The 72,089-nt window shown below is 45.1% G+C and overlaps 1 protein-coding gene across 4 annotated transcripts; it reads right to left on the reverse strand.

Annotated features, from left to right (window-relative positions):
• Nucleotides 1–14,415: 14,415 nt before the first annotated feature.
• LOC123062132 (protein TSS) lies at nt 14,416–40,079 on the reverse strand. 4 transcript variants are annotated; one of them, XM_044485487.1, is made up of 26 exons: nt 39,799–40,079; nt 37,912–38,014; nt 37,702–37,763; nt 37,516–37,608; nt 37,355–37,427; nt 36,293–36,655; nt 34,727–34,794; nt 34,491–34,622; nt 33,721–33,762; nt 32,795–33,319; nt 32,561–32,715; nt 31,912–32,464; nt 26,143–26,205; nt 25,951–26,052; nt 25,541–25,858; nt 25,377–25,469; nt 25,118–25,219; nt 24,920–25,024; nt 23,363–23,496; nt 22,035–22,218; nt 19,093–19,224; nt 18,555–18,667; nt 18,289–18,379; nt 15,286–17,669; nt 15,133–15,190; nt 14,416–14,719 (listed from the first exon to the last, which is right to left on the reverse strand). In XM_044485487.1, the coding sequence occupies exons 2-24, from the start codon at nt 37,970–37,972 to the stop codon at nt 15,432–15,434; spliced, it is 5,802 nt and encodes a 1,933-aa protein (XP_044341422.1). In that variant the 5' UTR covers nt 37,973–38,014; nt 39,799–40,079; the 3' UTR covers nt 14,416–14,719; nt 15,133–15,190; nt 15,286–15,431. The 4 variants fall into 4 exon arrangements, with proteins under 4 accessions (XP_044341422.1, XP_044341418.1, XP_044341423.1 ...); XM_044485483.1 differs by lacking the exon at nt 39,799–40,079 and adding an exon at nt 39,003–39,265; XM_044485488.1 differs by lacking the exon at nt 39,799–40,079 and adding an exon at nt 38,651–38,675.
• Between the last annotated feature and the right edge of the window lie 32,010 nt (nt 40,080–72,089).

Here is a 72,089-nt window from a genome sequence, read left to right on the forward strand (position 1 = left end):
GGCAGTGTCCGGGTCAGGCACGGCCCGCTAGGTCGGTGCGTGTTTTTTTTAACAGAAGGAGTAAAATAAATAAAAGAAATACCAAACAAAGTCCAAAAATCCTGAAATAAATTTTCACGATCCTCTAATAATATTTTGGACAAAGTGAACATTTATTTGGGCTAATAATGCAATTTTGAAAAATGCATATTTTTCTAATTCAAATAAAATAGCAATAAAATCTGTATAAAATTATTTATTTGATTTTAACAGTTTTCCTCCAATATTTCATTTAGTTTGAGAAGTCACATTATCTCCTCTCATATATTTTTATTATGAAATATTTTTGGATAGAAAAATAATAAAACCAAAATGATCCTTGTTTCGATATTTGATGAAATTCAAATATAAAAACGGTGAAATCCCCAACTCTCTCCGTGGGTCCTTGAGTTGCTTAGAATTTTCGAGGATCACAAAACAAAATGCAATAAAATATGATATGCATGAATGACCTATGTATAACATTCCAAATTGAAGATTTGTGATGTTACAAACCTACCCCCCCTTAAAATGAATCTCGTCCTCGAGATTCGGGTTGGCTAGAAAATAGGTGTGGGTGGTCTTTCCGTAGATCATCCTCTCGTTCCTAGGTGGCTTCATCCTCGGTATGGTGGCTCCACTGAACTTTGCAAAACTTGATAACCTTAGTGTGTGTGACTCGGCTGGCAAACTCAAGAATCTTGACTGGTTTCTCCTCGTAAGTCAAATCACTATCCAGCTGAATCGCTTCCAGGGGCACTGTATCTTTCAGAGGAATATCGGCCATCTCTGCATGGCATTTCTTCAACTAGGAAACGTGAAACACATCATGAACTCCTGACAGTCCTTCGGGTAACTCCAACTTGTAAGCTACTTCTCCCATACGTTCCCAAACTCGGTATGGTCCTACAAATCTTGGGGCTAACTTTCTCTTAACTCCAAAACGTTTAACTCCTTGCAGAGGTGACACACGAGATAGGCTCTATCCCTAATTTCATAGACTACCTCCTTGCGTTTCGAGTCTGCATAACTCTTCTGCCTAGACTGAGCTACCTTCAGTCTGTCTCGAATCAGCTTAACCTTCTCTTCTGACTCTTTAATTAAATCTGGTCCAAACAACTGATGGTCTCCAACTTCATACCACATCAACGGTGTCCTGCACCTCCGTCCATATAAAGCTTCGAAAGGTGCCATCTTCAAACTGGTCTGGTAGTTATTGTTGTATGAGAACTCCGCATAGGGCAAATTGTCATCCCAATTAGATCCATAATCGAGCGCACAAGCTCTCAACATGTCTTCCAGAATTTGATTGACTCTCTCGGTCTGTCCATCTGCCTGCAGATGAAAGGTTGTACTAAACTCTAGTCTAGTTCCCAAACTGTGCTCCTCTATCTGATACAATGGTCCTCGGAACTCCATGCAGACATATGATTCTAGTCATGTATATCTTGGCCAGCTTTGCACTCGTATAGGTGGTTTTCACTGGGATAAAGTGAGCCATTTTGGTCAACCGATCAACTACTACCCAGATAGAGTCAAATCCCGATCGGGTCCTGGGTAATCCAGTGATAAAATCCATGCCAAGCTTATCCCACTTCCATTCAGGTATCAGCATAGGCTACAGTAATCCTGCTGGCTTCTGATGTTCTGCCTTCACTCTCTGACATACATCACATACCTCTACATACTCGGCAATATCTTTCTTCATTCCTATCCACCAGAAATGCCCCTTCAAATCCAAACACATCTTGGTGTTTCCGGGGTGTATCGAGTATGGCGAGTCATGAGCCTCATGTAGTATCAACTTCCTGATCTTTGCATTATTAGGTACATAAACACGGTCCTCAAACCACAAGGTGCCGTGCTCATCCTCACGAAAACCTTTGGCCTTTCCCTTGCTCATTTTCTCCTTTATCTCGGTAATTTCTTTGTCATCCTTTTGAGCTTCTCGAATCTTTCCCAATAATGTTGACTGAACATCCAATGCTGCAACATAACCTCTAGGAACTATCTCCAAACGAAGTTCCCGGAGATCCTCGGCTAACTCCTTTGGTAACCCTCTCGTTAAGAGAGTATTAACATAACTCTTCCGGCTCAAAGCATCTGCTACGATATTAGGCTTTCCTGGATGATAATGTAACTTCATATCATAATCCTTTATAAGCTCCAACCATCTCCTTTGCCTGAGATTCAACTCCTTCTGTGTAAAAATGTACTTCAAACTCTTATGGTCCGTGTACACATCACAATGGTTTCCAATAAGAAAATGTCTCCAAGTCTTGAGTGCATGTACTACGGCTGCTAACTCCAAATCATGCGTGGCATAATTCAACTCATCGGTCGAAGCTGATGTGAGGCATACAAAACAACTCTTTCGTCTTGCATAAGTACACCTCCAAGTCCTAAGCGAGATGCGTCGCAATACACTTGGAAATCCTTGCATATATCTGGCAGAATCAACACTGGGGCTGTAACCAAACATTTCTTTAGCTCCTGAAAACTTTCCTCACATTCATATGTCCATTTTGAACTTGGTGTCCTTTTTCAACAACTCTGCCATGGGCTTCGCAATCTTAGAGAAATTCTTGATGAATCTCCAATAATATCCCGCGAGTCCAAGAAAACTGCGGATCTCTCCAACTGAGGTGGGTGCCAACCACTCAGTGACTGACTGAACCTTGGTAGGGTCTACTGCTATACCTTCTCCTGATATAACATGTCCAAGGAATCCAACTTCCTTCGACCAAAACTCACATTTGCTGAACTTGGCATATAACTGATGTTCCCTGAGCTTCTCGAGAACTAATCGCAAATGCTCCTTGTGCTCCTCTTCATTCTTCGAGTATACCAAGATATCATCAATGAACACCACGAAAAACTTATACAAGAACTCCATGAACACCTTATTCATCATACTCATGAAATAGGCAGGGGCGTTAGTCAACCCAAATGACATAATCGTATACTCATATAACTCGTACCTTGTGGTGAAAGTTGTCTTAGGTATATCATGTTCTCGGATCATCAGCTAGTGGTACCCTGATCATAGATCGATCCTGGAGAATACTTTAGCTCCTTGTAGCTATTCAAACAAATCATTGATCATCAGCAATGCGTACTTGTTCTTGATTGTCACTTCATTCAATGCACGATAGTCAACCACCATTCTCAGAGATTTATCCTTCTTCTCAACCAAGAGCACTGGGGCTCCCCATGGTGACGAGCTTCGTCGAATGTAACCTTTCTCCAATAACTCCTTAATTTGTTTCTTAATCTCCTCTAGATCATTTGCAGGCATCTGGTATGGTCTCTTCGATATTGGTCTGGTGCCTGGCAATAACTCTATCAAAAACTCAATGTATCGATCTGGCGGCATGCCTGGTAACTCTTCTGGGAATACATCCGGGTAATCCTTCACTACAGTCACTTCCTCCTGAACAATGCCCGTGAGGGAGTTTACATGAGTCCTCTTTGGTGTATGCATGGATACATACTTAATCCTTTTTCCCTCCGGGGTGGTGAGCAGAATTGACCTACTAGCACAATCAATGTTTCCTCCATACTTCGATAGCCAATCCATACCCAGTATCATGTCCAATCCTTGTGACTCCAGAATTATTAGGTCTGAGGGGAAAACATGGCTGCCAATGTTTAAGGGTAACCGTTCACACCATCTGTTGGCCATATACTCTGCACCTGGTGAGCTTACTAGTAAGGGTGTCCTAAGGCTACGGTGGGTAACTTAAAATTTTCCACAAATCCCCTTGAAATGTATGAATGTGATGCACCAGTATCAAAAAGAACAAGAGTGGTAAATGACTTAACCAAAAACTTACCGATAACTGCATCTGGCTGCTCTTCAACCTCCTCCACATTTACGTGGTTCACTTGTCCCTTGTTGAAAGGGTTGGGCTTCTTCCCAGAGCTTCCATTGCCATTTCCATTCTTTGCTTCAGGACATTCGGTGGCGTAATGTCCAGTCTTCCCGCACTTGAAGCAAGTAACATGACTTAGATCCCTCTTAGCGGGTGTGGCTGGGTTAGAGCGGTTCTGATTACTGCCCGCTCCATTCCCATTTTCATTCTTGGGGCCACTGTGATTATGCGAACTTCCTCCATTGTGGTTATGTCCTTCATGGTTATGGGTATATCCTCCAGGGTTTGGGGTGAAACGAGGTTTCTGCTGAGCTCCTGAATTGTACTTCCCTTGACCATTCTTCCTTTTGCGTCTCTCAATCTGCTGCTGCTTCCCTTCAATCATAAGAGCCTTATCTACCAACTCCTGGTAGTTGTTAAATGTTGCCACCATTAACTGCATACTCATCTCATCATTCAGCCCTTCCATAAACTTCTCCTGTTTCGCGGCATCTGTGGCCACATCATCTGGGGCATAACGAGCTAACTTGCTAAACTCATCCACGTACCGCCCCACAGTACGGTTGCCCTGGCGTAAGTTGTGAAACTCACACTTCTTCATGCTCATAGCTCCGGTTAAAACATGAGCAGTGCGGAACGCTTGCTGAAACTGTTCCCAAGTGACATTGGCTATAGGAAAAGTGATTGTGTAATTCTCCCACCATGAGGCTGCAGGTCCATCCAATTGGTGTGTGGCAAAACACACCTTCTCCGCATCTGTGCAACCTGCGGTGGTCAACTCCCTTCCTATCCTGCGTAGCCAGGCATCAGCAACTATTGGCTCGGTGCTACTGGAAAACACCGGCGGCTGCAACCTCAGAAAACGGGCTAAGTTGTCAACTTGAGGGGGTGGCGGTGGGTTGTTGTTATTGTTGTTGTTGTTGCCTTGGTTCCGGACTGGCAACTGCATCAGTGTATTGTTGGAAATATGCCCTAGAGGCAATAATAAAAGTATTATTATATTTCAATGTTCATGATAAATGTCTTTTATTCATGCTATAACTGTATTATCCGGAATCGTAATACACGTGTGAATACTTAGACCACAATATGTCCCTGGTGAGCCTCTAGTTGACTAGCTCGTTGTGATCAACAGATAGTCATGGTTTCCTGACTATGGACATTGGATGTCGTTGACAATGGGATCACATCATTAGGAGAATGATGTGATGGACAAGACCCAATCCTAAGCATAGCATAAAAGATCGTGTAGTTCGTTTTGCTAGAGCTTTGCCAATGTCAAGTATCTCTTCCTTCGACCATGAGATCGTGTAACTCCCGGATACCGTAAGAGTGCCTTGGGTGTATCAAACGTCACAACGTAACTGGGTGACTATAAAGGTGCATTACAGGTATCTCCGAAAGTATCTGTTGGGTTGACACGGACCGAGACTGGGATTTGTCACTCCGTATGACGGAGAGGTATCTCTGGGCCCACTCGGTAATGCATCATCACAATGAGCTCAATGTGACCAAGGTGTTGGACACGGGATCATGCATTACGGTACGAGTAAAGTGACTTGCCGGTAACGAGACTGAACAAGGTATTGGGATACCGACGATCGAGTCTCGGGCAAGTAACGTACCGATTGACAAAGGGAATAGCATACAGGGTTTGATCGAATCCTCGACATCGTGGTTCATCCGATGACAACATCGAGGAGCATGTGGGAGCCATCATGGGTATCCAGATCCCGCTATTGGTTATTGACCTGAGAGCATCTAGGTCATGTCTGCATGTCTCCCGAACCCGTAGGGTCTACACACTTAAGGTTCGGTGACGCTAGGGTTATTAGGAAGACTAGTATGTGACTACCGAATGTTGTTCGGAGTCCCGGATGGGATCCTGGACATCACGAGGAGCTCCGGAAGGGTCCGGAGGTAAAGATTTATATATGGGAAGTTGTCAAACGGACACCGGGAAGTTTCGGGGTCATACCGGTATTGTACCGGGGCCATCGGAAGGGTTCCGGGGGTCCACCGGGAGGGGCCACCCCTCCCGGGGGGCCACATGGGCTGCGTGGGGCAGGGAGCCAGCCCCTGGTGGGCTGGCCGCACCCCCTCCCTTGGGCCCTTGCGCCTAGGGTTGAGGGGGGAACCCTAGAGGGGGCGCCCCCCTTGGCTTGGGGGGCAAGCCACCCTCTTCCCCTCTCCCCTTGGCCGCCGCACCCCCCCTAGATGGGTTCTAGGGGGCCGGCCCCCTTCTTCCTTCCCCCTATAAATAGAGGGGTGAGGGGAGGGCAGCCGGACCACCCTCCAAGGCGCAGCCCTCCCTTCCCCAACACCTCTCCTCCTCCGTCGTGTGCTTGGCGAAGCCCTGTCGGAGTACTGCCTCTCCACCATCACCACGCTGTCGTGCTGCCGGTGGAGCTGTCTTCCTCAACCTCTCCTTCCCCCTTGCTGGATCAAGAAGGAGGAGACGTCTCCCGTCTCGTACGTGTGTTGAACGCGGAGGTGCTGTCCGTTCAGCACTTGGTCATCGGTGATTCGAATCACGTTCGAGTACGACTCCATCATCACCTTGCAAGCTTCCGCACGCGATCTACAAGTGGTATGTAGATGCAAACTCACTCCCTTGACTCGTTGCTTAGATGAACTCATAGATGGATCTTGGTGAAACCGTAGGAAAAATTTTAATTTTCTGCAACGTTCCCCAACATGTATTCTGCTGTTGGATCAACTGAGTGAGCTCCGGTGGGAAGACAAATCCGGGGTCACGTCTCGGAGGCATCTGATGGGTTTAGAGGGGACAGATTAGAATAGAAAGAGGTCTAATGATAAAGCACTACCCATATGCACATGAGTCAAACACAATCATATCACACCAAATCAATTTCAAGCAAGGGAATACAATCGATCTAACTACCGTTACAGTGCTCGGACTATACTATTTACATGGGGAAATACTACTGATCATATGGTGGTCATCTAGAAATTTTGATCGGTGGAAGACTCCATGATATCCGCTCCAGCTTCATCTTCATAATCATCATCACTGCTGTCGGGGTCGGGGTCGGTGTCGTCGATGATGATGTAGTCCTTGGGATGGTCGTCATCTCCCCCTGGCGCAGGGTCTCCCATGAATACTCCTAGCTTCCTTGTCAGGTCGTCATTCTTCTCCACTAGTATTGCGATTTCTTCCTCATATCTGTCGCGTGTAGACTTGAGTTCCTCTTCTAGCTCTGTGTTCCTGGTCATCGCCTTCTTCAAATCTATCATGCTTGCGCACATCTGGTTCTCCTGTCGACGAATGTGCTGGTTTAACTCCTGGATGAAAGCTGAAATGGACCTATCCCTCCTGGTGCTGATCATCTCCCATTGCTCATCTCGGCGCCCACATATCTGGTAGATAGTGTCCTTAAGATCCTTGTGATAAACTTCATCGATGCGTCCCATGGCGATGTGGGCTGCCATGCTTTTTCCTAGACTCTAGGTTGGTGCATCAAAGGAAAACTCTATGGGCTCAGTTACTGGCATGAATGTCCTTCCGGGAACTTGAACTCGAATCATCCAACACTCCTCTTCTGGTAAAGTGGCGGTGTAGGTCCCGATAAAGCTTGGTATTCCAATGTTTAGGTACCTAGTGACTTCCTTCAAGTGTCGTCCAAAAGGTGTGTCTTCATCCGGTTGTGTAAACTTATTCCTTGTGCCCGCCATCCTATAGAGTAGAAGATGGAGAGAAGTCAGAAATGAGTAGAGAAGAGTGACCTATGGTTCATCTTAGTGGTCGTGTCCTACATTCAGCGTGTGCTCTAATACCATCTTGTAGCAACCCGACCTCAGATGGTCAAGTCTTTGTGCATAAGTGTCATCCCTGGATCGGTAATGCTGACACACACAGTACTCGAAGGATTTATAATAGAGTAGCAATCACACACTTATTACATCGATAGTCTCAAAGAGAACTTATTACAATAATATGGCTTAAGGACATCTAAATACGATAACAGCGGAAGGCTTGGAAGATAAAGTGAGTCCATCAACTCCAACGGCATAGCTGAGTGCACGACAACGACCTAGCGCACCTTACTCTTCGTCTGAAAAGTCTGCAACATGATATGTTGCGCCCGAAAACGGGTCAGCACATGGAATATGCTGGCAATATAACACAGTAGAGCAATGAATAGGTAAATGCTATTACTACATGCATATATTGTTGGTGGAGGCTCTATGGTTATAATGTTTTTGTGAAAAGCCAATTTTTTCCTACAGCAAAGGAATATATTTTATTTAACTATCATGGTAGTTGTTAAACATTGAGAAGGTTCCTCCAACTCAATCCCAATTAGAAAGTAATTAACAACCCAACAAATTATGATTAGAGTGATGAGATCAATATGATAATCCAAGATCCAGATACTCAAGATGTCCATAACCGGGGACACGGCTAACCATGATTAGTTTGTACACTCTGCAGAGGTTTGCGCACTTTTCCCCACAAGACTCGATCTCCTCCGTTGGATTTCTCGCACTACATGGTGTTTGAGAAACGGATGACCGAGACACAGTTTTTTAGAAGCATTAACTCTAATCTCGGGTAGACCGTACCAACCTACATCCCCTACATCTGCTAGCCTACCACTAGAAGAGGTCATGCAACTTACTCCACTATGCTAGAGCCCATAATAGCTTGTGGCTGCACACGGAAGTTTCTAGCATGAATAATATTATGATCCCTTTGAGCCTAGGTGGCGAACCATAGGATGATCACACGGGTACTCCAGGATATCCTAGGACAACACTGGATTCTCTAGGTGCCCGCAACCAATCCACCCAGATGTGTGTTTAAGTAGCCACCTTAAGTTAACCATTAATTAACAATCTCACATCTATCATAGATACTCTCAAACCCAATCCACGTCTACGAGCATAGCATGGCGATATAAGCATAACGTAGAAGTAACTCCCAAGGGTTTGATAATAAAAGGGCAATAGGTTCTACCTCATCATCTACTTCCCAAAACCCACATGTTAAGAGATCCTACTCATGCAATGTTTGAAGGTTGCAACTAATGCATAAAACTGGGTGAGAAAAGAGTATGATCGAAGTGTTACTTGCCTTGCTGATGATCCGCAAAACCTAGTGACTCGTAGTAGCACGCTGCGCACTCCGGGAATTCTATCGCAAAAAAACAATAGCATACATAAGCAATCAAGCAAAGATGCACGGGTAAAACTCAAGTAAGAAGATCGAATCTGAAAACTCAACTAAAGAGATTCGATCTGTAAAAAGAATCAATCGAATCGGAGCTACAGAATTTAAAATACGGTCAAAAGAACTTCGAAATCAAATCTGCTAGAAACCAAATTTTAAATTATCAAAACCTTGTTCAAGTTGATTAAACAGAAAGAGGGACTCGAGACGAAAATTTTGGCGTTGGTTTCACTGGATTTGGACAAATGGTTGAAAAGTTACGATGGTTTGAAGATCAGGGGCTAATCTGCAATAAAAATAATCACAGATAGGTCCCTGGCTGAAAATAAAATAAAAAGAAAAGACTAACGAATGAATGTTCGCTGTCTGAACCTAACCGGCGAACAACGTTCGTTTAAAGGAATGATCGGACGAACGTCCGCTAAGCAAATAAACCAACGAAAAACCGATCTAAGAAAATAAACCGGAAACCTAAAAGACGAGGGTTAACTGAGAGAAAAAACCGACCGGTCAACACGGTCAACTGCGGTGGCTCCGGCGAGATCCGGCGAGGCGGCGGCGGGCGGCAGCGGCGGCGGCGGCACGTGCGGCGCTAGGGTTTGGGCGGCGGGCGGCTGGGTGGGCTGGGGCGGCCTCGGCCTCGGCCTCGCCTTATAAAGGCCTGGCGGCAGTGTCTGGGTCGGGCACGGCCTGCTAGGTCGGTGCGCGTTTTTTTAAAACAGACGAAGTAAAATAAATAAAAGAAATACCAAACGAAGTCCAAAAATCCTGAAATAAATTTTCACGGTCCTCTAATAATATTTCGGACAAAGTGAACATTTACTTGGGCTAAGAATGCAATTTTGAAAAATGCATATTTTTCTAATTCAAATAAAATAGCAATAAAATCCGAATAAAATTATTTATTTGATTTTAACATTTTTCCTCCAATATTTCATTTAGTTTGAAGAAGTCGTATTATCTCCTCCCATATATTTTTATTATGAAATATTTTTGGAGAGAAAAATAATAAAACCAAAATGATCTTTGTTTCGATATTTGATGAAATTCAAATATGAAAATGGTGAAATCCCCAACTCTCTCCGTGGGTCCTTAAGTTGGTTAGAATTTTCGAGGATCACAAAATAAAATGCAATAAAATATGATATGATATGCATGAATGACCTATGTATAACATTCCAAATTGAAAATTTAGGATGTTACATTAACTTCATCTCTAGGTAAACCTGCAGGCTTAAATAATCCACAAATTTCATCCATATAGATTAGGTGCTTATCAGGTGTAATGTGTCATCTCCTACATAAGGATTAGCTAGCAGTTTCTCACCCCAAGGAATTTCATAATAAATATTTTCAGTAGGTGCAGTAGGTTGAGGAACTACTCTTTGTGCTTCCGGTCGACGTGAAGATACCCTGAACAACCCCCTCAAAGGATTATTTTCCATAGTGACAAATGACAAGAAATTTCAGCACGTAATATAAATGTTTCCTTACCAAATTTCACTCACCAAAGACGCTTCACTCCCCGGCAACGGCGCCAGAAAAGAGTCTTGATGACCCACAAGTATAGGGGATCAATCGTAGTCCTTTTGATAAATAAGAGTGCTGAACCCAACGAGGAGCAGAGGGAAATAACAAGCGGTTTTCAGCAAGGTATTTTCTGGAGGCACTGAAATTATCGGTAATAGATAGTCTGGTGGCAAAGTAATTTGTAATGAGGAACAAGTAACGAGTGTAGTAAAGGTGCAACAAAGTGGCCCAATCCTTTTTATAGCAAAGGACAAGCCTGGACGAGCTCTTATATAAAGCAAAGCGCTCCCGATGACACATGGGAATTATCGTCACGTTAGCATCATGCTCATATGATTCGCGTTCGCTACTTTGATAATTTGGTGTGGGTGGACCGGTGCTTGGGTGCTGTCCTTACTTGGACAAGCCTCCCACTTATGATTAACCCCTCTCGCAAGCATCCGCAACTATGAAAGAAGAATTAAGATAAATCTAACCATAGCATGAAACATGTGGATCCAAATCAGCACCTTACAAAGCAACGCATAAACTAGTGTTTAAACTTTTGTCACTCTAGCAACCCATCATCTACTTATTACTTCCCAATGCCTTCTCCTAGGCCCAAACCATGGTGAGGTGTCATGTAGTCGACATTCACATAACATCACTAGAGGAAAGACAACATACATCTCATCAAAATATCGAAGGAACCAAATTCAAATGATTACTTATGACAAGACTTCTCACATATCCTCAGAAACAAAAGTAACTACTCACAAAGCATGTTCATGTTCATGATCAGAGGGGTAATAAATATCATTAAGGATCTGAACATATGATCTTCCACCAAATAAACCAACTAGCATCAACTACGAAGAGTAATCAACACTACTAGCAACTTACAGGTACCAATCTATGGTTTTGAGGCAAAGATTGAATACAAGAGATGAACTAAGGTTTGAGAGGAGATGGTGTTGGTGAAGACGTTGATGAAGAATGGTCCTCCCACGATGAGAGGATCGTTGGTGATGACGATGGTTTCGATTTCCCCCTCCCGGAGGGAAGTTTCCCCGGCAGAATCGCTCCGCCGGAGCCCTAGATTGCCTCTGCCCAAGTTCCGCCTCGAGACGGCGGCGCTTCGTCCCGAAAGCCTTCTTTTTGATTTTTTTTTTCTAGGTCAAAACCCTTCATATAGCAGAAGATGTACACCGGGGGCTGGCCAGGGGGCCTACAAGCTCAAGGGCGCCCCCCCCAGGCTTGTGGCCACCTGGTGGGTCCCCTTCTGATCTTTCTTCATCCAATATTTTTTATATATTCCAAAGAAATTCTCCGTAAAGTTTCAGGACATTTGGAGTTGTGCAGAATAGATATCTCAGATTTGCTCATTTCCAGTCCAGAATTCCAGCTGTCGGCATTCTCCCTCTTCATGTAAATTTTATAAAATAAGAGAAAAAAGGCATAAGAATTGTATCTTAAAATGTAATAACATCCCATAATGCAATAAATGTCAACATAAAAGCATGATGCAAAATGGACGTATCACCCCTTGGCAACGGGGAGGTCGAGCTAGAGGAGCGCTGACGAGCAGTGGAGGGAGCCTTGACGAGCTCCTCCATCCTTCCCGAGCAGCATGCCCTTCTCGGCACTGCTTTGAACCAGTTTCGGTCCGCCGAGGCTGGTGTCATGGAGGTGTTCCTTGACCTAGCTAAAGGCTTCGAGGTATGTTTAATATGCAATTTGTGTTTGCTTACGGTTTAAACGCTAAGTACTCAAGTATACCCAGTATCCCTCTCGGAGGATGTAAAGACATCGTCCGAGGACCTCAGGAAAATACTTTGCTCCTAAAAAATTGCATTACCTAGCTAGTTGCTACCTCCTGCTCCTCACATCCGCCCCGACGCTCCTCGTCCTGCTCCACGGTGGCGCCGTCACCGGCAAGACGCGTGCACTCCTCCTCTGCTGCGGCACCTCCGCCCCAGCCCACGCCTCGTCTACGAAGGACCCAATTACAATATTTATTTTGCTTGTAGGGGGCTTTATGCTATTTTGCATGGACATGAAATGATTTATTCAGGGCCTGTTCTGCCAACACACATGTCATCACGTAAAAACGTTTTATAGTCTATATCTATACCTACTATTAAAGGGAATAGGTATTCTTGGTTTGGTTTAGTCCTTTACGTTTGGTTTACACACGTTAAGCGATCTGAGCCAGTTACATGTATGTTGATGGGCCTTTTATGAGCTTTCCTAGAGAGACCGCGAAAAATAATTGGGTTAAAATAAATCAACATTGTGGGAATTGAACACAAAACCTCCTGTCTGTCTCTTAGATGTAACAATCAAAGACTTATGCACCTTTCATATTTACTAATCTCAACTCACTCTAAATAGACGAGTGGCAGTCATCATGTTTATTTATTTATTTTGCGAGAAAAGGAGTTGATATTAAAATGGCCAAATTACTGAAAGGTCCACACAGAAAAGGAAATTACAACCAAGCCCCTCTGCAACCCGACTACGCCGGCGCCGTGGACGAGCCGGTGACGCGCCGTTCACCGCTGCTCGCTGATGCCATGGATCGAAGCAGCCCCCGGGCGAAATGGGAAGTCTCCGATCAACGGTCCCTGAGGACCTACACCCATGGCCGTCGTCATCGTCGCACCGCTCAACATCGCCTTCCTTCTCCAGATCTTCAACCGCCGGAATCGCCATCCCTCGATCTCCGGCACGGGGGAACCGTGCACGGCCTCTCCACCGAGCAGCGAGCACGAAGAAAGGAGCTGGTCCACCGCGGAGCTCCACCGGAACTTCGCTGTCGAAGGGGAGACCAACACCTGCAAAAAGCCGATCCAGTCACACCGCCGCCTTCACGACGCCACCGGCTGGCTCCCTAGGCACTCCTACACTATGTACACGCTACAAATCGGGCCTCCCCCATCCTCCCTTCGCCGGAGCGTCTGGAGAAGGGCGGGGGAGCCGCCGATTTGGGAACGGCGAGGTGGAGAGCCCGGGGTTTGCATAGATCGCCCTTCGTTCCTGTAGATGGGGAAGGGTGAGGTCCAAGGCTCATGTTTAGGGAGAGCTAATTAAGCGAATGAGCTAATAAAGGAAGGATTGTGGGCTTAAATATAATATTTAAACAAATGTGACTAATTAAAGAAAGGATTATGAGTAAATCAGAGGAATAACTATTAGAAAGATTGTGGTCTTAATTAATTCTACATGAAGGATTTGAGGTAAAAAGATAGGATAATTAAAAGAAAGGATCTATAGGCCTTAATGTGTTGGGGCTACTAAATTAGAAAAGGAAGGATTTGATTCTCGACTAAAACGGGTAAGGACTTCATGGTAATTAATGAAAGGATCATACTTAAATGCTATTAAAAAGGATTGTATTTAAATGAAATCAGTGGGACATTACGCTCCGCAAAGAAAATATGAAAACGACTAAATTGCGACTTATTTTTTTATGTTCATTTTGTAGAAGGACGATGCTGCATTGCAACATGTTCTTCATAATGAATCCGATGCTGTGGGACATTATGCTTGTGCAAAACATCAATTTTCCCCGTTGTAACGCACGGGCATATGTGCTAGTATCTTCTAAAACGATTTTACAGGGCGAAGGTTTACGGGATCTGCTAGAGATGATCTTAGCTATCTGTCTGTCGACAAGGCCGCAGTGAGTACATTGCGAAGGCAATGGTGGGACTCTTTTTGATGATCACAAAGATAATTTATTGAAGGGGAGCTGCTAGAGTACGTTTTTTTGGTTCAAATCTTCTATCGCAGAAAATTTATTGGGGAGAACGGGGCTGCCGGAGATGCTCTTATTACTAATTCTCATCATCAAAAGAATAACATTAGTTTCTCTCACAAAAGACACGAGAGATTATTTCAGGATGCAGGAGCAAACAAATTTCTAAGTTTCTAGAAGTTAAGTTCCATACGACCAAAATTTAGCCCAAATTTTGGAGGAAAATATTCTACTTAGTCTATCAAAATTGTAGTAAAGAATCAGTCTGCCATGTATTTTTTGCTAACACTTCCACCTTTTATTGGTTCCGGATCTCGCAAAACTCTCGGCAATCTGCTACACTCCACACGGAATTGTCGACACCTGAGAGCAGCGTGTGAACAGAGAACAGTTAGCTACACATCAATACAAGAAAAGGTAGCGTGGAAGCTGCAAATAAAACAGCAAGAAAACATGCTATGGTATGCTACTATTAATACATAGATGAAAGATATAACATGAAAACTTTGTACTTTAACATTGGCTGAACTGAGAAAATAAGGTAAGTTTTCTCCTACCCATCCTTTTATTGGAGCAGTGAGTAACTAACCCCCTCTTTACATGTGTGATGACTGTGTAGGTTCCAAAGGTGCTTCAAAGAACACTAATCTTTTTATAAATGCTTATAGCAAAATGTAATCATTACCAAGAACTACACCCAAAACTGATCCGTATATGGGGTACAAACAAATTCAACATGTAACAGGCTAAAATGATAACTGAGAAGGGAGCCATACCTTATTTGAAGTCGGAAAAGAAAACACATTTATCTTTTCAGAGTAGCTTGGATCAGATCTAGAAAATTTGAAATCAACACCTACTATATTAGATGATTGAGATCTATAATAGGGGAGCAAAAAGTTCTTAAAATATCTGTTAAGAATGATTACCTGGAACACTGAAGGAGCATTGTTGCTGCCTTCCAAATGCTCAGATAAAAATAAGAGTCACATTTCAGTATTTTTCAAATGGAGATCCATCGAATTCTCTTTGGGTAATAATGTCATAGGTAAATATTTGACTGGTGGAATATTCCTCAGTCGCCAGAAGAAACTACTTCAGCAGAAGAAACGCCCGATGGCCTGAAGATATCACTCTCTCTGACTACTCTGTTGAAGTCAAGCTTGAAGGAACGTGCGCTATATGTCTTGTTAAGCAAACTTATCGGGATCCTCAGAGTTTGCTTTCGCCTGCTTTTCCCCTTTACAAATATCCTAAAGCTACCCTCATCTTCATTCTTCATGTTGCCTCCCAGTTTCGTTCCACCAATATCAAATATGCTGTCTCCTGGCATGTGAGGATTAAGTGCAGCATTAACAGCATCCTTTAACTCTTTATCATGTTCCTCTCCCAAAATATTATTGCGGATCAAATTACCAGTGTCTACCTCCAGAGGGACCTCCATTTCCTCCTTTACTGCAACCATATTGCTGTCCAGTGAAGGTCCTATACTAACAACAGCTGCATCAGATAGGACGTGTGAATCTGCTATTGACTGAGAAATAGTGTCAGCAACATTTGGGCTGGGGGTGTAAGCGACTGGATGATTGTTTGACCATGCTGGTCCAGGCACAAACTCAGATGCAGCTGGGCTCATATAAGGTTGCCATCCATAATGGTTAGGGCGAAATATAGTAGTGTTCATGGGAAATGTGCTGCTTGGAACCATCTGCGATTGACTATATGGTGGATAAATAAATGGCACAGGATGCAAGAGATTAGGAGACCGAGGAGCGGGCGGGTACGAATGATGTGGGGATGTGCACAGAGGAGGACCGTTTGGCACCATATTTGAATGTCCAGGATGCATGGAGATATTCATAGGCCAAGGGCCGCTTGGAACGGCACCTGGTGGTGGGAGACCGACACTTACAGCAATTGGGCTAAGGATAGCTGGAGGAGACGGATTGAATGGAGGTGCAGCAGCAGATAGCTTCTTATTAGATATCTCTCTTATATCAATATTACTTAGAAGCAAGTCAGGCTTTGACTTCTCACTTTCAACACCTCCAACGCCTCCCTGCATACTTATTGTATGCTCTGAGACTGTAATAGGTTCACTATTAGTAGGTAGAGATTCTTCAAGAAATTGTATGCCAGTTTTCCCACTCTTTTCAGCTTCTGTGGGTACTGCCAAATCTGAGAACTCAGTGGCAGCACCAAAATTGTCACTACTTGTTGGTTCTTGATCTTTGTTACTGAATAAGGACGTGTCTGTTTTACTATCTGCAGGGCCAATGCCAGAAGGTTTCTCATTATCTGCTGTTACCTTATCTGGTAAACTATCTTTCTCGGTGTTGTCAATCTCATGTTCCCTATGTGACTCTTCTCTTTTTTCTGAATGCTGCATTTCTGCTGGCACAATGTGTACCTCTTTGGAATTATTGGTACTTGAGGAGACGGACCTCTGGTCCACTTGAACTGCATCTACCAAGGAATCCTTCATTTCTTGTGCGATAATTTGACCAAGTGATGGTTGCAGTACATCATCTCTAGGTTTTTGTATTTGAGTCTTGGCTATTGTACCTGGACGTGCCAATGCAACATCTTTGTATGATGGTGCGTTTCCAGTACTTTCAACCCAAGGTCCATGTGGCTCACTTCCTTTCAGATCTGCTGAACGATTGTGTACATGTGAATAAGATATTTGGGATTCTTCTTTACCACTCATCTGCTCTGTGATCCTAGAAGTATCTTGCACTTCCGTGGATGCTGTCCCTGGCTTAACCCGGTAGGTAGCCTTGTATGTCTTACGACCAAACCTGACACTTGATGTCTGGACTTTCATATGCTGCTGAGGATCTGTGTATGCTGCAGGTACGACAGTTCTCTTCTTTAAGAAGTAATAACGGTTATTTGAATAGGAATTCCTTGGCTTATATTGGGAAGCATCTGTTGGAGCATGATTCTCAGGGTCATATCTTCTGATGGCAGCACTGTAATGCTTTATCTGTTTACCTAAAACTGCCGCTGATTTAGGTCTTTGAACAGGCTGCCAGCCATCATCCTGTTCTAGTATTCCACCTTCAAAAACTTCCTCAGGTGAACTGATGTTCACCTCAGATCTCTCTACCAGCTGTTCAGAAGGTGGTGAAGCCTTCAAGGGTAAAGGACTCTCTTTAACCTCAGTTTCAGGAATATCCATGATATTAGCACTATCATCTTGCAACGGCTCTTTAATTTGTTTTTCCTCATCTTTGAATGCAATAGCAGAATCTCTTGGAGATATATCAGGACTTGCTACGTTTGAATTCTCACTCGAATGTGATAAAACCTGACAGGATGAGTATACAATGAATAAATTCTAAAGTGCCATTTACAGTATTGCTAAAATACCAAAGGTCAAGTTATTCCAGTGGTAACATGAATGTTTTCACAGAAGGAAAATGTAGTGTAACTTTAAGCATCATGAAAAAAAAGGAAACCAGGTTAATTGAATTCCAGATACACAGGAAGGGCCGAATTGTGTGGTTTGAACACTGTCTGAATTGGTACAACTGAAACTGTATAGACAGAAATCATATTAGAACACTACAGAATAAATGTGAGCCACCGGCACAGGCTCAATCCATGAAAGATAAAAAAATTGGTTGCCCAATTAAGGAGAGTTTAATACACTCTGGGGTAGAAAAACTATTTCTTCATAGAACTATGTAAACAGAAATATACTATTTTGCTGCCTGTCAGCAATACTAACAAGAACTGACTTTGTAGTGAACAATTGTAAGTCTCCCTTTTTCTCTTTAAGACACTGACCAATTGCATTATGAGTTTAATTATTCATTTAACACTACTACACCATGGTAACCATTTCACGGCTCTGATTTCTCTCTGTCTTAATTAACCTTGTTCCTTAATGATGGCATAATCCAAAGTAAAAGTTAGCAACTAACCTTTATGCTTGAGTACCTCCTCTTGCCTGATTCAGAATCTCTTCCTTTGTTTTCTTCGTTGGGATTGATGTAATCAAGAAGATCAGATACACTGCAAGTGCAAACAAATACAGTCAATACAGCATCTGTATAGTCCAAAAAAATGCACAGCATCTAAATATCTATGATAACTGATACCAGCTTATGTGCTGTGCACTAGCTAGCACAACACAATAGAAGTTTCTCTAAGGATTAACTGTGATTTCATTGGCAGAACTAAATCGCACCTTAGGTGTCCTTTACTAGCTATTGATGCATCAGGTTTTCGAGTTCCATTGCGGGCAGCTTCTTGTTGCTCAATTACTTTCGATTCAAAGTATTCAAGCCAGGCTGCAGCATCCTGTAATGTGGAAGGCAACAATATTAAGGATGTCCTTGTAAATAAATGAGAAGGGAACGATTCTCTTCATATAGCTAAGATAATAGTTCAAGTGGGAAAATAATCGAGGTACTTCTGTTACTAACTACTACGTCCGTTCCTAAATATATGTCGTATTTGAACTGCCACAACGGTATATATTTGGGAAAGGAGGTAGTAGATGTCATTTGGGCATTGACTTGCTTTCGAATGCACAACTAGTATTACAGAAGTACTTTGATGGAAAATCTACTAATATTATTTTAGTATTTAAAATAAAATACATTAGTTTATATTAGTGCTCAAAGTTAATTCTTTTATACAAAATGTATTCTAAAATGACATCCATTGGTAACAGAGGGGCTAGGTTTTTAGCATTTCAATAATATCACTTAGTAGAAGTAAACCTGAGTCCGAAGATCATCTGGTCCAAGCTTTGCACGAAGGATTTGCAAGGTTGTCTGCTCATGCTGAACACTCAACGAATAAGCTTCCATCAACGAGAGAGCAATGGCGATAGCATGGTAGCTTGCAGCAGTCTACATACAACAGAAGAATATGTCACTTGGACCTAATAGTTAATTATGGAAATGATATTAAAAAAAAAGAACTTCTTTCTGGGTCTGAAATGCATCGGGGCACAAAGCTTTTGCGTTTTCTTGAGTTGGGGCACATGTGAGCCAGTGCGGACACCCTGTGACGCTTCCTCAACTCGCTCCTCCGCACGCACGTCGCTGGTGCGTCCAGACACCGTCACCACTGCCACCGCGCTCGGTCACCAGGGACGAGACTGTCCATTGCACGTGTTCGTGCAACAACCGAGGCCAGCCCCTCCTCACCCAGTGCAGCAGTCGCCACCCCCGCCGCCGTGCTAGGTGGCTAGGGACGCGGCTGGTGAGACCGGTGCTGGCCATGCGCAGGGCCAGAGAGGTCTTCCCCCGCCAGCCTCCACGGCAAACCGGAGCATGAAGAGGACATGGCTTCACGACGCGAGGCGACCCCGACTGCTCAGCCGGTCACTTCATTGGCGTTGCCGCCTCTGGCAGTCCGGCTTCATTCCGCTCTTCGCATTCGGACTTGGTAGCGGCGCGTGATATCTTGCCGGGCCAGTCACATGTTCATCATGCCCGTGGCTGTGGCGGCTCACCCCGTTGCTGCAGGCGGCGAGTGGCCGACCCATTCCCATTCTTACAAATCCACCCCAAATTTGGGTCGGGTTTGCGTCCACACTGATAGTAGACGGATCCGCTCTGGCCCCACGCGAGAGTGACCCAACTACCACAGAGCCGGTCCTTTTTAATGCAAACGTGCCGGGGGGAGGGGGGTGTCAACCCTCGCCACTGCCCATCGCCGACACAAATGTCGTGGAAGTGGATCCCTGGGAAGCACAACCACGAGGCCGACTCTTCCTCGGGGTGGCACCGCTGCGGGAACGCGTCTACGTCACCGTCGACCAGTGCCAGCGCTACTGGGACGATGCCATCCCCGTGCCATGGCCCGACGTCCACCTGCCGAACGGGTGGCATCTGAACCCGGAAAGGGTTCCAATGTGGGCCATTCTGGCCTTGGGTCGCGCGTGGTTAAGGAGATCTGCCGCCATCGGGCACAGCTTCCGATGACCTCCGCCACGAACCGGCGTTTGCCGAGGACTTGCCACACTGGGACACCTGGTTCTATGACGAGCATGACGGATGGCGCCAGTCGTTCTTCGACGCTCTAGCGCCCATGCTCCAGCACGTCCCCATCGTGCGTGTGCTCGAGCGCATGAGCCGCCGCAAGTCCCGTAGTGAAGGAGGGGACGAGGCCTTCAAGAAGGTCCTCGAGGACTCCCAGCTCGACAAGCTCGCCGAGTGGTCTGGCCTGCCACTGGGGCTGCTGGCCGAATTGGCCGTCGCACCCGCGGCAGAGCGGCAGGAGCCATGGCCACTGGCGTCGCTTATGGGCACTTGTGGGGGTGGACGACCATAGTGCCTTGCTCACTCGAGTGGGTGGAGCCGGAGCAGCACGAGGTGCCAACCACGCCACCGCGCACGCCGGCGTCCGTGGCCATTGCACCCGGAGCGTGGCCATATCCATGGCCAGTTCTGGTGTACATCGACCTAGTCGACGAGGACAAGGGCGACGACCAGTAGAGTAGATCTAGGTTAATAATCAAACCGGATGCTTCTCATAGTGATCCTGATGTAACTTCTTGGTTATACAAGTATCCAACTAACTTGAAGCTCCATGCATGTACCAAACCGAATGCTCCTCATCATGATTCTGCAATTTTCTTTTTGAGATTATTAGAACCATGGATGTGCACGCCACTATGTATGCACATAAAAGTGTGGCGCACAAGAGGGGACGAGCTTATGAGCTCACATCTATAATTGTGTAGGCTGGGAAAGGAGCACAAGCAAGTGTTTTCCCAAGAGGCACATTATGTGAGGACCAAGGCAAGCAAGAAAGACCCGAAGTCTGATGCGTGGAATCATACTCCCATGTTGTTGATGGATTTTTGTCTTGTCCTGACAGTGGTACTAGAACGAGTATGTGGATATGTAGTCGCGGGAACGTCACATCAAGCTACCGATGGATCTATAACACAAAAGGGGACACAGAATATACCGAGGTTCAGCCCCCTAAGTTGGGTAAAAGCCCTACTTCCTGCCTTTGTCTTTTTTCTTATATGTGGGGATAATACAGGGGATCGTTTACAATATCACGGGGTACTCGACGAGTTGGGGTAGCTCGACAAGATATGCTAGGTCTCAATGGGAAGCATCGGAATCTCTACGTGGTGTAAAGGCTCTAGGCTATGCGAAACCGGGATCCCTACTACTATGTCCCTGTTGCCCTCACATAGCACTGGTATGCCGGTCGCCATGTCACCCCTTATATAGCACTGGTATGTCGGTCGCCATGTCAGTGCGTCAGGCATGTAGGTGGTAGGAATCCAGATTAGTATTCATATCCAAAACGTTCAGCCTTCCCTACGTATCGTAAGTTTCCTCCTTGGTCGGTGGTGCCTCTCTTGGTCTCCATGGCCCATATCTGGGCCTAGAGGGGTCCAATGATACGGTCTTGGCAACGCCTGGCCTTCAATAATTTGACTCATCATCGAGACATGTCTCCTGGAACTGACAAACAATTTGTTGATGATTTTTTGGCATTCACCACAACTTGTTAAGTCATTGAAGGTATCGACTTAAGATTTTCTGATTATTGATTAAGTCAACAAGCGAGATTTGTAAAGAGGCACGAAATGAACATCTTTCATATTTAACAATTATCTCGCTAACAAAAGCATGCCATTTGCCAGAAGAACTTTTTAAAATGTTTCCTTAATGTTGAGAAGGAAAATTACCTGGATATGATCAGGCCCAAGTAATCTCTGGTTGCATTTTAAAGCTTTGTGCAAGTACCTAAGAGCTACATGCACATTGCCCAAGCCTTCCTCCATCATGGCTACGTTAATATATGTTGCAGCTGTGTTTGGATGAGATGGCCCGCATGTAAGATGTAGAAGATATAATGCACGCTTGACGTACCTAATTTGCACCAAAGGTTAATTTTCTGTATACACTGTAGCAATGAGTATAGATCACTAGGATTACACTGCAAGGAGGTATCAAAAGGATAGCAGGTATAGCACCCTGCTGTTTATTCAGACCCTTAGGTTTTCACATAATGCAATAGCTTTGATATCCATGAAATAATCTTCAAGACAAGCTCATACACAGATAAATAAACAATTATTGAATCTTCAGCCTTTAAAGATATACGAGCTTAAGGGAATTTGATCCATCCTCAAGAAGAGATTTACATGACAGCAATTAATAATTTAATAATTTGAGGCTAGAAGCAAATACCATACCACTTTTACCCTCTGCAATCTTGCTGAAGAATAAAAAAGATACTCCCTCCATTCACTACTATAAAATGTTCTAACTTTTTTTCTGATTAGGATGTATATAGACACATTTTAGTGTGTTCATTCACTCATTTCAGCCCGTTTGTCTGTATTGAAATATCCAAACCATCTTATATTTGTGAACGGAGGGAGTACTACATATGCTTGTGGTTAAGCTAAAACATTAGGGAAACATATCACCACCTAAGGATTCACTTAGTATTTATGAGTTTGCAACATCTGCCAGCATTAGGTTTGACGGTTATATGTTGACGGTATTCATGCTAGGGTCTAGTTATATTATTTCAACTGTTGTAATTAACATTGATGGAGTGAGAGCTGAGAGATAGCACCTCAGACACAAAACTAAACTACAAAGAAATCGGACACTCAGACGACTAAGCAACTAGTTCCTGCTCACTCTTAGCATTACTTTCATAAGACAAGATTAGTTTTTTAATCCAAATGATAAAGCATAGAGAGAAAGAACCAAATATGCACATTCGACATAATAATTCTGTGAAAAAAATAGTTTTAACGTGAGAAGATAGTAAAATATATTCTTGGCAGCAATAGCAAGACTATTTTATTTGGCAAACTTCATCAACTTGACATAGCACTTTACTAAGATATAAAATACCCTAAAAGAGGTCTCCTACTCTTTTGGATATATGCTACTTCTCTTCAAGTTACAGCTGGAGTGACTACTTTGCTCAGCCCTTGTGAAACTGTAGATTTTCTGCATGGAATAAAAAAAGTAGTATTTCATAAACTGAACTTACTTCAGAGCCAGTTCTGTGTGTTGTAAACGATAGTAGAAAACAGCAAGGTCTCCGTAACTCTTCATCGTATCAGGGTGATCAAGCCCAAGTTCCCTCTCGTTGATGTCTAGGGCCTTTTGCTGATATATTGTAGCCTGCAAATTTTTAGGTACACATTATACTGTGCCTATAGATAATTAAATGCTAGGATAGAAAAGTAAATCATGAGTTTGAAATAACTATCAAGCATTTTATGAGGCACCACAAACACACCAACATCCAAAGCATCAGTTCAGCTGGCTCCAGTGTTCTAAGTAACTAAACAGAAGGCATTAAAGCCCTAAAACAGGCCAAGATGAAGTTTCACTGATCTGATATGATAATGTAAACTTAGGGTTTGTCCATTGTAACAAGCCGCTGAGCCTTACTAGGTAATTTTATATGGCATACGCAGAAAGTATTTGACAAAGGAGCCATTAGGGAAAATTAGATTATTTCTCATAATATGACATACAAGATACATGCATATTACATTTGAGCTGTTTAACTATCAATTATCATTTTTAATTACATTGGCATCATGGGTAAGAAGATTAACGGTGACAGCATCATACGGGTATGAGAGGTAGAAGTGCACAAAATTATTGAATCGTTATCGCTTACGCAATTTCCATGAAGGTAATTTCATTATACGTGCAGGACAAAAGACTAAAAGATTCCTATTTTGTGATTTAAAACACATGTATATGTATCTATAACTGCAGATAGTAAAACTGTTTGGAAACAACACAGATCATTTATTTGCCCGCTCCAATGAACAACGGAAACCCCTTAGTCACAGGTGAGTGTTAAGCGGTTGTGTGCTGGATTGGATAGATATTCCTGTCGGATTGTATCTGAGATATCTCCAGTGCTGGGAGGGCATTACACAAGAAGTGCTGCCGTTTTGCTGGCCGTCTTGTGTCCATAACTCCATTGTACCACATATGTTTTCCTTGTTACTTGCCAAAATGCTCTTTGGGTGTCTTTTCTCAAAAACAAAATACAACACTTGCTGGCACATTTCAACTTCACTAGTTATTAATATGTAGAAAAACTTTAGATCTGCTGATGTTGAAATGTGCAAAACACTGATAGTCATAGTGATGAAATGCACAGGACACTGATATAATGAACTTGGTAGATATAATGAAATGAAATGTGCAGAACACTGATAGAAAAACTTTAGATCTGCTGATCCTCCTAAAAATACAAGAAAGTCTCAGTTTTACCAGAATTTGTTGTGTATCTTCCCTACATATTCCTTCGGTGTTATAGTTAGTCTAACCCAATAACACCTTTATGTATCTTTCGCTCACATTGTAACTGAAGTATGCTTAGCAAAGAATGCTAAAAGTATATATTATTTCTAAGTATAAACTAATATATACATAAAGAAAGTGCAATGGCGTAAGTCTTTATATCATCTCATGTTCAATAATCCTCACTTAATTAAACAGTGCTATCACTTGCATTGTCTTCAAAACATGCATAACAATTATTATAGACTATGTGCTGTGCAGCTGAATAACCATCTACCTGATTAAAATCACCAGTGTGGTACAAAACAACAGCTAGAAGGCTATAAGCTCCAGCCGTCATTCGATGATAGGGACCACACACCATTATGAGCTTGGCAAGGGCCTGCATTCATACATAGAATAATTTATGAGTCCCCAAGATATGACAGCTAAGGAATTGCCAAAAAGAAATGTACAAGATTTTACAAGAAGGTACCTTGGTTCCATAATTAACAGCATCTTCAAGTTTACCCTTGTCAAGAGCTGTTTTAGAGGATTCTAGAAGTTGCCTTCCATCTGCAGATGAGCACGCAACTTGCTGCATTTTTGAAAAAACACGTCAGTTATGTTTATGTGCCACTCATTATATCTACCAAGTTCTCAAAACACTGATAGTCATATGTGATGAACAAGCCATGACAGCACAATGTGATTTTTGTATGATAAAAACAATTGACTGAGAAAAATACTTTTACCTTATGTACGGGCACAAGGCTAATAATGTCCTGTTTGCAAAACGGGAAAGCAGAATCCATGACAAAATCTCGCGGTGCCAATTCAATGCCCACCTAAAAGCAACCTTTAATCTCAATAAAATGGACCGGGTGTGAGAAATGTTAAAAATATTAAACATGTTTACCTTATGGCATAGTCCTCTCAATATAGCGTATTTCCTCACATCATCATAATGTTGCCCTGTGAGCTCATACTGGTATCGCTTCTTCAAGAAGGCAACAAGCCATCTCCACACCAGGGGATGCACAGCAGGAGAACTTCCAGAAAATTCAGATTCAGGAACACCAAGAAGTAAGTTCAGCACTGCAGCTATTGTTAATGCTAATTGTCTCATGTCTGAAGTAGCTGCAATAACAGATTGGACAATATGCTTGAATGCTCTCACTATCATTTCATGCACACAAAGGGACTGTACGTGTGAGAGCTTCTCTGAAAGTTTGACCTACATAGGTTATTCTTAGATTAGCACATATCAAGCACTAAAGAAGAACCGGCATCCATCATGTTCAAATGAAAAAGTTGTTACAAACTTACAACTCGTCCTAGGGAGCGCATCTGCAGGCCCCTGGTATGCATGAAATCTGTCAATGTCCTACCATCAACAGGTGAAAGTTCCAAAGAACCAAAATCGGCAACCTAAATAATTTCTTGGTTAGCTATTATGCCTCTTGACTAAAAAGGATAAGCATGTGGGAACTTATTCATGTTTTACATAATGATGCATACCAGCTTAGGAAGCGCAACTTCATCAGAGAACTTCAGAGCCATCTCAATCAACTCAGATGGTGACTGTGGAGCACAAGATATTAGTCTATGAACTTTATTCACTATTAGTAGCTACGGATGGCCGCTTGGTAAGCAAGCGTGCTAAAATAATACCCAGTATGTTTCACACTTGGATTTTATTTGTAGAATTCAGAAGTGGATCCGACAAAATCAGAAAAGGTGAAAAAACTTGCATATCTGATGTTGTTTGAAACTACTACACGCTGGTGTAAAAAACACTCGGCCACAGGCTAGCACCAGTGAAATTTTAATTTAGAAGAACAAGCGCCCTCACCCTGCCGAAGCAAGGCTTCGAACATGTGTAGGTTGGTTAACAGGGAAAGCACGGCCCCCTAGCAAACAGCACTATTATTTATCAACCCCTAGTGCGCCTGAGGTAGGCTACACAACTTTGAGGTTGTTAGTAGGGTAAGAACACATTTCATGAACCTCTCCACGGTATACCTTGATATCCCCAATGGATGGACTGCTCTGGCGATGGCGACGCGCGGACCGCCGCGGCTTGCGCCTCCCCCACTGCCCTGCCCTCCTCGGTTCCTCACCGGACCCCCCGCCGCCCCTCCCGCTGCTGGCGCCGCCCTCGCCGGAGCCGTCTCCGCCCACGCCGGCCGCCCCGTGTTCGCTGGGCTGACCTAGCCGACGACGACCCGGCCTCCCCCACCCCCCACCCCCGTCGCGCGCCTGTCCCCCCCCTCCCCGGCGCCCCGTCGTGCTGCGCCGCCCGACGTGGCCGATGGCTCAGCCCCCCTCGTGCGGGGTTCTGCCGCCAGCTCGCGGCGGCCGCGGTCGATGGCGCCGATGCAGAGCCCTGCCCGGTCCGCCGTGGCGCAAGCTGCCGCCTTGCGGGGTGGCGACGCCCGTCGCCGTTGCAGGCACTCCTGGGGGTGGCCGGCTGCTCCAACCTCGGCTGGGCTCGGACGCCTTGGTGCCGCCCGATGGCTGGCTCCGTCCCCGCACAAGTCTCGGCCTCGCCGGCGGCTCGCCGCGCCGATGCTGTTCCGGCCACCATCGCCTGCGCTTCCCCCTTCCGTCCATTCATTGGGGCATTTGGATCCTCCTTCCTCCGTTTCTCCGCGCTCCGCTCCCTCAGGCGCCCCGGTCTGGCCCCCGGTGGCGGCGGCTCCCACCGGTCGAGGGGAAACCCTCCGGGTCGCGGCCTCGCCCCGCTCCCCGGTCCTCGACCCCCTGGGCCGTGGCCTGCTGGGCCGCTGCCCGGCCGGGCTGGCCGTGGCGTTAGATGCGCCAGGCCCTGCTGGTCTGGGCCGGATTCTAGTGGCGGGGCCTCCCACCTGCCCTAGGCCCACCTCGCCCCGACCGGCCATTTGGCTGCCCCGAGGCCTCCCTCGCGCCGCATCCTCCCTCCCCGCCGCCACCGTTGTCTCGTCCGGCTCCCCTCCTGCTCCCCCGCTCGTGCCAGCTCCTCCCCCCGCTCGGCCGCCCGGCACCGCTGCCTCTTCCCCTCCCCTCGCCGACTCGGGCCATGCCCCGCGAGTGGGACGACGAAGAGGCGCGGCGCAAACGGTGCGTCGACAACCGCCGCGGCATGCCCCGCCCCTCCCCGGATGCCCTCCGACGCGAAGAGGAACTCCGCCGCGAGCTTCGTGAACTCCGGGACGGGCGCAGAGATGACCGGTGCTCTCCGGGACGCCGCCAACTGATTGAGTACATGCGAGATGAACACATTGACATTGTCGCCATTCAGGAAACCATGCGCATTGATTTCTCTTTGCCCGAGCTTGATCGGCTGAGCTCCCACCTCTTTGCGTGGCACTGGCTCCCTTCTAGTGGGATGGCCGGCCACTCTGGTGGCATCCTTTTAGGCGTCAAGGATGCCACCTTCGAGGTGGGTAGTATGGATCGGGGTCAATTCTTTGTGAGCATGGAACTTTTTGAACGGGCTCTTAACTTCAAGTGGGAGGTCATCATCGTCTATGGCCCGGCCGACCATAGTAGGTTGGCCGCCTTCCTCGAGGAGCTTCATCGGAAGGTCTCGGCTGCTTCCCTCCCCGTGGTTGTCGGGGGCGATTTTAACCTCCTCCGCTTCGCTGAGGACAAGAGCAATGAGCATGTCAACTTTGCACGGATGCAAATGTTTAATGACTGCATTGCTGATCTTGGTCTCCGCGAGATAGATAGGGTTGGTGCCAGGTTCACCTGGACCAACCAGCAGGCATCCCCGACCCAGTCCGTCCTGGACCGGGTCCTAGTTTCCCCAGATTGGGACCTCTGATGCCCCTTGGCTTCCCTTCGGGCCATCACCCGGATCGGCTCCGATCACGTCCCCCTCCTCCTGTCCTCCACCGGTGAGCGACCGCCGATTCCCCCCCCCCCCCCGCTTCTGGTTTGAGACATTCTGGTTATCCCAAACTGGTTTCGTGGCGGCCGTCGGCACTCGCTGGGTGGAGGCGCATGCCCACCCCCACCCCCATCCCTCCTCGGCCATTGACGTGTGGCAATTTTGTGCCAAACGTGGCCGGCAGTTCATGAAGGGTTGGGGCGCCAACCTGGGGCGTGATCTCCGTGAACGCAAGGCCCTGTTGACCGCCATCCAGGCCCTGGACCAGCGTGCGGACGCAACCGGCCTCTCCCCCGAGGAGTGGCTTTCCCGTTACGACTTATAAGACCAACTCTCCGTCATCTACACCGACGAGGAGGCCTATTGGCGCTTGCGTGGCTCCCAAAAATGGGTCTTGAAGGGTGACGCGAACACGGCCTACTTTCAGGCCATTGCGAATGGCCGCCGTAGACGCAACACCATCCCACTCCTCTGGGATGGCGAGACCCTTATGTAGTCCCCGGGTGACATTAGGGCCCACGTCGACGGGTTCTACAGGTCCTTGTTCTCCTCCGCTCCTAGGAGCGGACTATCTCTATCCTTCGATTGTTGGACCGACAACCATCTATTTCCGCCACGGAGAACGCGGCCCTTACGGCCCCCTTTTCTGAGGGCGAGATCTGGGCGGCCATTAGAGGCATGAACCTTACCTCGGCCCCTGGTCCGGATGGCCTTCCGATAAAATTCTTCCAGTCCTTCTTGAATGTGATTAAGCCTGAGATCATGGCCATCTTCGACGAGTTCTACGTTGGGTCGATCGACCTCGGGCGCCTCAACTATGGGATCATTTCGCTCATCCCCAAAGTGTCTGGGGCGTCCGACATCCGCCAGTTCTGACCGATCACGGTTATCAACGTGATCTTCGGGATTCTGGCTAAAGGGTACGCCAATAGGGTGACCCTGCTCGCCGACCACATTACCCACCCCAACCAAACCGCCTTCATTCAAGGGCGGTATATTCTGGATGGGGTGCTAGTCCTCCACGAAGTCCTCCATGAGGTCCGGTCTAAACACCTCAGGGCGGTCTTCCTAAAGATCGATTTCCATAAGGCGTACGATACTGTTAGCTGGCCCTTCCTTCGGGAAGTTCTGCTCCGGAAGGGCTTCGACGACCGGTAGATCACCCGAATGATGCAGATGGTGTCCTGTGGTCACACTGTTGTGAACATCAATGGGGAGATCGGCCCTTACTTCCCCACACTTTGTGGGGTTAGACAAGGCGACCCCTTCTCCCCATTCCTGTTCAACATGGTGGTGGATGCGCTTGCCGCCATCCTGGACAAGGCTAAGGCTGTGGGCCATATTCGTGGGATCAACCCCCACCTGGCCAGCGGCGGCGGGATCTCCCTTCTCCAGTACGCCAATGACGCCATCATTATGGTAGAAGGCTCGGAGACGGACATCTCTAATCTTAAGTTCCTCCTCCTTTGCTTCCAACAAATGTCTGCCCTCAAGATCAATTTCGACAAGAGTGATGTGATGGTAATGGGCTACTCTCCGGCGGAACGCCTGAGCATTGCCAACCGACTAAACTGCCGCCTGGGCTCCTTTCCCATGACCTACTTGGGAACGCCCATTAGTGACTCTAGGCTTACCGTCGCTGACTTGCGTCCGACCGTGGCCAAGCTGCAAACGCGCATAGAGCCCTGGCAGGGTAGGTGGCTGTCGAAGGCGGCCCGGACGATCCTCATTAACTCCTCCCTTTCCAGCCTCCTCTTGTTTCTCATGAGCTTCTACAGCCTTCACGAGACTCTGCACCATGAGATCGCCAAAGTACAGTCTCGCTTCTACTGGGCGGGCGACAACAATAAGCAGAAATACCATATGGTTAGCTGGCCTGACATTTGCAAGCCTCAGGATCAAGGAGGACTCGGTATCATGTGCTCTAAGTGCATGAATATTGCCCCTCTTATCCCGCTGGCTCTGGCGCATTTCGCAAGGGCATGGCGGCCTCTGGTTAGACATCATCCGGAACAAGTACCTGCGTGGGCAACCCCTAGCCTTCTGTCAGAGATCTGGCGGTTCCCAGTTCTGGCAGTCGGTAATCCAACTACTCCCAGTCCTCCGCATTGGGACCTCCATCTCGGGTGGATCTGGGGCTGCGACTCTGTTCTGGTTCGACCGGTGGGCGGGAGACTCCCCCTTCGCAGCTCGCTTCCCCGTCCTCTTCTCCATCGCCGTCGACCCATCCATTTCAGTAGAGAGGGCCCTTATTGACTTAGGGCTCCTCACATTTCGGAGGCCGTTCGGTCCCCCGGAGTCCGCCGCCTGGCGTGAGTTACTTGATTGCGTCGCTCTCCACGAGCCGGTAGTGGATGCGGACCCGAACCAGGTTAGGTGGCGTCTTGAGCTGTCAGGCCAATTCTCCACCAAGTCCCTCTACCAGGCCATTGCCCCATCCACCGCCCCTCCCCCCCCCCTCACGACGGTGTGGTCCATCCGCCTGCCCCTGAAGACCCGGATCTTCATGTGGCAATGGATCCATGGACGGACCCCGTCTAGGGTGGAGGTTCGCAAGTGAAATGGCCCTGGGACTGGCCTTTGCCCCCTTTGCGATGTCCCCGAAGACTCGAATCACATCTTCTCTTGTGTGTCCGCTCAATTTGTGTGGAGCTGCATTAGAGAGGTGGTCGGTGGCAACTGGTGCCACACCAACTTCCCCGACCTATTCGCCGAACTCCAGAACTCCCCCTTGCCCTCTCGCCACATTAGGTGGCTTGAGATTGGAGCACTCGCTTGGACCCTCTGGACGATCCGCAATAAACTTGTGATCCAGCGCATTCCTCTTCGACGGGCTACTAACGCTCTCTTCAAACTGTCTGGTTACTTGCAGCTTTGGCGGCCGCTTAGCCGCCCTCAGGACCGGGACGCCATCTCCGCCTTCATCCCCGACCTCCGCTCGATGGCCGTCCGTCTGACGCCTCCGCTCCCCCCGCCACCGCCGGAACCAGATTAGGCGCTGGACTTGTGCTCCGGCTCCCCCTGTTTTCTTTTTGTTAGGGCTTGTTGAGTTGTGCCCTCAGCAGAACCTTTGTACTTCTTCCTATGAGACTTGGGTGTGTGTTCTGAACTAGTGCTTGTATGTGTGCTCTTGGCGGTTTGCTTTATTTATAAAGCGGGGTGAAAGCCTTTTTCGGTATATCCCCAATATTAGGAAACAAAATATCACATGAACTGTAATGCTGACAGTTATATATGGATTGTATATGATTGCCAAAGATTAATAATTACAGTGGGAAGGAAACTCTATTTTAAATAGGACATTTATTTTCTGAAACTAAATGCTGAAATGAGGAGGGTATGAGTTGGATATGCAAGACAGCAAAGGGCAGATGCGAAATCATCACTTGCTATGAAAATTAATGCATTTCTACCTTCTGGTGGAGTCCTGTTTCTGAATCTTTCAACCTTGTAAAGGCGGAATCCAGTAATACATCCTTCAGCAAGATTTCACTCTCGGAGGTGATGCAGTCTCCTTGAGGCGATTCAACAGATGATGGCTTGACTTTCTGGCTTTCCCCAGAGCTTGTTGCATCAGTCAAACTTTTGTTCCCTGATGAGGATCCCTTGCCAGAAGCATCAACCGCATTCTTCGGGTGCTTAAGAGCTTTGAGAGGCTTCCCAAGCCCTTCAATCTTTGTCTCTTTCACAGCTTTGTCCACCATTTTCTTCTTTTCCTTCCCATCACCTTGTTTTTTGTCTTTGTCAGATTTTTTCAGATCTTGCAAGTGCTGAACCCAACACGCACCAAGTTCCCATCTCATAAATGATTGTTTATCAGTCTCCTCTTCCTCAAGATTTTGAAGACTTTCCTTCAACACGTTCTCAGCATAAGTTTGTGCTGCAGTTAGTTCTTCCTGCCTATGACTTTGTGTTGGTAACTTCTTTTCTCCAGTTGCATTGGCTTCATTTAGGAGCATCCTCAAACTAAAAACAATAAATATATATAATAATGAAAAAATGGGATAAGCAGCATAAACTTCGTGGATAACTAGAAAAACAACACAAAGCATTGCTACCAACCTGTTAATGTTCAATGCATGGGCACCCCCTTCAGGTTGATCCGTGATATCAGCAGGCTTAAAAGAAGTCACAATAGTTTTCTCGTAATTGTTAACCTTTGCTACAGCAACATACCCACAGTATCTAATATTCACGATGCCCAAACTGTCAACATCCTGCAAATTAGAGACAAAATTAAGAAAAGCCTCTCTTTACCTGAATATGAGAAAGATCACCTTAATTTTGAACTTATACATGTGCAGCAGTGTTTTCATCGGCAGTTATTCCTTTCAAAAGGTTTCTCTCTCCAAGATGCTTAGAGTCCATTCCTGTGGCTCGGCTTCCATCTATCTTAGTGTCCAGCTTGCAGCTTGCATCTGAAGAATCTCTTGTGACAGTGATGCTAAAATTTCCCACCGTCTCAGAATGCAAGACCTCATCTATCTTGATTGCTGTTGACACATCCGTACTCTCCATTACATGCCGGATGGCTGCAATAGTTCTAAAGATGGCAACATCTACGAATAGACTGTGCAGTAGGAATGCTCTCCTGTCACGAATTTCCCTCTCCTCAGCAGTTTTGCAAGGCATGGATGTGAGATACATGAACTCATCTGCCCATGGCAACATGTCACTTTTGCCATCCCTTCCCCAACCACCTCCATTGCCTCCCCAAGTTTCATCCTCAGCAGGAAGGGGAGGAAATGTTGATGGTGACTGGGCAGCAATCGGAGGAACAAGCCATGTATTTGCACGATAACCATAAGGAAAATTTCCGAACTGCAACATACAAGCAGATATAGTTAGATCATGATGCAGCATTAGATAGGAAAACTGTTGTCTGATGGCGCATGGAACAGCTGGTTTACAAAAACATGATTCATTATCAAGCTGCACGTAAATATTTAATAATCAAGCGCAACATACTAGAGGAGCACCAAATGGAAGATACTGAATATGAACATCAGCATAACTGTAGAAGGTAGATATTTCTAGAAGACAACCCAAATTGTTGTCTGCTATTTGAAGTGCATTAGAATATGTTCCACTCCTTTTCAGATGAATCATTATGCCCAAGCACACAATAATACAAACACAAAGTCACGGTCTTGTGAAAAGTTTCCATTGAATTTAGAAAAAGATAGGTACAGTGAAACACCCAAAAAGGGGTAACAACATACCTTGTTCCGTTCCAAAAATGCCTTCATAAGATCCTCATATGCCTAATATATATGGAAACACCACAAAGGGTTAAATTCATATAACAAGGTCATAGAAAAGAATTAGAGATACGAAAAATGAGACCACACAGTTGCTTACAGAAATACTTAAATGGTGCTATAAAATTGTTGGCAATTAAGAACCACAAGTAGTTTCTAGAATAGGAATTTTGACACCGTGCCACTGTACAGTTTTGGCAAATTCCATTTTCAAAATCTACAACAATGCACTAGCATGCTCAGGTATCAAATTTTTAGTACGTAGTCGTAGTTTCAATCTGAATAAGTGAAATTGTGAGTTAAGTAGTCCTCCCATACCGCCAGAAAATACAGCAATGCAGATAGTTATTTTCAGCAGTATAAACTTGAAAGGTGAAGGACTCAGTGCTGCTGCCAAAATAGACTTTGCCAATTCAAATATCTTGCAGCTGAGGGAAGTTAGGAATTTTATCCTAATTATGCTTCATCTTCTCTCAGTTACTACTGTACAAAAACATACACACAACACAAATGTTCACACGCATATATACATTAAAATAGATTCAAAATCAAGCTGTTATTTACTACATTCGTCTCTAAAGTGTATATCAGTTCATTGGTCCAGAAGTGGCTACAGCTTTAAGTGGGATATTTAATAACAAAGGTAATACAATAATGAATGCAAGATTATTAGACAACAATTTATATTACCCTAATATAAAAGCTATAACCAGAATGTGAGATAAACGAACATTATCGAATGCTCTGCTGAGATGCCTCAATAGGTCGACAAGATTGTGGCACAAAACACGCTGTTTCCCAAAACTAAAGAACCCCTTTCTCCGAGCTTCAACAATGACAAATTTCCCATTACAAAGCTTTGCCTGAAAGACAGCCAACAGTTCTCCAATTAGGACACATGCGATGTACTTAGCAGGGATCTTAGCGCAAAAGTGCTGTCAAAGATACAACTATTATCCATTATTACCTCAAGGAAGAAGAGATGGTCATCAGACGGTTGCTCCTCCTGTCGAGGTTGAGTCACTCGCTTTATAACTGATCGAAAGAGTTAAAATAACTCAGCAAACGGAAGAATTTGCCTCGCCAGAGAAATGTTCAGCTCTACAAAGTTCAAGCTGATATCTCATGCTTAGCATTCAAAGTAATGAGGAAAGTGTTAAATTGCATGAACTACCATCTCAAGGACAAACCATGGTGAAGCCGACAGCAAAGATATATGGACAAATAGGTCAAGGCAGAGGTTCCAAATATAAACTGAGGCTGCCAAAATTTCCCAAGGAAGTCATATTGTTTGATTCAGGACCCTGTTAGTCCCATTTCAAATGTTGGCAGTACTACAGCACCTTAATGTTCTTTTGTTGCGAATAAGTTTAGTAGAACGATTAGCATCGGGCATCCCATTCTAATCTGGTGTCCCCATAGGCCCCACGCACCGCTCATGTGGTCCCTAAGCGTCTAAGTCTTATCTCTGCACAAGTTTGTCGCCACTCATTCCTCTTCGGCAAGGACCGCGACCGCATCATTCTGTTCCCCCTCTCTTTTTCCCCAGTGCCTCAACCTCCGGTGCTGCTGACGCTGCTGCAACCTCAGACCACCGCACTGCCAGGCTGTGCCGTCGCTGCTACAAACCCCTGAGATCACTGTGCACCCAGACTGCTACCGCTGTTGCTGTCGCTACTGTAAGGCGGTGCTACGACGGTGATCACAAGGTGCTGTGATGCTGACCACCGGGTGATGCGACGGCGACAACCACTGCTGCGATCAGCGGCGACCGCTGCTACGAGCGCGCGGACACGGTGCTGCTACGGCAACGGCTCCTGCTGCGAGCCAGGGCCACACTATTGCAACGGCGACGACTGGGTGCTGTGAGCAGCGACGGCCACTACTACGAGCATGCAGGCATGGTGCTATGACGGTGACGTCAACTGCTGCGAGTCAGACAGCCTATGCTACAACGGCGACGGCAACTGCTGCGGCCGGACGCCCAATGCTGCGACCGGCAGCGCGCTCTGCAGCAAGCACTGACAGGGGATGCTGCAACGACAGCGGGGCAGTGACGCCCGCTGCTACGAGCGCCAGCTAGGGCTGCTGCGATGACGGCAGGGCTGGTGGGAGCGAGCCGGCTGGCGCTGCTGCTGGCTGTGCTGCATACATGGAGTGCTATGCTGTGAGCCGGCAACGGCGAGGCTCTTGCGGGCGTGGGTGGGGCGTTGCGAGCGAGGGGAGTGGGGGTAGGCTCCGTGCACCCATGTAAGCGTGAGATGTGGGCACCGTCTCTTCCCCGTGCGCGCCTGTGAGCAAGAAATACGGACTTTGTTCTCCTCCTATGCGCGTGTGCTGGGCGAGATCCGATGGCCACGGTGAAAAGCAATCTACGGCTCGGGAGGGGGGCGATCCTGGGCTGGGATTGGTCGGCCGACATGTAGCATTTGCCATAAGTTTACGGTTCAAGTCAGTAGTCATGAAACCGAAGCTTGAAATAGAAAGATCAACTACAGGGTTTTGGTGAGGCTGTGAGAGAGGTTTTACTTACAGTGGAGGGGCGGTGAGAGGTTAGCAAGAGAGAAGAACTCGTAGAACGCTCCAAGGCGGGGGCATGCACCGCTCATCTCCGCCTCCAGCTCCGCCGAGACCGCGTCCTCCTTGGCCGCCGCTGCATCAGCATCCTTTGCAGCTGATTCCTTCGGCAGGGGCGGTGGCGAGCCCGTGCGGCGCCCGCCCGAGGAGGCCGCTGCTGCAGGCTTGGAGCTGGAGTTGGAGGGCTCCTTGGTGGCATCAGCATCCTTGGGGGATGGAGGAGGCGGCGGAGGTGGCGGAGAGCCAAAGGAGGCGGTGCACGCAACAATGTCCAGCAGCCGCCGTATGTGCACCAACGCGCTATCCTCGTCATACTCCCCTGCATTGTGAATTTTTAGAGTTTAAGATGTAGGGTTTATGGATGGTTTATCTCTAGGACACTATAGAAGAGAATTTAATAGTAATTCTAAGATATATGGAAATCGAAGACAAAATGATGCAAATGAAGGTGCAGTCAGGTGTATAGGTGCGCAATGGTACAATTTACAAAGCATACGTCTACAAACAATGGGTTTAACAAATCTTAAGGGCATCTCTAATCCAACCCCACTAGTTAACTTCAAAAACCAGCTCTTAATTAAAATCTAACTACCAAAAAATCCTGTGTTTTTCGTTGTTGCATTCTAATCTAAGTCCAATAAAAGAATGCATTAAAATTAAAGTTGTATAACATAAATTTGGCCATCACCTATGTTAAAAACATCTACTGTTTGCTAACTATTATAGCAAACAACCCTAAAAATAATAAAATGCACGTGGCTAGGGTTTTGGGGAGCGAATTGTGTGGCAGCAGTGGAAGCCAAAATGTTGGAAGGGGACGGTTGTTTTTTCTTCCTCCGCAAAAAAGAAGAGGGTTGTTTTTTGGGTCAGCCAAAAGGCTTCTGGGAGTTATGCACGTTTTGGGAATGGATTAGATGAACTTAAGTAAAAAAAGGTTTTGGGGAATCAGAAACTTATTTGGGTTCGATTAAAGATGCCTTGAGAAAATAAATCCTTATTTTGCAGACATAAGATGTACCTTCTACCAGGGTGAGAGTATATGGCTTCAGTGTCGCAATATCCGCGCCATCCTTCAAGTGACCATCACGAGTCTGCCGACAAACGACGTAATATAACAGGATTGAATTGATGTTCGCTGCTGTAATATAGTATGGAGAGAAAAAGAAACGTTATAAATACCTCATGCAAGAGGGAGTAGTTTGTGATTGCACAGGTGGCGGTGTTGACGCAGAGCAGCCTCCTCACATCAATGATCCTGTCCGTGGAAATTCCCTGCACCAAGCAAAGAAGGAATATTTGTTGCTGAAATCATGCATCAAGAAAAACAAACAGTGCAGAAAGAACTGAGGTAGCAAGAAGCTAAACCTTGAGAATGACATCGGACTGATCCGGAAGGTTGACAGTGATATCAATGGCCACAGGGAGCACTAGTAATTCATCAAAGAAATTTGCAAATGATCAGCTCAAGCAAGCAACTATCTACTCCGACTATTGCAAGCAAAGCCAATCAGGTATGCCATTAGCAATCAAATTGTGATCAATCAAAAGCCAATCAAGGTGTCATGGCAACAATACCTTTCTCATCTTTCTTCTTTTTCTCGCCCTTGGCCTTGCCACGCTTGCTCTTGGGTGCCATGGGCACGCCAAACGGCAAGCAAGCTCAGCACAAGATGCCCACCTAGACCAAACAGTAAAAAATAAAATTAAGTTGGAGTAACAACCTCTACCTAGACATGTGGCATACGTTAGAAGGAACAGAGTAGAAGAGTCAAGAGAGTGATGGTGGTTGCACAAGTAGGGCTAGAAAACTGAAGTTAGGACAAAACAGGGAGCTGTTCTTGATATGTGTATATATACACACTACGTAGACGTGAAAGAGACACAGTTACACCCCACGACAACAGGATTGACCAGAAAAAGATGTACCAAAGGTGAGAATGAAGTGCAAGCAACAATGGTTGCGTTAACACCATAACATCAATTCAAGTCGACACTATTTTTATCTCCTGTGATTCCAAAATGAGACAATTGCGCATAATGATATATAGATGGTACAACTAACCGAAATCCAAAAAAAATCGTCAAACTCTACGAAGGGATAAGTATAAGGCATATTAGCAGAACCAACGGACGAAGTTACATCTAGTCCATTGAAGAAGAAAAATCGCTTCAACATAAATCTGCGCAAATGATGGATAGAAAGAACGCAACTACAGAAGGGTGCACAAGCAGTAGGGGACTGAAATTCAAACCATGCCTGCAAGTGCAACGATGGACATAGAAACAGACTCAAGAAGTCAAGATGCTAATTTACCATGACATGGGCAGACATGCTCAAAATTGTGGATTCCGCATAACTAATTCACAATAAGACAAAGCTGCTTTGGAAATTGGAAATACACATGACCGTAGAAAGGATATCCAATTTCGAATGCACACAATAGGAACAATTTAAGAGGGCTTAGCTGAGAAGCCGTGTTTGCTGTTCCATGCTCACACTGCACAACGAGGGAGGCAAGAACAATGTTATGCGCATAAGCATGCATATCGAAACACAGAAGCAACCAGGGGTACCGATTAAGCGCACGCTAAAATGAAAATTGCCAAGAAAAGGCCACACACAAAGAATACATTGAAACCAAATAATAGCAGCTCCAACAATTTACCAATGGCCTGGCTCTCAGCTGCTCTTGACAGTATACCAGCAAGGATGAACTGACGGCCACAGGAAGCAAAATGGAAGGTCAATTTCCCAAGCAATCAGCTAAGATAAGGAGAGAGGCAGCTGGGCTGAGGTAGGTGCACTGTCTACAAACTAGGCATTACTGGGATGGAGGTCAGGAGCAGAAGGGGCAGCAGTAGTGAGCAGAGGAGCCTAAGAGAGGGAGGGAAAGATAACGAAAGGGGTTGTGGGCGGGGTTGATAAGGGTGGAATGGTGGAGATTTAAGATAGGGTCCTCATTGGCCCGGTCCGGTTCTCCTCCCTCTCTTTTTTTGCTGACATGAAATGCCGGTCCGGTTCACTGGAAATTAAATCGTCGTACGGTGGGCCAGTGACGGAGCCGCGCGTTACAGTTTTGTCGCCGTGGTTCAGGACATGGAGGAAATATTTCTTCGGCGGCGGGCCAGATTCGCGGGAGAGGATGGCGGAGGACGGGATGGAGTTCCCCGCCCGACGGAGAACCGAACCCCTCTCTCTCTCTCTCCGCCGTCCGCATCCAGGCCGTCGCCGCGCTGCCCGGCGAGCTCGTCTGCCGCATGCCAAGTTCGGCGGCCCCGCCCGAGCTCGGCCTCGTTCCTCTCCGTGCTCTGCCAGCTAGCTCCTCTCCGGCATCGAGCTCCTCTGGCCTCCCCCTATGCCCGCGCCCCCGTTTCGCGCCGCCAACTCCAACCCCACGCGATGCAGAGAAACGGGATCGAGAGAGCAGACCAGAGGGAAAGAAGAGAGGAGAAGGGCACCACCTCGACGCCGGCCCGTGCTCACGCCGTGCACGAGCTTTTCCTCGCGCCACCAGCCAGCCATCATCCTGCTGCCGAGGACGAGGCCGACCGCATCCTCGACCCCGCCATGGCCAGGACCAGCGAGGTGGCCTGCCCATCCCGCGCGTGGGGCGCGGACAGCTTCTGGGTCTCGTCGACTTCCCGCCGTTCCCCCAACTCCCCCGCCTCGTCGCCGCTGCTGTTTTTCCTTCTTTTTTTTCTCTTAGGCGATGCGCTGAGGAAGGCATGGGATGGATTTGGAAAATTACCGCAACAGGGAAATATCAGGTGCTACGGTCCAAAATGTGAACATGGTTCTACACGCACCCATGTAAATACCCCCTCCGTTCTTAAATACTGTATAATTCTTTCTAAAGATTTCGACAAGTGAGCAAAATGAGTGTCTACACTTTAAAATATGTCTACATACATTCATATGTTATAGTCTATTTGAATGTCTAAAAAACTTATATTTAGGAATAAAAGAAGTAGTAAATTAAAAATAATTATTAGGAAAAACTACAACCATTCTAATCATGTGTGAAGTTTTATGAAGAAGACACTCGTGGTATTCTTGGTGAAGAAAAATAATTGAGACATTACTATTCATTAAACAGTAGTATTTTTTAACATAGCTTTGATTTGTCACTTTTATCTAGAATACCACCGATGTAATTTCTTTGTGAAACTTCATACGCTGGTATATCAGTTGACTATATATGTTACAACAAATATTCAGATTTTTATTAATTTTTTCTGAATTTACTATTCATAAGGGAAGCGTGTGGAACCATGTTCATCAAATCCACGTCCATGCTACCGCCCCTTAGGTGGTACCATGATACGAGCTTTTGGGAGCCGTTGGATCTCAGGTCCGACGACATCTGAGGAGCTATTGTATTTGCGAGCAATTTTAAAACTCTCGAATATTTTTTGTGCAAAATGTTCAAGAGCTCCGAGTCAACTACCCACGAACCTGTATCGCGGTATCACTTAAGGGCCGGTAGCACCTGATATTTTCCCCTTAGGGCAACTCCCATGACTTCACCAAAACGAACATCGGACACGTCATCCGCGAACAGTGATAGGGGACGATCATCCAATTTAGTGCATCAAATGTTCACCATTTTTTCTATATCTATAGCACTAAAAATAATTAAACCCCATAATTATATTGTGCGAGTATTTCAGTGCAATAATAATTCAAATATAAATATTACAATGCAAACATGAAGTTTTGCAATAAGGATAGTTTGGATTTGAATTCAATTTATTCGGGCACATTTTTAAGTTATTCCCTTGAAGCGTTCCTCGATGGCAAATATGTTGATACAATTGGATAAAATCCTCAAACATCGCCGGATTCTGCTCGGAAGTTCAACAGGATCACTCAACTTGCAGGCCATGGCGAACTCTCATCCTCCTCAATTCTGTTGTGCACAATCACACAAACTGTCAACGCCTCCGATAATGTATCTGCATTTCATAATTTTATATGTCCTGAAATAATCGCAGAATGGCTATGGAGCACTCAGTTACGTATCAAACGTATCTATAAAAAAAATTATAGTTAAATGATATCCATACATATAGAAGTCCAAACACGATGAAATTTTTTGACGATTTTTTCTGGACAATAAAAAACTCGGGAAGCTTTTGGGGAGGACGGGAAGACCCGCGAGGGCCCCACAAGGCAGGGGCGCGCCCTAGGGGGTAGGGTGCGCCACCCTGACTTGTGGGCCCCTCACGGCTCCATTTTCCCTTATTCCTGACCTATAAATTCCTAAATATTTAAAAATCCTCGAAGCGAGACCTGAAACAATTTTATTGCCGCCGCAAGCCTCTGTTCCGAAGCGATCCCATCTGGAGCCCTATTGTAACAACACCCCCATGCATTAAGTTGCAGTTCTTCCCTAATAAAGTTTCCCAATCATCATGATTACTATGTTAATCACCACCTTGATCCAAATTCAAATTGAAATTGAAAGTCAAAATATTATTTCTTCAAACAGTAAATCAAAAATGTTGATAATAGCCCACATAATTCCCAAGTAATAGTCATGAAGACATCAACCATGTTGGAATTCCCAAAATGCCCCAAGAAATATTTAAAGTGGACCAACAACACTTATTTAAGCCATTTAAATTCAAACTCAAATTTGGATAATTCCAAATGGCCTGAAACTTTTTGAGCAACCCTAAAATATTGTCTAGTATTTATGTGAAAGGTTTTGTATTTAACTACATTAATTTAGTAGCTAAATAAATACAAAAAAAGAAATAAATAAAAGAAATAGAAAAAGAAAAGGAAAAACAGATCAGGCCACCGTGCACTTGGAATCTATAAGCACAGTGTTGGCCCAAACCAGCCTGCCTCGGCCTTTCTCCTACCTCCCGCCAAGGAGAGGCAGAGGCCATGGTGTGGTGCATATTACTCCTTGAGCTTGCGTTCGTTTTTTCTTTGAAGAGAAAAGGGTGATGCAGCAAAGTAGAGATAAGTATTTCCCTCAGTATGAGAACCACGGTATCAATCCAGTAGGAAATAAAGCACAAGTCACCGAATACCTGCACAAATAATCAAACAACTTGTACCCAACGCGATAAAGGGGTTGTCAATCCCTCTACGATTACTTGCAAAAGTGAGATCTGATAGAGATAAATAAACGACAAAGTAAATATTTTTGGTTTATAGATCGGAAAGTAAAAGATTGCAAAATAGTATATCAGAAACTTATACGATGGAAAATAGACCCGGGGGCCATAGGTTTCACTAGAGGCTTCTCTCAAGATAGGAAATAATACGGTGGGTGAATAAATTACTGCCGAGCAATTGATAGAAAAGCGCAAAATTATGACGATATCTAAGACAATGATCATGAACATAGGCATCATGTCCGCGTCAAGTAGACTGAAGCGGTTTTGCATCTACTACTATTACTCCACACATCAACCGTTATCCAGCATGCATCTAGAGTATTAAGTTCATAAAGAACAAAGTAACGCATTAAGCAAGATGACATGATGTAGAGGAATTAACTCAAGCAATATGATGAAAATTCCATCTTTTTATCCTCGATGGCAACAATACAATACGTGCCTTGTTGTCCCTACTGTCACTGGGAAAGGACACCGCAAGATTGAACCCAAAGCTAAGCACTTCTCCCATTGCAGGAAAAACCAATCTAGTTGGCCAAACCAAACCGATAGTTCGAAGAGAATTACAAAGATATCAAATCATGCATAAAAGAATTCAAAGAAGATTCAAATAATATTCATAGATAAGTTGATCATAAATCCACAATTCATCGGATCTCTACAAACGCACCGCAAAAGAGTATTACATCGAATAGATCTCCAAGAACATCAAGGAGAACATGGTATTAAGAATCAAAGAGAGAGAACATGCAAATGGGAATGACATGAAGGAATGCGATGCACCAGAGTCAAAAAGTACTTTAGCTGGAATATCATTAACAGGAAGGTTACCCATGATCACATCTGACGAGTCCTCTGCCTGAGCTGCATTCATCAAATTAACCTTGGCATGCTTGGGGTTATGCTTGACAATAGCTGTATTTGCCGATCTGACAGGAGGAGGAGGAGGAAGACGCCTCTGGTTGAGACACTTGTTGGCATAGTGACCCTTCTATTGGCACTTGTTGCACGTGACCTCTGAAAGCGGATGGTGATACGGAGCACTCGATCTTGGAGCTTGAGACGGAGTCTTGTTCTGAAAGCCAGGGTTGGGTGGGTGGGAAGAACCACTGCCACCTTTGCTCTTCTGCTGATACGGCTGACAGAACGGCGGAGGAGGAAGCCAAAACTTTTGCTGCTTGGCCACTTGAGTAGAGGAAGAAGGAGTAACATCTCTGACTCGCTTCCTGGAAGCATCACACCTCAACTGAGCAGCCTCTTGCTTCAGTGCCATGTTGTAGAACTCATCGTACCTCAAGGGCTAAAAGAGGACAAGAGCGAGCTGAATTTCTTCTCTGAGACCACCCCTGAACTGATATATCATGCTCTTCTCATCAGGCATGTCCTGCTTGGCAAAGCGGGCAAGCTTCTGGAACAATTTGTTGTAGTCATAGACAGACAAAGAGCCTTGCTTCAGATTGCGGAATTCCTCACGCTTGCTTTCAACCACGCTCTGCGGAATATGATGAGCTCAGAAATCTCGACGGAAATCATCCCAAGTGATAACACGTCCACCTCTGGAATCCTTGTACTGCTAGAACCATTTTGCAGCTTGATCTTTGAGTTGGAAGGAAGCGAACTTGACAAAGTCCTCAGGCCTGACGTTACTGCACTCGAAATGCTTACACAGATCCACAAGCCAATCGTCAGCATCGGTTGCCTCAACACAATTGCTGAAAGTCTTTGGCCCATTAGCAAGGAACTGGTTGAGTGTAGCAAAGTGACTCTGGTTGCTGCCTTGATTCCCTTGACTGCCTTGATTGCGCTCTTGAAGAATTTGCATGATCTGCTGAGTGTTAGCATTGGTTGCGGCCATCACAGCTTGCCATGCCTCTAGAGGAGGTGGAGGCAGTGGCAGATCAGGATTCAGAGTCGTGCGCGTTGGAGGAGCCATCCTGAAGAGGTTGACCACCATTAGCACATTGATAGATAAATATTGAAGTTGAATCCAACAGAATGAAAATTGCAACATATAGTCTTCACATCCGAACAAAATGAACGAATGCATTCCTCTTTTAATGGTCACATATCCATAAATTGAGAAGCCACGCAGAATTAAGGTAGAGAAATAAATCAACAAGGTACGGATCAAGAACGAATAATCGGTAAGAAATCCCAATCTCAAACCAATATCCGTGGAAGAAGAACTAGAGCTACTAGAATTCCCACCTATGAAACTCCCGAACCTTTCCGGTTATGCAATCAGGTGTTGGGGATACAGGGGAAGCATAATATCTCACCCAAACTAGCAAATCCTACATCCAGTTGTATCCATCCTTCAACACATAACCAAGAAAACTTCGGAAACCATCTACCTCAACCTTCGAAAAGCATCCGTTATACAAGTTATGGCGATACTCCCGAACTCCCGCCCAGTACTGGGTGGCGTCGAGGTTATCTCACCAACGAACTGCATAAAAGAGATTTTCGATGTCGGCGAACATATCTCAAGTATTCCAGAATTGCAACGATAAAATTATGATGACAACACCTCAGAGCTCAACTCCCCGGGACACTTCCACTAAACCCCTGACAGGAGGCACCAAGTCAATGTTCTCATCATAAGCCATCGGAATGATTCCAAGATACTCGCGTGATCCTAAAAAAATTTAGTGAAATTTGAGAAGAGAAGAGTCAAAACTCTACGTCAGGATGCCTTACCAGAGCGATGAGGAGACTGGGAAGTAAAAAGAATTCCTAAGCTCTCCGATATATAATTCCTAAATGACTTAAAACATTTTTCTAGACACAACTCGGCTGCTAAAAACGATCAAGCAATGGGGCTCCTAAGGTTGGGGAAGGCTCTGATTACCAACTTGTAACGCCCTCGATGCGGCTATAGCTCCCACGTGTCGAGGCACGACTAGACATAACCGCATTGAAAGCAATGTCGCAAGTCAGGCAATCATTACAACATCCCATGTAATATATAATAAAAGGGGGAGATACATAGTTGGCTTAGACTCGCCACATCACATCAAAGTACATGAATAACATACATCATACAAACACTCATGGCCTGACTACGGCGCCAAAATAGAAGAAAACCCAACATGCGACAAGGCCCTGAATCGAATCCCCAACTAGGCACCACTACTGATCATCGGGAAAGGAAACATAATAACGCTGAGAGTCCTTGTCGAACTCCCACTTGAGCTCGTAATCATCACATGGAGCGGAATCACCTGGACCTGCATCTGGAGTTATAGTGATCTGTGAGCCACAGGGACTCAGCAATCTCGCACCCTCGCGATCAAGACTATTTAAGCTTATAGGTATGGCAAGGTAAAATATGAGGAGCTGCAGCAAGTGACTAGCATATATGGTGGCTAACTTGTTCGCAAAAGAGAGCGAGAAGAGGAGGCAAAGCACGAGCGAGAAGCTAGGGGAACAGCCTGCGCAAACATTACTCCAACACCGTGTCCACTTCCCGGACTCCGCCGAGAAGAGGCCATCACGGTAACACACACAGTTGATTCATTTTAATTTAGTTAAGGTTCAAGTTATCTACAAACGGACATTAATAAATTCCCATCTGCCCATAACCGCGGGCACGGCTTTCGAAAGTTCAATCCCTGCAGGGGAGTCCCAACTTAGCCCATGACAAGCTCTCACGGTCAACGAAGGAATAGACCTCCTCCCAAGATGTTCCGATCAGACTCGGTATCTCGGTAACTCAAGACACTTCAACAGGTTAAAACAAGACCAGCAACACCGCCCGAATGTGCCGACAAATCCCGATAGGAGCTGCACATATCTCTTTCTCAGGGCACACTCAGATGAGACTAGCTACGAGTAAAACCAACCCTCAAGTTTCCCCGAGGTGGCCCCGCAGGCAGCTCAGTTCGGACCAACACTCAGAGGGAGCACTGGCCCGGGGGGGTTAAAATAAGATGACCCTTGAGTCTGCAGAACCCAAGGGAAAGAAAAGGCTAGGTGGCGAATGGTAAAACCAAGGTTGGGCATTGCTGGAAAAGCTTTAAACAAGGCGAAATATCAAGGGGTTCCCATTATAACCCAACCGCGTAAGGAACGCAAAAACCGGGAACATAACACCGATATGACGGAAACTAGGGCGGCAAGAGTGGAACAAAACACTAGGCGAGAGGCCGAGGCTTCCACCCTTTACCAAGTATATAGATGCATTAAGATAACATGGCAATATAATGATATCCCAATAAGTAAATAAATGTTCCAACAAGGAACGGCTCCAATCTTCACCTGCAACTAGGAACGCTGTAAGAGGGGCTGAGCAAAGCGGTAACATAGCCAATCAACGGTTTGCTAGGACAAGGTGGGTTAGAGGTTTGACATGGCAATTGGGAGGCTGACAAGCAAATGGTAGGCATCGTAGCATTGGCATAGCAAAGAGCGAGCAAACTAGCATAGCAAAGATAGTAGTGATTTCGAGGGTATGATCATCTTGCCTGCACAGTTGTCAGAGTTGACTGGATCTTCAAAAGAAAACTCAACGGGCTCCTCGTTAGCGAACTCGTCTCCCGGCTCTACCCAAACAAGACAAACAAGCAACAAGGATACAATCAACCACGTGCAAGACCAAGCAATATGATGAAATGATGATATGCTATGCGGGATGCGATGCGGGATGCAAAATGCAAGATATGACAGGAAATGCGTGAACCTGGCCTCAACTTGGAATTCAAGGGTGCCACTGGAAAGATGAAATGAAATCGCTTGAAAACGATATAAAGAACGCCGGAATCGGAGTTACGGTTTGGAAATGGCAAGCGATTCAAAAATGACACCGGTCTGCGATTTACAGCAAGTAGGCAACTAAATGCAATGAAACGAACATGCTTCAGCCACCAAACATGACAACAAAATACATGGCAGGGATGCACATAAGATGCTTAACAAAAGACTAGCACTGAGCCACGGCCAATTCATCCATTATGAGGTTCAAACAAGCATGGCAAAACGCAAATGCAAAACAGATTCCAGACTTAGTGAAATTAACACTTGTCTGAAATTTCAGATCACGAAGCCCTCTTCGGAGCAGCAAAACAACATGATACATGACCTGATCAAGACAAGTAAGAACATGGCATGGAGCTACTCAACAAGCTTAACAAAAGACCCAAAGTGACCTGGGGCCAAAAGGGTTCACAAAATATACTAACGGGCTCACGAACATAGCAAAAACACAATCAGTTTTCAGACTTAGTGAAAACTGAGACATGCTGAAATATAACTCACGAAGGCATGTAAACGAGCTCGATGCACTCACTACGGTCCAAGTCATGGCAAGGCAAGCATACATCCATTAAGAAGGCACAAAATTCTAGCTAGAAATGGCAAGAACAATGGCATAGCATGCACGGATCAACTACAATAACATCGGCAAAATCGCAAACAAGTTGACGATCTGCCCAGATTCACCACGAAGCAAAAGTAGAGCTCGGTTGACTCAAGCTAGGGTGCTCCATAATTGCAAACAAAGACATGAATGGATAGAGCATAACATGATTAACAAAACTCCTTTATTGATCATCCTCAAAAGAGGCACGGATCACTAGGAAACAAGCTGAACATATGGCATCATGGACTAAATAATCCCAGACTTGGTGAAAACTACTAAGTCTCTGAAAACAGATTTCCCAGGTGCCTCACTTTGCAAGCTTGCACAAGTCACCCACACATCCTAAAAATGCATGGGTTGCACCCTGGAAAGAAGACAAAATGCTTAACAAAACATATGAAGGACTCACAGGCATAGCAGGCACACAATAATCATGGCAAAAATGACAAAAGTCTAAGATGAACTAGCAGATCTGACAATTAACTCATGAAGCCTCCTTCTAACAGCATTTTGGGCATCAAGATGAGCTCAAATGAAAATGATGCAATGGAATGAAATGATGTACTCGCCGAGACGAACATTTTGATATACTATATGCCCAAATCGGAGCTACAGATGCGGAGATATCACTGGTCAAAGTATGCTCGAAAATTAGGGTTTCGGGAGGAGAAAGTCAACCGGATCTCAGATCTGGATCTCAGAACACTGTAGCAGCACTGTTCATGGCACGGATTCCGAGGTCGTCGGCGAGGTGGTCGTGGTGGCCGGAGCAGGGGGCTTCGTCGGGGAAGGAGAGGAGGAGGCCGGAGCCGGGGTTGGCGTAGACGGCGGCGGGGTCCGGCTCCCGCGGCGGGGCGCACGGCGGCGAGCTCCGGAGGACGCCGGCCGGTGGCCGGCGCGGAGCGGCACGGCGGGGCGGTGGCCGCCGGCGAGGATGGCGGCGGGGCCGTGCGAAGACGAAGGGCGGCGGGCGCGCGGGCGTTGGGCGGCGGCGGCTCGGGCCTCGGGAGCTCTCCCCGGGCCGAGCGGGCTTCGGTGGCGGCGGCGGGCAGGCGTGCCACGTGGCGGCTTGCGGGTGGACGGGCTGCGGCGGCGGACGTGTCCGTTGGCGGGGGCGGACGTGTCCGTCAGCGGCGGGATATTTTAGGGTTTCGAGAGGGGGAGAAGATCCAAAAATGGAGGGGTCTATTTATAGGCATAAGTGGAGCTAGGAGAGTCCAAATGAGGTGCGGTTTTCGGCCACGCGATCGTGATCGAACGCTCTAGGACATGGAGCAGAGTTTGGTGGGTTTTGGGCAAAATTGAAGGGGTGTTGGGCTGCAACACACACGAGGCCTTTTCGGTCCCTCGGTTAACCGTTGGAGTATCAAACGAAGTCCAAATGATACGAAACTTGACAGGCGGTCTACCGGTAGTAAACCAAGGCCGCTTGGCAAGTCTCGGTCCAATCTAGAAATGTTTAATCCCCAAACACGAAAGAAAGCTAGAAATGACCACCGGAGGAGAATGAAGCGCCGGAATGCAAAACGGACAACGGGGAAAAAAGCTCGGATGCATGAGATGAACATGTATTCAAATGCAATGCACATGATGACATGATATGAGATGCATGACAAAGAAAAAAACACGCGGAGACAAAGACCCGAACCTGAGAAATAAATATAACTTAACGCCAGAAACGACAAGAGTTGGAGTACAAATTGGAAAAGTTACATCCGGGGTGTTACACCCGATGACAAGCCAAGCAATTGTTTCATACTTTTGATGTTCTCAAACCTTTTCAACTTTCACGCAATACATGAGCATGAGCCATGGACATAACACTATAGGTGGAATAGAAGGTGGTTGTGGAGAAGATGAAAAAAAGGAGATAGTCTCACATCAACTAGGCGTATCAACGGGCTATGGAGATGCCCATCAATAGATATCAATGTGAGTGAGTAGGGATTGCCATGCAACAAATGCACTAGAGCTATAAGTTTATGAAATCTTAAAAAGAAAAACTAAGTGGGTGTGCATCCAACTTGCTTGCTCATGAAGACCTAGGGCATTTTGAGGAAGCCCATCATTGGAATATACAAGCCAAGTTCTATAATGAAAAATTCCCACTAGTATATGAAAGTGACAAAATAGGAGATTCTCTATCATGAAGATCATGGTGCTACTTTGAAGCACAAGTGTGGTAAAAGGATAATAACATTGCCCCTTCTCTTTTTTTCTTTCCTCTTTTTTTGGCCTTCTCTCTTTTTTTCCTCACCCGGGACAATGCTCTAATAATGAAGATCGTCACACTTTTATTTACTTACAACTAAAAAATTACAACTCGATACTAGCACTGGTGCGCGTCGGTCCTAAACAAACGGTTTTTAACCCCTTTCTGTGATGGCATCTGGAACCATCGCCAAGTGAGTGTGGGCGATAGGGGGTCCTTCCCACACGACCCAGAAACCGTCGGGGATATGCCCTCCTGGCGCACACGTTTGGCAAAATGAGGTCATGTGCGACCGGCGAGCGCGCAAATACGGAAATACATACAGTATAACTAAAAATACAATTATACGGTGAAATTGTTTCCTGTCGCAAGTACATCCCACACAGTCAGTCCCCGCTAAACATTTCCGTTCGTATGTACATCCCACACAGTCGCTCCAAGGAAAACGTTTGCGCAAGGTGGCGTAACGCAAACAGTTTTGAAGAGAATGTCGTGTGTGATTGTTCATTGATCCAACACGGTTTATTCCTAGAAACTGTGTGCGTTGCCTGAGGTCATCGCCCACGGTGGTTTCTCATTAACCACTTGTAATAGGAAAACCCAATTAGCAAGCTAATTGGCCAATTATTAATAATCCATTTACTAATCTAATTGACATTCATATTAAGCACATAATATATTCCATTTCCATATTAAGGAAGCAGGATTTCATAATTGAAATACATCAGAGTACAACATGATATAGCTTCAGCACTCAGCTACCCCATTACACAACTACACCAGCAGCAAGTTTCACATGCAACATCTAGAACCTTTCGAAATTAGCATCTTAGACGGTACATAGAGAGATGCATCTCATCTGGAAAACTGCTGAAGTGGAAGGTGAATATTGAGCCTTCATTCATGTTAAAGGTCTTTGCAACTTTAGGCCAGTGCCTGTGGATGATTGACCGTCCCTCCTTCGACCTCTTCAGGAACACTTCAATATTGAACCGTGGGTGTTGTATGAAAACTTTCCTCGCCTCTTGACCAGAGAGGTGGTTTGAGAGGTAATCATCAATGAAGCCTAGAAACAAAGATGTGCATAAATATCTTCTCTATATTGGAAATGGGGGAAAGGAATACAAAAGGCAAGGTATAATAGTTAGTGCCATCTTGTAAACCTCAGTGCTTCCCATTGTTTCCCGACAACACATATAAGGTAGTTAGTCATTAGGTTAAGTAAGGGTTCGCATGTTATCAGTAAAATATGTTAATGATAAATAAGCACATTGCAGATTCATCAGATTAATTCAAGCCACATAGAAAACCCATTTATCCAAACCCAACATGATTAAGAACTAGGAAATATAGCACTTGTATATGTTTCTCATGTATTAAGTGTAGCCAAATTCGATTTATCCCCCACATGGTATACAATAATAGAATGCAGCCACAACAATTGAACATCGCATTGCAGAATTGAACCAAGCAATTAACTAAACACCACAACAAATGAACCAAACGTTAACTGAGCACCACATTGCACAATATAACATACTCCTAATGGAAGATCAGACAGTTAACCAAACCAAGCATGCTTAACAACTTGAAAATATAGCAATTATATTTGTTTCTCATGTATTTAGTACAACCAAATTTGATTTATTCCTCACATGGTATACAATAACAGAATGCAGCACAACAATTGAACATCGCATTGCAGAATTGAACCAAGCAGTTAACTAAACACCACAACAAGTGAACCAAGCCACAACAAATGAACCAAGCAGTTAAGTAAACACCAATTGAACAACATAACATACTCCTAATAGAAGATCAGACAGTTAACCAAACCAAGCATGCTTAACAACTTGGAAATATTGCACCCTGAAGAATTGAACATCACATTTGCAGAATTGAACCAAGCAGTTAATTGAACACCACATTGCACGACATATAGAACATATACACTATAGCAGAAGATTGCATGGCGAAAGTGGATAGCACAATTCACTAGAATTTGTTAAGGAAAGGCAGTAGCTACCAAACTGAACATGGGTCCTTATAGTGAGCTAATAAGACAAGCTACTCCTCATTGTCGGAGATATCGATGACGATTAGCTCCTTGGACATGGAAGAGGGCGAGGCCTCCGCATCATTGGTGCCCTCGTTGTAGTGCTGAGTTGCCTAAGCCGCTCCGGGCACCAACCTGCTAGCTCTCGAGATGAGGTAAGCACGTGCACACTGAGAAAACACCTCGTAGTGTTCGTCGAAGGCATCGACGGTGGCCTTGAGAAAATGCCACGAACTATCATTTAAAGCAGCCAACCACATCGTGGTGTCGCTGCGCGAGGCGTCAATGGTGGCCTTGACGGCGAGGTGCTCCTCCAAGATCTGGGGGTCGGCACGAATGGCAGCCATCACAACCTCATCCGCGCGTGTGGCCGTGATTTGCTTCTCCGCTGCCAAATGCTCCTTGAGGTCTTGGCTATACTGCGTGCACCATGGCTTAGGTCGGCGCTTATTTGGTGGAGGGGTTGGTGATTTGGGTGGAAGGTGTCGCGCTCGCGCCGGCGATCGGGGCATGTGGGCTGTGGAAGGAGGAGGAGGATGGGGGTCGGGTGTGGATTACCTGCCTGGATAGTGAGGTCGAGCATCATGAAGGAGGGTCACCGGCGAGGAGGCGGCGGCGCTGCAAGCAACGAGTGAAGGTTTCAACTTGGAAAGGAAGGCGGAAAGGGGGGAAATGTAGCTTTTGGTAAGGGGGAGAGGGCAGAGAGGTAGATATTTCCACGGAAGCCGAAAATTTGGAATCGCTCCAGCCAAAAAACAGGCGCGCAAAGTGTCATCAGACATGGTCCCTTATTTAGACACGGTCCGAAGATATTTTGTGCTGCATCTCACACGGTTGGTTATAATAAATTGTGTGGGATCTACTTGATTTTTGGTCTTGATTTGAATTACATAATGGGGTCACAACGGCCATGGACGGTGTTTGAATTGCTAGACCTTTTACCTGCAGTGATCATAAAAAGAATTGGAATTATTCAGGGTTCGTTTGGACATTTTTATGCATTAAGTGAGTCTTCAATGCATTTATGTGCATAATTCAAATTTGAACTACATGCACATGCTCCAGTGCATATAAATTCGTTGAAAAATCAAATCTTTGTCCTTGGGTGCATGCTTAGGTCCCATGCAAGAAATGGGAATGAATTTCAAACACCATGGCACCGTTGATTGCCGGCAAAATAGTGAGATGTCTGGTTTTTAAATTCTAGTAAATCCAAAACTCGTCTGAGATTCATGAAACTTGGCATGTTATCATGGAGCGGCATCAACATATCATGGTACAAATTTTGTCCCATTTGGGGCAGGTTTGGGTATATGCTTCTCACAAACCGGAGCTTCTCACAACAAGCATGATGGTTTTCGGTAGGGAACGTCCCATCTTTGGGGACGAAACGATATCAATTGCTTCTTATTGCTTTCAAGTTTTTTCTCATGCCAACATAGAACAACAGGAGTGTTGTGTGAATTTTTGTGATTTTTGGGGTTCGTTTGGACATTTTTATGCATTAACTGAGTTTTCAATGCATTTATGTGCATAATTCAAATTTGAACTACATGTCCATGCTCCAGTGCATATAAATTTGTTGAAAAATCAAATATGTGTCCTTGGGTGCATGCTTAGGTCTCATGCAAGAAATGGGAATGAATTTCAAACACCAGGGCACCGTTGATTGCCGGCAAGACAGTGAGATGCCTAGTTTTTAAATTCTAGTAAATCCAAAACTCGTCTGAAATTCATGAAACTTGGCATGCTATCATGGAGCGGCATCAACATGCCGCGGTACAAATTTTGTCCCATTTGGGGCAGTTTTGGGTATATGCTTCTCACAAACCGGAGCTTCTCACAACAAGCATGATGGTTTTCGGTAGGGAACGTCCCACCTTTGGGGACAAAACGACGAAATGATATCCATTGCCTCTTATTGCTTTCAAGTTTTTTTCTCGTGTCAACATAGAAAACAGGAGTGTTGTGTGATTTTTTGTGATTTTTCGGGGTTCGTTTGGACATTTTTATGCATTAACTGAGTTTTCAATGCATTTATGTGCATAATTCAAGTTTGAATTACATGTGCATGCTCCAGTGCATATAAATTTGTTGAAAAATCAAATCTGTGTCCTTGGGTGCATGCTTAGGTCCCATGCAAGAAATGGGAATGAATTTCAAACACCAGGGCACCATTGATTGTCGGCAAAATAGTGAGATGCCAAGTTTTTAAAATCTAGTAAATCCAAAACTCCTCTGAAATTCATGAAACTTGGCATGTTATCATGGAGCAGCATCAACATGTCGTGGCACAAAATTTGTCCCATTTGGAGCAGGTTTGGGTATATGCTTCTAACAAACCGGAGCTTCTCACAACAAGCATGATGGTTTTCGGTAGGGAACGTCCCACCTTTGGGGACAAAATGATATCCATTGCCTCTTATTGCTTTCAAGTTTTTTTCTCGTGTCAACATAGAACAACAGGAGTGTTGTGTGAATTTTTGTGATTTTTCGGGGTTCGTTTGGACATTTTTATGCATTAACTGAGTTTTCAATGCATTTATGTGCATAATTCAAATTTGAACTACATGCGCATGCTCCAGTGCATATAAATTCGTTGAAAAAACAAATTTGTGTCCTTGGGTGCATGCTTAGGTCCCATGCAAGAAATGGGAATAAATTTTAAACACCAGGGCACCGTTGATTGCCGGCAAAACAGTGAGATGCCTGGTTTTGAAATTCTAGTAAATCCAAAACTCGTATGAAATTCATGAAACTTGGCATGCTATCATGGAGCGGCATCAACTTGTCGTGGTACAAATTTTGTCCCATTTGGGGCAGGTTTGGGTAGATGCTTCTCACAAACCAGGGCTTCTCACAACAAGCATGATGGTTTTCGGTAGGGAACATCCCACCTTTGGGGACGAAACGACAAAACGATATCCATTGCCTCTTATCGCTTTCAAGTTTTTTTTATCGTGTCAACATAGAACAAACAGGAGTGTTATGTGAATTTTTGTGATTTTTCGGGGTTCGTTTGGACATTTTTATGCATTAACTAAGTTTTCAATGCATTTATGTGCATAATTCAAATTTGAACTGCATGCGCATGCTCCAGTGCATATAAATTTGTTGAAAAATCAAATCTGTGTCCTTGGGTGCATGCTTAGGTCCCATGCAAGAAATGGGAATGAATTTCAAACACCAGGGCACCGTTGATTGCCGGCAAAACAGTGAGATGCTTGGTTTTTAAATTCTAGTACATCCAAAACTCGTCTGAAATTCATGAAACTTGGCATGCTATCATGGAGCGGCATCAACATGCCGTGGTACAAATTTTGTCCCATTTGGGGTAGGTTTGGGTATATACTTCTCACAAACTGGAGCTTCTTACAACAAGCATGATGGTTTTCGGTTGGGAGCGTCCCACTTTTGGGGACGAAACGATATCCATTGTCTCTTATTGCTTTCAAGTTTTTTTCTCGTGTCAACATAGATCAACAGGAGTGTTGTGTGAATTTTTGTGATTTTTTGGGGTTCGTTTGGACATTTTTTATGCATTAACTGAGTTCTCAATGCATATATGTGCATAATTCAAATTTGAACTACATGCGCATGCTCCAGTGCATATAAATTCATTGAAAAATCAAATCTGTGTCCTTGGGTGCATGCTTAGGTCCCATGCAAGAAATGGGAATGAATTTCAAACACGAGGGCATCGTTGATTGCCGGCAAAATAGTGAGATGCTTGGTTTTTAAATTCTAGTACATCCAAAACTCGTATGAAATTCATGAAACTTGGCATGCTATCATGGAGCGGCATCAACATGCCGTGGTACAAATTTTGTCCCATTTGGGGCAGGTTTGGGTATATGCTTCTCACAACAAGCATGATGGTTTTCGGTAGGGAACGTCCCACCTTTGTGGACGAAACGATATCCATTGCCTCTGATTGCTTTCAAGTTTTTTTCTCGTGTCAACATAGAACAACAGGAGTGTTGTGTGAATTTTTGTGATTTTTCAGGGTTCGTTTGGACATTTTTATGCATTAACTGAGTTTTCAATGCATATATGTGCATAATTCAAATTTAAACTACATGCGCATGCTCCAGTGCATATAAATTTATTGAAAATCAAATTTGTGTCCTTGGGTGCATGCTTAGGTCCCATGCAAGAAATGTGAATGAATTTCAAACACCAGGGCACTGTTGATTGCCGGCAAAACAGTGAGATGCCTGGTTTTTAAATTCTAGTAAATCCAAAACTCGTCTGAAATTCATGAAACTTGGCATGCTATCATGGAAGGGCACCCGACATGCTGTGGTATTTCTCGTGTCCATTTTGAGAGAAGGCACACTCGAATAATGACAACCAACAAAGGCATTTTGAAAAGAAAATAGCTGCCACTTTAATATCTCAAACGTTTGTATAATTCAAACCGTGTGCATTCGTTTAACCATTCACGTGACGCCACGTGTCTTGGTTTTAATGGCTATAGGAGGTGTCGTGTGGACAGATGCTTGGCTGAACGAGAGGCGTGCGACCGCAGTCCGGTGTGCAGGCTCACCGGGAAGCGTACAAGCTGTTCAACGCAGGATCTGTGCATCTCTTCAACGCAAAACGGTTTAGATTACGGTATGCAAATTAAAGCCAGACTTCTCCGCTAAACCAAGAGACACTGCGGTTTGTCAAAATATGCAGCTAAAAATCAATATCACCATCTATTTTTTGTAACTAAAATTCAGTAATTAGGCATATATTTTATTCATACTAGAGATTAAGCAGTCGTTCTCATCGAGAAGCGAGACAGCCTTGGACCGCCGCCCGCCTCGCTCCCACCGGTCTATATTAATGGCGCCGCCGAGCGGCCGCACCCCCCATCCTCGCCACACACACAATTCCTCTCTCTTCGCCCGCATCCTCGACGCCGCTCTGAGTCCTTAAAGCCGTCAGTGTATGAGGATGCCGCCGAAGCGCCCCATCGGAGTGGCGACGCTGGGGCTGCTGAAGCACCGGAGCATCTCGTGAATATGGAGACAGAGGTTCTCATTCCCGCTGACGAGGTGGAGAACGAGGCTGCCAACAAGGGAAGGCGGGTCGAGAAAGAACCGCAAGCGACTCTAGCAGGCCTAGACTTCATCAACAACCTCCTCGATGATATGTTGATAGTCATCATATCCCTCCTCCCAATCAGAAATTGGGCGAGGACAACCGCCGTTTCCCGGCGGTGGCGCACCCTATGGCTCCGCACCCCTGTCGACCTCCTCCACGCCCACAAGCTCTGCCATGGCTATCGCCAAAGCTTGGATGCGTTCTCCTAGATCCTCGGCAGTCACCATGGCCCAATCAAAGGCCTTATCGCAGGCAAGTTCCGTTCCAATGGCAAGGAGTGAGCCAAGCTTGACGAGTGGTTCCGATCCCGCGCCATAGATCAGCTCGAGAAACTAAGTTATAATGATGGGCATATGAGCTTGCTGCCAACGTCCGCGCTCCGCTTCGTGCCCACGCTGCGCCTCGCCAAGTTCATGAACTGACATTCCCCCTTAATGACGCGCCTGCTCTTTTTCTACCACGATTGAAGCACCTCGAGCTTGTCGTCGTCCGCATCCCAAAGTATGACATGGAGCGCCTGCTCCGCGGCTGTACTACACTCGAGTTCCTTCGTCTTCAGGTGATGAATTGGTCGAGTACCTTGCACATCACCTCCAGGACTCTCTGCACTATTTATGTGTGTTGTTGACGCTGCAAAGAGAGACCATAATATGGTCATCCAGGACACACCTTCACTTGAGAGATTACTTGTAGTTGATCAACAAGGTCCAACAAGAATCAATGTCATTTCTGCGTCGAAATTGAAAGTGGTGGGCTACTCGTCTGTCAAATACTACAACTTTCAAGTACAATAGTCGCCTTATATACCTCTCCTTCTTGATATCAACGTTATAACTAGTTTTGAAGATGTATGTTCGTCTGTCATCCAACGAAGCTTCACTCAGACTCTGGGCACAGTTAAGGTCTTGGCACTAGAATCTGCCGTCCCCAACCTGGACCAAGTTTTCAGTTGCCTGAGATGCTTTCCGTGCCTGAAGAAGCTGTATATCGAGGTGATGTTCCTTTCCGGCTAAATGTTAACCATAAGGGAGTTCAATTTTTTGCATCTTTTCCCAAGTTTACAATGACTATGTACTACGATTTCTGAAGGAATTTTGGAGGATTTTAGGACATACACCCCCACCCCATATTGGTTGCTTCATTCATATGGTTAAAATCGTCCATAAGCATTTCTCCTTTGGATTCATCTGTACTAGTTTTCTTAGGGAATTTTTCATCCAATCCAACCTCTTGTGAAGAAGGCTACATGTTTCTAGATTGTAATCAAATTAATGCCCATGTTAATAATGACAGATCGAAGATGGCAGGTTGGTGCATTTGACAAATCCTGCAAACCAAATGGGCGTGTAACACTGTTCAAAACTGCATGTAGGCACTAACACGTTCTCTTCTTTTGCAGTGCATATTAGGCCCGGTGGAAGATGTTGATAATGACAATCACATCAAATGCCTGGATCTGCATCTCTCAAATATTACTTTGAACTCCTACCAAGGGACCCCACCGGAGATTACACTCGCCATGTTCTTTCTTGCCAAAGCAAAGGTGCTGAGGGTACTGAGGTTGAACACGCATTTAATTAGGAAAGATCAATGGTATGATTATCAGAGGCGGCTAGTACTGCGGAATGTAAGTGCCTCCAAAAATGCCAAACCTTGTATTGGAAGAGCATATGGCAAAGCAATTGGAAGTTATTGTATCAAACCCATACATGAATTGTTAGCGGCTGATCCCTTTTCAGAAATAACACAACTTGCAATGTTTGAATTTGGGCGTCGTAATCTTTGATCTTGAACCTTGTAATATTTATGGTATTTGTTATATTGAACCATTTCTGTTCTCTTGTCTCAATGCAAACTGTTCATCTGGATGAACCGCATGTCGTACATGCACACACCTTGATTTGGCTGACCGTTTCTTTTGTGTTGCCTAATCACAAACAGTTCATCCGAGTGAATCATATGCTATACATCGCACACGCCTTCATTAGGCTGCCCGTTTCTTTTCTTCCGCCTCATCGCAAACGGTTCATCCGAGTGAATTGTATGTTGTACATTGCACACACCTTGATCGGGCTGACCATTTCTTTTGTGTTGCCTAATCACAAACAGTTCATCCAAGTGAACCGTATGCTGTACATCGCACACGCCTTCATCAGGATGCCCGTTTCTTTTGTTCCGCCTCATCGCAAACGGTTCATTGGACTGGACCGTATGCCCTGGATCACACACACAACTAAAATCTGAACCGTGTTTGATGCATCCTCCATTGCAAACATTTTGCACCTTTTTTGACGGTTTTTTACATCCCTGTTTGTGATTAATGCATCACACATAGTTTCATGAAAGGGTCTCTAATCATAGTGTCACGTTAGCAACATCCCGCAGTAGTGTAGAACAAAATATGACTCTATATGAATGCCTCCGACGGTGTACCGGGATGTGCAATGACTCAAGAGCGACATGTATAAAAAAATGATGAATGGTGGCTGAGGGAGTCCTGGACTAAGGGGTCCTTGGGTGTCCGGACAATTTGATATGGGCCGGACTGGTGGGCGTGAAGATACAAGGCAGAAGACCTTTCCCCGTGTCTGGATGGGACTCTCCTTTGCATGGATGGCAAGCCTAGCGTTCGGATGTATTATTTCCTTTCTCTGTAAACCGACTCTGTACAACCCTAGACCCCTCCGCTGTCTATATAAACCGGAGGGTTTAGTCCATAGAGGCCAAGACAAATCACATAGGCTAAACATGTAGGGTTTAGCCATTACGATCTCGAGGTAGATCGACTCTTGTAACCCCTATACTCATCAAATACAATCAAGCAGGACGTAGGGCCCGAACCTGGGTAAACATCATGTCACCCTTGTCTCCTATTTCCTTCGATCCTCAGACGCACAGTTCGAGACCCCCTACCTGAGATCGGTCGGTTTGACACCGGCATTGGTGCTTTCATTGAGAGTTCCACTATGTCGTCAATAGAAGGTTCGATGGCTCATTCGATCATCAGCAATGATGCCGTTTCCGTGGAAGTTTTCCTCCCCGGCAAGGATTTTGTGTTCAGCGGCTTCGTTCTGCATGCCAACTCAATTGGCCACCTCGAACAGATCGACAGCTACGCCCCTGGTCATCAGATCAGTTCCGGGAACCTAAACTATGTCGCTGATATCCGAGGAGATTTGATCTTCGAAGGGTTCGCGACCCCGATCACCGCTCTAGCCTTAGATTGGAGCAAATTGCCGGGTCCGAAGATGGGAGTTTGAAGCCTGCTGGACTCTCGGCTATGAAACTCGCAATCGGGGATCTAGAGGCGACTTTGTCTTCGGCCATCCCGGAGTCAGGCTTGGTCCCCCCTGTTATGGAAAGGGCGGACTCGCCCCTGGACTCTAGCTCTGAACTGTCGAAGCCCGCGCTCAGCAAGCGTGGCCAACACTACTAGGGAAAAGCCTATACACAGAACTTTAGCAGTAGCGCATGTTAAAAAAGGGCGCTACTGCTAGACAGTAGTAGCGCACGCTAAATAACTGTGCTGCAGATACATATATAGAAGTAGCGCGTCCTGTTGTAAAAGTGCTACTACAAAAATTCCCACCACTAAGCCGATCGACTACACATAGTAGTAGCGCTCTTTTAGAAACAGCGTTGCCGCTAATTTTGTTGTAGCAGCGCGTTTATGTGTAAGGCGCTACTGCTAACAAAAATAAAATAAAATGAAAAACAAGTAGAAAAGTAAATGAAAATGAAAGAAATAGAAAAAGGAGAAAGGAAAAAAATAAAATGAAAAGAAAAATAAATGAAAAAAGGGGGAAATGAGAAAGGAATAGCAGTAGCGCATTTTCAGGAACGCGCTGCCGCTACGTTTCACTTAAACAGCCCCCCCGGCCACCACTTCTCCCCCAAATCCCTCGCCCTCGCCGCCGTCTCCCCAATTTGTCGTCGCCCCACTTCGCCGCCGTCTCCTGCCAGTGTGGACGCCCACAACCTCACCGTCTCCCCCCGAGGCCGCCGTCATCCTCACCGCCGCCACCCGAGGCTGCCCTCGACCTCACCGTCACTGCCCTCAACCTCACCACCGCCCGAGCCCGCCTAGGACCGCCGCTGCCCGAGCCCACCCTCTCCGCCCCTGCCTCTGTCACCGAGCACCTCCCCGCCATCGTCTCTCCCCTCTCTGTAAGTCCCCGCCCCTCCCCCACTCCTCTCTCTCTCTCTCTCTCTCTCTGTATTTTAGAGCAAAAGTTAGTTTATAGAAAAAAATTAGTTTAGAGCAAAATATGTTAAGTAGTAGATGTTAGAGCAAAAATTAGTTTAGAGCAAAAAATTTGGTTTACAACAAAAGTTAGTTAGGCCAGTAGGGTTTAATTAGGGTAGATGCTGCTTGTAGTATATAGTGATACTAGTAGATGTTAATTAGGTTAGGGCAGTAGTGGTACTAGTAGATGTTAATTAGATGTTTTTAGTTAGAGTGGTAGAGTTTTGCTAGGTTAATTAGGTTAGTATTACTGCTAGTAGTAGTGGTACAGTAGGTTAATTAGGTGAAGTTAAATGAATAACCTAAATGAATGAAATTAGTAGTTAACTGAATTTTTTTCCTTTCATCATTATAGAGCACTGAAGTTAACTGAATTTTGTTCTATTAATAGTTAAATGAATTTTCTTCTACACTTTGTTTTTGAATTAGCTTGTGAAATTTGGACATGTGGTTGCTCGTGTATATTTGGACATGTGTTGCGGTGTCGAAGATGGATATTTGAACACTGTTTCCAGGGAATGAAGCTGAGTGACCTTTGTTTTGCCGGAATGTTGATTCATTTCCGTTCCGGCAAATTTCATGTTCTCAATTTGTCCACTTTTTAGCAAAGGTAATGCCGAAATTTTTCGTGAATTTCAGCATGACTTGTGCTACAAACTAGGACATATCGAGTGCCCGGGATTTGCCGCACCGGGAAGGAGTCAACGTTCCTGCAAAACATAGGCCTTTTTTATGTCATTATTCATTTTATTAGGTCTAGAAGTAATTGACTAGATTTAATCGTAGGAAACATGGCTAGCAACGATGAAGGACAGGGTTCTGGTGATTGCGACGACGTCTACCTGGCGGCATACGAATTTTTGAGCCTCATGAGTCGGTGCTTGAATTGCCGCCTTTGGAGTCTGAACGTTTTATGGACAACCTTCCGGTAGTAAAGAGGTCTAGGAAGAGACCGAGGAAAGGCAAAAAAGCTGCTTCTATGATCCAGCCGCCTCAGCAGCCTCGACTGTATAGACATCCCCGGTGCAGCAAAATGGCATATCCCCGGTCAACCAATCCTACCCGAAGCAGCGCTAGGGGCCAGATTCGACGATTTAAGGAGACTTCATGACGATGTGCTGTGGATAGAGAAAGGCCTCATCGCCTCAAAAAATCCAGGATACCCACTCTACGTGGTTAACGTGTTGCGGGGATTGTCGTATGTCGACACATTCCCCGCAGAGAAGTTCTTCCTTCGATTCGATTACATCTTCGACATGTTTCACTTGAAGAAGCTGGATTTTGCGTTTGTCCGCCTTTATGCTTTGCACATGAACTACCTCATCGGGGTTGAGCAGATACCTCATATCTGTGTTGCTGACTCGTACTTCATGCACGGGGCCTTCTTGGGAGTCTGCGCAAAGCACCATGAATACGTGAGGGAATACATCATCAATTTCATGCTCGCCAATAAGGACAAGGAGGCGATTCTCATGCCTTATCATCCCATATAAGTCATCTGCGCGGATATCCTTCCTTTGATTTCAATCATTCATTTGCACGGTGGAGGCTAACTAATTTGAGGTGTACTTATTTTGCGCAGCGGTGGGCGCGCCGTCCTCATCATCCTCTACCCCCGATACTCCCACGCTCTTTACTTGGACTCGTCTAAGAACATTAACAAAAAGGATTACACCCACATCAAGTCTGTTCTCGACAGTGCTATGTTTTACCATGGCGCATGGGGTGGAGAGGTCAAGGGCAACAAGAAAAAGGACGGCAGGCCCACCTTCAGCCATAAGACCGACTTCTGCTGCATCCAGCAACCGAGTGATTCTCTTAATGATGGATTCTATGTCCTACACCAGATGCTGGAGTACAGACGGGATCACCAGAACCTTCGCATGTCATCTACATCCGGCGATGCCCATATTCTTCAATGGGCAAAGAACTTAGGAGATATCGAGGATCATTGACTTCGAGCTGAGTTCTATCACATCCAGCGCGAACTTGCCCAAATCATCATGAAGGAGGTCGTCGGAAAAATAGGATTGTTCTATGAAGAAGGACAAATGTCGCGGGAAGACGTCCGAACACGCGTAGCCGTTCAGCGTCTCGACCTGAAGCCTTTCACTAAGCTCGGGGACTATCTCTCTGACTTGGATGGATGGCACGACATGGAGTGATTGTCGATATATGAAAATGTGTCCGTTTAGTCCATACTATCCGTATGACAAAACTTTGAATTATGCACGATGAAACTTTATTGTGATGTAATTAAATCGTCCTCCTCGACTAGCGAAGATCACTCTAGTTAGGGCATTTTGGGTACGATGAACTTTGTTATTTATGCTTATGATATGTTGCTTCTATTTTTGCCAAGTCTGTCTCTTTCTGTTGCTCAACTATATATGTTGAATATCATCGAATCATATGACGATGCAGGTGTATAGATCATTGATGGCGAATAAGTGCTACGCCAGGAGTATACGATGAGTGGCCGGAATGTCAGGCCCAGGTGTATCGGTTTCGGGTTTCCGAGCGACAACCAGTAGTTAGTTTAGGTTCATGCAAAGTGATAGCTCTTCTCACGTATATCATTGTTTAGATGGATGACGATGTAGTTGCAAGTAATCGAGATTTGTATCGCTATTTTCGAGATGATGACGAGAGACCACTTTGTGTTGGATGATGATTATGATGATGACATGATTTGATGAGACTATTTGTATGTATATGCTATGATTACATTTGTATGTGTATCATATGCTAAAGATTATTGTATAAAGCCTATTCAAATACAAAACAAATATGCAGAAAAAAACTACTAAAATTAGCAGTAGCGAGTGGAGAAAAGTTAGCAGCAGCGCCACAGTAGCAGTAGCGTGTCTAGGCAAAGCGCGCTAGAGCTATTAGCCGTAGTGAGCTTCCACGAAGCATGCTGCTACTACACTTGTATATCAGTAGCGCGGGTGTGCACGCGCTACTGCTATGGGTTAGCTGTAGCGCCGGTCCCTGCGCTACTGATATACCTAGAACCGCGCTGCTGCTAGCCTTTTCCTTAGTAGTGCAAGAGGCCTCTGCCCTGGCCAGCCCCGCGGACTCTTGTTTCCCTGTACAACCTCGCTCTTAAACGAGGCTCTAGACTTGATGTGGTCCCTCGCCATCACAGAGGAATCACCTCCGAACTATGCCCAGCCCAGACAAGGGGCTGAAAACAGGGAATTTTACGTCCCACCCACCACCCACTTCATAGCCACCGTTGAGGACTTAACCAATATGCTGGATTACACCTCCAAAGACATTGACGACATGGACATAACCCTCGCTCATGATGTAGAGGACTTAACCCTCGCTCTTAAACGATAACACTCTAGAGGACGCCGAACCCCCCGTCGAGCCCACATCCGAACATGATGATATGGAAGAGAGGCAAGTTAACCCCGACGATCCGGTCGGGAACGACGATTCAGAAGATAGTAACTATCTACCGCTGTCCGAGGACGATGTCAGCCTCGGCAACAAAGATGTCATCATGCCAGAGGAACCCCTCGAGCAGGAGCGCTTTAAGCGCCAACTAATCGCCACTACGAGAAACCTAAATAAGCAGCAGCTGCTGCTCCAAGCTGAACAGGATACACTCAACGACAGATGGACTCAGGTCCTAGCTGCCGACGAACATGGCCTTCAACGCCCAACAAAAAGTTATCCGAAGCGTCGGCTACTGCCACAATGCGACGACGAGGCCGTCAAGCCAATCCCGTCGAAACATGACCGTGCTGATGAACCAGACCGGCCACCACACGGGCGAGACAAAGCGGCCACCCACGCCGAACACCAACCCGCATCACCTCGCCGTAAGGGCAGAGAGATAGCGGCTCCAGGATACACCTACGACCTACGACAGGACCTGGACAATAGAGCAGGCCAAGCCAGATCAATCTATGGATCAAGGGGGCATGCCCCAACGCGAGATGACGACCATCAAGCCTGGCGCGACAGGCACAACCTCACCCGGGCCGAAAACCGCATACGGACTTCATCTGAACTGCGTTGTGACGTCACCCGATACAGAGGTGCCGCACACCCCTTATGCTTCACTGACGAGGTAATGGAGCACCAGTTCCCAAAAGGGTTTAAAACCGTGAACATTGAATCATACGATGGAACGACAGATCCCACAATATGGATCGAAGATTTCCTTCTCCACATCCACATGGCTCATGGTGATGATCTCCATGCCATCAAGTACCTCCCCCTAAAACTCAAGGGACCAGCACGGCACTGGTTAAACAGCCTCCCAGAAAACTCTATTGGTAGTTGGGAAGATTTGGAAGATGCCTTTGGAGACATCTTCCAATGTACCTATGTTCGGCCTCCAGACGCCGATGACCTTAGTCACATAGTCCAACAACCCGGAGAGTCAGCCTGGAAGCTCTGGACTAGGTTCTTAATTAAAAAGAACCAAATTGTCGATTGTCCGGACGCCGAAGCCCTCGCGGCCTTTAAACACAGGGTCCGCGACGAGTGGCTCGCTGATACGTCTCCGTCGTATCTATAATTTTTGATTTTTTTTCATGCCAATATTATACAACTTTTACATACTTTTGGCAACTTTTTATATGATTTATTTGGACTAACTTACTTATCCAGTGCCCAATACCCAGTGCCAGTTCCTGTTTGTTGCATGTTTTTGTTTCACAGAAAATCCATATCAAACGAAGTCCAAATGCGATAAAAATTTACGGAGAATTATTTTGGAATATATGTGATTTTTAGGAGGTGGAATCAACACAAACGGGGGCCCACAGTGCCCACAACCCACTAGGGAGCGCCAGGTACCCCTTGGCATGCCCAGGTGTCTTGTGCCCTCCTCGAAGGTCGGTTGGGGACCTTCTTCTGGCGCAAGAAATATGATTTATGAAAAAAAATCGTGTAAAAATTTCAGCGCAATCGGAGTTACGGATCTCGAGGAATTTAAGAAACAGTGAAGGGCCAGATCCGGGGAAAGCGAAATAGAAGAGAACAGAGACAGAGATCCAATCTCGGATGGGCTCCCGCCCCTCCACGGCCATGGAGACCAAGGACTAGAGGGGGAACTCTCCTCCCATCTAGGGGGGAGGCCAAGGAAGAAGAAGGAGGAGGGGGGCTCTCTCCCCCTCGCTTCCAGTGGTGCTGGAGTGCCGCCGGGGGCAACGATCGGGACGGCGATCTACATCAACAATCTTGCTACCGTCAACACCAACTTTCTCTCCCTCTATGCAGTGGTGTAACACCTCTTCTCCCCGTTGTAATCTCTACTTAAACATGGTGCTCAACTCCATATATTATTTACCAATGATCTATGGTTATCCTATGATGTTTGAGTAGATCCGTTTTGTCCTGTGGGTTAATCGTGATCTTGGTTGGTATGATTGTATATTTTATTTATGGTGTTGTCCTACGGTGGCCTTCGTTCTCGCGCAAATGTGAGGGCCCCCCGCTGTAGGGTGTTGCAATATGTTCATCGTTCACTTACGGTGGGTTGCGAGAATGACAGAAACTTAAACCCGAGTAAGTGGGGTATGATGTATGGGAATAAAGAGGACTTGATACTTAATGCTATGGTTGGGTTTCACGACCTTAATGATCTTTAGTAGTTGCGGATGCTTGCTAGAGTTCCAATCATAAGTGCATATGATCCAAGTAGAGAAAGTATGTTAGCTCATGCCTCTCCCTCATGTAAAATTACAAGAATGATTACCGGTACTTGTTATCGATTGCCTAGGGACAAATAAATTTCTTGTTGACACAAACCCTTTTACTAAACACCTAACGTTTATTATCTTGCAAAGTACTTCTAGTTTTATTCTTGAAATTAGTTCTAGCATCACACCTACAAAATAGTTCCATACCTGTTTCCGATAAAGCAAACGTCAAGTGTGCGTAGAGTTATATCGGTGGTCGATAGAACTTGAGGGAATATTTGTTCTGCCTTTAGCTCCTCATTGGGTTCGGCACTCTTATTTATCGAAAAAGGCTACAAACGATCCCCTTTACTTGTGGGTTATCAAGACCTTTTTGTGGCGCCGTTGTCGGGGAGCAATAGCGTGTGGTGAATATTCTCGTGTGTGCTTGTTTGCTTTATCACTAATTAGTTTTTATTTCCTGTTCTAAGTTGTTCTATATCTTTGGTTATGGATATGGAACACAAAACACCAAAAAAATTAGTGGTACTTGCTACTCATGGAGATGGGGAACCTCCTAAAACCCTCGATGCTTGTTATGTGAAAAATATTATGCACTACTTTGATAATCCTAAGAAAACCCCATTCAACTTGATAATGGGAGTAACGTTGGATCAACGTGAATACTTTAGGGACTATCGCTTGACTCAAAAGGGAAAACTTTGGGATCAAATTGAAATGTTGCAATGGTATGCTTGGAATCTATACTTGAGATATGATTATACTTGTTTCTCTAAGATTGAGGTTCCACACCTTCCTTATTCATGCGAATTTAATGATAATGAAACCTTGGCTTCTTATGACTATTATGATGTGGAACAAATAGAAGAGTTTGTTGCTTTTAAGGGTGCTTATGAAATTGAACCTTTGTTTGAAAAGTTTGAAGATTTTGATGATTCAGTTTATAGACCTGAAAATCTTGCTATCCTTAAATCTTGCTATGATAATTATAAATACAATTATGATATTGATGTATTTATTGAGAATAACTCCGCTTTCCAAGAAAAGATTAATATTTTGCAGGAGTCTATGGAAGAAGAAATTGATGAAACTGTGAGCTCATTGGATGAAAAAGATGAGGAGGAGAGCGAAGAACAAACGGAGGAAGAACGGATTGGCTACCCATGCCCACCTTCTAATGAGAGTAACCCTCAAACTCATACATTATTTAATGTCCCTTCATGCTTACCGAAGGATGAATGCTATGATAATTGCTATGATCCCGTTGATTCTTTTGAAATATCCCTTTTTGATAAACTTGATGCTTGCTATGCTTGTGGATAAGATGCCAATATGAATTATGCTTATGGAGATGAACTTGTTATAGTTCCATATGTTAAGAATGAAATTGTTGCTATTGCACCCATGCACGATAGTCCTATTATCTTTTTGAATTCTCCAAACTACACTATATCGGAGAAGTTTGCACTTATTAACGATTATGTTGTGCTAGCGACCAGACCTCAAACAGTCTGATCTCTATGCTCCGGTGTCATCCATGGATCAGTAATGCCGACACCACACACTACTCAGAGGATTTATAACAGAGTAGCAATCACACACTTATTACATCGAGTGTCTCAAAAGAGAACTTATTACAATAATATGGCTTAAGGCCATCTAATAACGATAACAACGGAAGGCTTGGAAGATAAGTGAGTCCATCAACTCCAACGGCATCACTGAGTATAGAACCACGACCTACAAACTCCTTAATCGTCGTCTGAAAAGTCTGCAATATTAACGTTGCAGCCGGAAACGGGTCAGCACATGGAATATGCTGGCAATGTAACACATAGAGAGTAATGGAATGAAACTGCTATACTATATGCATATTTGGCTGGTGGAAAGCTCTATGGTTACAGTTTTGCGTAAAGCCAATTTTTCCCTACTACAAAGGAATAAATTTTATTTAACTATCATGGTAGTTGTTAAACATTGAGAATGGTTGACAGCATCTTCAATCCCAATTAAGCATCATCATTAAACAAAACCCAACAAATTAATTTAGAGTAACATGTTCAGATTCACATGATAACCCAAGTACTAGATACTCAAAACGTCCATAACCGGGGACACGGCTAACCATGATTAGTTTATTACACTCTGCAGAGGTTTACGCACTTTTCCCCACAAGACTCGATCGCCTCCATTTGGTTTCTCGCACTACATGGTGTTTGAGAAGACGGATGACCGAGACATAGTCTTTCAGAAGCGCTAGCACCTTACGATCGGGTAGACTGTACCACCTACATCCCCTACATCTGCTAGTCTACCACTGTAAGAGTTCTCACGACTTAGTCAACTATGCTAGAGCCCATAATAGCTTGTGGCTGCACACGGAAGTTTCTAGCATGAATAATCTCATGATCCTTTTGAGCCTGGGTGGCGGTCCAAAAGAAAACATGCAATCCTGGAGTACCCAGGTACCTCAATCCACCCAGATGTGTGTTTAAGTTGCCACCTTAGATAAACCATTAATTAACAATACTCACATCTGGCATGGATATCACTCACCCAATCCACGTCTACTAGCATATCATGTCATAATAAGCAAACGTAGAAGTAACTCCCAAAGGTTTGATAATGAACAGGTAATAGGTACTACCTCAACTACTTCCCATCCCACAATTTAATTAGATCCTAATCATGCAATGTGTGAGGATTAATCTAATGCAATAAAACTGGGTAGTAGGAAAAGTATGATCAAAGTGTTACTTGCCTTGTTGATGATCCGCGAAACCTAGAGATTCGAAGTAACAGGCGGCGCACTCCGGGTATTCTATCGCAGACAAACAAACAAACATACAATAAGTACTCATCTAATGCACAGGTAAAAGTCAAATAAGAGATCTAACCAGAAAGTTCAACTTAAGAACTCCGGTTGGCAAAAAGAATCAAATCAGACGAAGCAACGAAAGTCAAACAGCGAAAGAAAACAACTTCGTTCTACTAATCTGGATCTAAGGCAATTTTTACAGTGGCAAAAACTTGTTTAAGTTGGTTAAACGGATAAAGGGTTTCGATACAAAACTCCAGGCGCTTGAATCGTCTGATTCTGATAAACGAGCGAAAAGTTATACTAAAATGAAATTCGGATCAGAAATCGCGATCAGAAAAATCGCGAATTTTATCCGAGAAAAAGAAAAAACGACGAATGTTCGCTAGAACGAACGAACGGACGAACGCTCGCTAAATAAATAAATCGGAAAACCGATCTATTTTAAAAAAACCGAAACTAAAAAAAACCGGCGAAAACCGATCGATTTTTTTAAAAGAAATCGGCGGCGCGGAATTCGAGGCGCACCTCGGGTGGCGTGCGACGGCGGCGGGCGGCGGCGGCGGCGGACGCTGGCGGCGGATGGCAGCGGCGGCGTGGGATTCGAGGCGGCAGGGCGCTAGGGTTTCACTTCAGGGCTGGGCTGCCTCGGCTTATAAAGGCTAGCCGGGCCAGAGTCCTAGGCGGACACGGCCCGGTTAAGTCGGTGCGCGATTTTTTTTAAATAATTACGCTCGGAAGAAAAATAAAAAGAAATACTAAACGGACTCCAAAAATCCCGAAATAAATTTTCCCGGGCTTCTGAAATCAAGCCGCACAAGGTGAACATTTATTTGGGGCCTAAGTGCAATTTTGAAAAACGCACATTTTTCCTAAATTCAAATAAAATAACAAAAAACTCCGAAATAAAATCTTATTTGATTTTATTATCAAATCCTCAATATTTCTTTATTTTGGGAAAGTCATTTTATCCCCCCTCTCATATTTTTGTAATAGAAATAATTGATGATAAAATAATAAAAATCAAATGATCCTATTCTCAAAATTTAAGAAAACTCAAATATGAAAATAATGAAATCCCCAACTTTCTCCGTGGGTCCTTGAGTTGCGTAGAATTTCTAGGATCAAAACCAAAAGCAAATAAAATATGATATGCAATGATGATCTAATGTATAACATTCCAAATTGAAAATTTGGGATGTTACATGTTGATGGGTTGCATTATACTATTATGCATGATGATTTTGATGAATATAATATGCATGTGCTTGCTGCTCCTACTTGCAATTATTATGAGAGAGGAACTATATCTCCGCCTCTTTATGTTTCCGATACGATAGAATTGCAAGAAACTACTTAAGCTATATATTGGCCTTTATACGATGTGCATGAATTGGTCTTGTATGACATGCCGATGCATAGGAAGAGAGTTAGACTTCGTTATTACTTGATATATGTTGCTTTGTGCTCATTACTAAATGACAAATCATTGTTAATTAAAATTGGCTTTGATATAACTTAGGATCCGGGTGGATTCATCACTTGAGCACTTTATGCCTAGCTTAATGCCTTTAAAGAAAGCGCTGCCAGGGAGACAACCCGAAAGTTTTAGAGAGTCATTTATTTCTGTTGAGTGCTTTTATAAAGTTTAAAAATAAAAAAATATAGAGGGGAACTTAAAAACCTTTTTACAAAAGAGAAGCAATTGGAAGTTATGCATTGGAGAAGCCAGGGTCGACCTTGAACACTTGTGTTCATGCTCATGGAAACAATGTAGAATTTTTCATGATTCATGCTCATGGAAACAATGTAGAATTTTTCATGAAGATTCTCACAAAAACAATTATCAACTTATACAATTCCATTGTATTATAAAAATAATGTGCCAAGATTTGCCTTTAGGATTATTAGATTGCTTGTTGGTTTGTGCGGTGCAAAACAAAAACTTTAGCTGTAGTGCTCGATTTTACTTTTTTTACTGGAACGTCAAATGGTTCTGAAACTTGTTGCACTGTCTTTATATACAAAATGTTTATTTTTTCCTAATTTTTCAGAATTGTTTGAGTTACATAAGTATGGTGGATGTTCAAATCTTTATAGACTGTCATGTTTTCACAGATGGTTGTTATAGCTTCATTATTTGCATATGTTTGAATTCTTGTTGAAG

The sequence above is a fragment of the Triticum aestivum genome, chromosome 3A, assembly GCF_018294505.1.
Source record: "Triticum aestivum cultivar Chinese Spring chromosome 3A, IWGSC CS RefSeq v2.1, whole genome shotgun sequence".
NCBI classification, from domain to species: domain Eukaryota; kingdom Viridiplantae; phylum Streptophyta; class Magnoliopsida; order Poales; family Poaceae; genus Triticum; species Triticum aestivum.

Excerpts from the sequence above, each read along its gene's own strand:
- LOC123062132 (XM_044485487.1), bottom strand. The coding sequence starts at position 37,972 with ATGGCACCCAAGAGCAAGCGTGGCAAGGCCAAGGGCGAGAAAAAGAAG. Across the intron at positions 23,497-24,919 it reads ACACTGGTGATTTTAATCAG|GCTACAATATATCAGCAAAA; the intron begins GTAGATGGTTAT and ends AAAAATTTGCAG. Across the intron at positions 19,225-22,034 it reads TTGGGCCTGATCATATCCAG|ACTGCTGCAAGCTACCATGC; the intron begins GTAATTTTCCTT and ends TGTTGTATGTAG.